The sequence below is a fragment of the Thalia democratica genome, chromosome 6, assembly GCF_965202585.1.
Source record: "Thalia democratica chromosome 6, ktThaDemo2.hap1.1, whole genome shotgun sequence".
In the NCBI taxonomy this organism is placed as follows: Eukaryota; Metazoa; Chordata; class Thaliacea; order Salpida; family Salpidae; genus Thalia; species Thalia democratica.
This window is the reverse complement of record NC_139170.1, coordinates 65638419-65710507: the sequence shown is the minus strand read 5'-3', so window position 1 is coordinate 65710507 and position 72089 is coordinate 65638419. Positions and strand designations below refer to the sequence as shown.

The 72089-nt window shown below is 24.7% G+C and overlaps 1 protein-coding gene and 1 pseudogene across 1 annotated transcript; both read right to left on the bottom strand.

Annotated features, from left to right (window-relative positions):
• Positions 1 to 54870: 54870 nt before the first annotated feature.
• Positions 54871 to 61595, bottom strand: LOC145839363 (uncharacterized). Its single transcript, XM_082946941.1, has 2 exons — positions 61203 to 61595; positions 54871 to 55362 (listed from the first exon to the last, which is right to left on the bottom strand). Exons 1-2 carry the CDS (start codon positions 61593 to 61595, stop codon positions 54871 to 54873), a joined length of 885 nt encoding a protein of 294 aa, XP_082803067.1.
• Positions 61596 to 61968: 373 nt separating this feature from the next.
• LOC145839362 (uncharacterized) lies at positions 61969 to 71270 on the bottom strand (annotated as a pseudogene).
• Between the last annotated feature and the right edge of the window lie 819 nt (positions 71271 to 72089).

The following is a 72089-nucleotide window of genomic DNA, read 5'->3' as shown; positions in this document are numbered from 1 at the left end:
GTTACTACAGTGGTTTTAAAAGTATAAGCCCTACAAAAGGTCAACTTAAGAAAATAAAAACAAGTATGTTTAAATTTAAAAGCTTTTTTAAACAACTATGTAACTTTAAAAACATTGTTTTAAATAGCAAGCATAAGTTTGATATAGTCCTCAAAAATAAAGGAAAAGTTATTAGGTTTTTTTTGATTTAAAAAAAAATTGTTGTCTTTAAAAAGTTTTTGCTACAATGTAATTATATCATTTTACTAAATTTTATAAAAAATTCTTAGATGGTTACATTTTTTTATTATTAAAACAATTTTTTATCCTTTTTAAATTAATTTTTGGCACTATAACATTTTCATAGGTTTAATGCATTATGGTAAAAACTATTTTATACAACAATTTTAGCTTTTGGGATTTTTATATTTTTTTGAAGTTTTTCAAAAGTTTGAAGTTTTCAGACAATTTTCCTTATATATTACCAGAAGTGTGATTAAAAGTTTTTAACTTCACTAAAAGTTGATAAAAAATAAATTTTATTTAACTTTAAAAGTTTTGTTGTTTAGTCAAGACATTGAGGAGTTTCATATAAGGTCAAATAAAACTAAATTATTCGATAATATATCAAGTTGCAGTACTTTTGAGGAAACCTTGTACTTTTTGTTATTTTGTAAAATAAATTTATGGTTGTCGTAAGTTTTAATGTATCTTACAATAGTAATCCTATTTTTAATTGTAGCCTAATCTGCTCGTACGACTAAAATTATTTTATATATGATTTTGACTTTAAAATTCAGAAAAAAAGCTTTTATGAGAGCGAATCAATTTGTGTCTTATTTAAAAATGAAAATCCGATTTGTTTAATAATAAATTTTTGCCTAGTTTAGGTTAAAACTAGTACCATTAGATGGATGCGATGATTACTTATTATTAGTTATTAAGCTAATAATATATAATATAAGAATGTGTTTTATAGGTAGATGATTAAGATACTTTTTGTACACCTCGTACTTTAGTAGTTTTACTGTTTTTTAAAATTTATGGTTGTCGTAAGTTATAATATATGTTTCAATAGTTATCCTGTTTTCAAAGATAACCTCTTCTGCTTTTAGCATTGTTACAAGTTTAAAATTCTTTCATAAACAGACTTCTTTTTTTTATGTGAAAAAAAAAGCTCTGTGAGGAAAGCAAATCAGTTTGTGTCTTAATTGAAAATGAATAGTCGATATTTTTTAATGATGAACTTTATGTTTAGTTTAGGTAAAAGTTGTAGCATTATATTGATACGGGTGCACGACTAATTAAAATCAGACAATTCAAACACCGAATATATTAATTGGAAAGGTCACAACTAAAAAATTAATGTATATTTGTCACATATAAAAGTTATATTTGCAGGTCCTATTAATATCTAAAAGTTGTTTTTTTTTGCTAAAAATTAAATATCGTTCTAGATATGGCTAAAATAAAGTAAAAAGCATAGTTATATTTAGTAATTATAAAATAACTTAAAAATACTTAACATTTTTCAAAATTTGAAAAAGCTGCATGTAGATTTTAATAAGATTTTTATATGTATTTTTTCTTGTTTATATTAATTTTTGAAGTATAGTACTTAAAGTATTTTTAAAAACTTTAATTGTACGAGTTTTAAATGTCATGTAACCTATAGATACGATGATTACTTACTACAAACTATAAATAATAAATTATGATCTTTACCGCACGACTAACAACAAAAGAATCTGAGACAACCCACGACAAGTTTTGTCTTAATTAGGACTCATCAGGCAAGCATAGTTGTGAGAAACCGATATTGTGCTCTTACGAAGCGGGTTTAGGTACAAAGAACTAAAGCGAACGTTTAAAGGTATAAACTATACAGTTAATTTTTCTTTAAGCTCCAGAAGTTTAAGCTATCAAAAATTATTTTCTAAGCCGTAGATAGTTTATATAAGTATTTTAGACAAATTACTAACTTAGTTGATATAACATTACACATTCTATTAATAAACTTTAATCAAACAGTGTTTATTTAAGGTTTGAAAGTGTTGTCAAGTTAAATAGGTTTATAATTTTTAATTTTTCGAACAGATTACAATGCTATTTTAAATAATGATTCGTAGATACAATTGATAAAACAGATAACAATGTACAAACTTATTAATTTTTAATTTAAAAATTAAAATAAATTTTTGATATTTAACTTTTTTCTTTCTGCCTAAAAACTATAAATGCATATACATATTTCTTTTTATTTTCAGCTATAATTTTTGTCCAAATATACTTCCTAAGTTTTGTTTACGAAATAAGTCAATAATTACTTTGATGTAAGAATTCTTACACAAGAAGATATTTAGAAAAACTTGTTAACTTCGATTGTTATGTACAGCTCCAGTAAGCTAATAAAAATAAAAACATTTAAAAAGTTATTTTTTTCAAGCAAAGCTTCGGAAATACATTTTAATAAGAGTCTGAGCTTAAAAAACAAGATAGATTAGAGGTTTAATATTAATTAAACTAAGTTTACTAAATTAAAGATTAAAAGTTTACTTTAGCGTGTTTATACATTGTTTTTATTATCATAGTTAATGTGCACATAAAATGCAGTAAGCTATTAAAAAACAAATTGAGGTTCAACTAAGACAAACACGAAAGACTTATTTTACTACAACATATAATAATATTAATATTTTGTATACCAAAGCTAATATTTGAAAGAATTACCTTTATAGAATATCAAAATTATATATTTAGTTTAAAAGTGCGTTATACTTTTAACTTTATCTTTCAATATAACGAGAATAAGTTAAAAAAAAACTTAATTAAATTACAGTTAAGTGTAACAAAAGTAAAGTAAGAGTTGTTATGGGTGCAATCTTAGCTAAAATTAATATCAATCGAATATTTTTTCGAAATTTTACAACGATGAATCGACTTTAAGTATTTATATTTGTAATTGGAAATAGTTTAACTAGTGCTATAGTTACTACTTTTTGGCATTTAAAATTTTGAGCCCTGATCAAAATGTCGTGAGCATTAAAATTTTTTGTGGTAAACTACAGTTTTTGTTTTTTCATAACAAGCTTGAGACATAATGGCATTGTATTAGTAGCAAGTGGTATACATATTTAAATGTAACATCAATTACTTTGCAAATAACTTTTTGCTTTAAAGTCTAAGGGCTCACTACTCAAAGTTTTGTTAATAAAAGTATTGACTGATGTCACCTCCTGCTACTAGAAGCACCCAGATTAGTATGAACTTTAGTTAACATGACATTAATCCCAATAACTTTTTCAACTGCCCCCCTTTAAAGAAATTAAAAAAACTATGTCCCCCTCCAATATGATACTCAAAAAACTACCATTAAAAACACTTAAGACCTTTTTTGCTCTTCATCTGCAACTCCAGAATATCTTTATTAAGTAACAACTTATACCCTCTTCCCCCTTGGTATCTCATGGTCTTTTTAATATCTATCATGCCACCTGGCTCTATTTAGGAAAGCCTAATCTAAGTCAACTCAGGGCAGTTTTAAGCTTTTGAGGTTCTTGATTAGTTTTTTACATAAAACAGAGTAACCATATTGCATGGCTAAATGACTATGAATTTCAACATTTAAGAAGATAAAACCTGGATTTTTATTTTATTTGAAAAAAATGGATTAAAATGAAAATTTTATTAAAAACATTGAAAAAACCTTGATTTTATTTTTATGTTAACATACAAAATTTAGTTTGTGTGATAATGGGATATTTCTTGTTAAACAAATTGCAATTTAGTCATAGTACTGTTTATTCAGAAAACACATATCAAGTAACACTACAGTAACTTTATGGTAATTTTATCCTATTTAAAACAGTTTCCATCTTAAGTTTTTGCTAAAATTAATAAACCTTGGTCTTATCACACCAGTGGCCACCCTGTGTAACTTAAAATTGCAAACAAAAAATATTTAAAGATCAAGTTTTTTGATGGGTTACATTAGATTGTCAACCTATGCTTTTCAAGGCCAAAGAGAGCTATCAGAAAATAACTAATAAAAGATACAGCTGATTTAAAAATAACAAAAATATAAAAATATAAATCTTTATTTACATAAAGTGGTCACAGAAATAAAATATAATTAATATTATCAAATATAAATCATTTGTATATATTTTAGTATGACTTAAACATAATTATGAAATAAAATGTTCCATGCTATAAGCTTAGAACCACTGCAAGCTCACCACCACTGCAAGCTCACCACACCATCTAAATGGTTAGTTTTCATTGTAATGCATGTTGTTAGCTTCATGATACAGTATTGATTTATTTCAATCTACTCTACCGATTATTGTTTTTTGTATATCTTGATTGATTATTTTAAATTTGTAACAAAATATTAATTTTCATCAGCTTCTTCAAGGGTTTTGAAATGAAATCTATATTGACTCAGTCCCTGAAAGGGTTTGTTTTGTTTCAATTTGTGTATTTTTACTTTGAGTTTTATTTTATATATTTAAAATAATAGTTAATTGATAAAGAAACTCATCATTCACCTGTGCTTGTTACTTTTTTGATTTTAGTTACAGTATCTTATAGTTTTGATTTGTACAAAAAAAGAATACTTATCTAACTTTTTTCCTAATTGTTTTAATAAACTAATCCACATTGTTAGTAATAATTTTTTAACTTTATATATTCAGATATTAATTTTGAAGGGTTATTACTATGTTTATCATTTAAAACATTTGCAAACATCAAAATAAAAGTAATTTCCTTGGATGATTTCGCACCAATATCAAAGCAAAATATTTTACACTTTCTAATTTTACATTCTGATAAGACAAGTATAAAATTGAAATATAGGAAACACGGTTACTCAAATTTAGACATTAAACTTTTGTTTAATAGTTTTTATCAGTTGTTTTTTTTTATCACTGTTACCCTTAACCCTTACTCCTGATTTGTAGCTTTTTTTTTAATAATTTATTTTTTAATTTTCTTTTTTATGATATTTTTTATTAGTTTATTATTTTACTATCACTGCTACCCCTAACCCTTATTTTCGATCGGTAGTTTGTTTTAATTTTTAATTAATTTACCTCTCAGTTTTATTTTTAAAAATAATTTCTATTAGTTATTTTTATCTTTACTATCACTGTTACCCCTAACCCTTACCCTTGATTGGTAGCTTTTTTTAATCAAAAATTCATTTTATTTACCTTAAGGTCTCAATGATTAAGGTGTAGTTTAGATTTAGAGCTGTTGAACTCTATACTTGTCTTATCAGAATGTAAAATTATAAAGTGTAAACTATTTTTGCTTTGATATTGGTGCGAAATCATCTTTGGAAATTACCAAAATAAATTGTACCTTGATATTTCTAAGCAATGCATTTTTACAACAAAACAAGATATTTTGAAGTTTTTCAAAAACTCAGAATAACTCAGGATTTTTTCCAATTTTATAAAACTCTACTCACTCAGAGTATTTTTGTTTGTTACAGAAAAACTCAGGAAAATATTCTTTATTTTTAATCTCCGGAAAGTTATTTTGTAGATTTAGTTGCGACACATTATAATTTTATAACTAATTTTGTTTAAGAACTTTAACTTAATATTTAAAAATAAGTTAACCACTTAAAAAAAAACGCCAGACAGTTTAAGGTCACACAGGACAGTTTTTGATTGTTGAGGATTTTTTGGCTCAAAGATGGCAACCCTGTTAATGTAGATAATAAAAAAAAACTTGATTTATACTGGGTCCACTCTGTTCAGATATATATTATTTGCCACACACTCAAAATATCTCAGGATATCCGAATTATGGAACATCTCTGGATAATTTGTTAAACTCAGGCTGACTCTAGATATATATTTTCTTATAAAAACCCAAAGATAGTTTTAAAATTTTTTTAACTCTAAAGAATTTTTTTTTCTGTTATTTAAATAAGATTTAGTTCCAATAATTTCTTGTTTCAATTTTCTTTAAGAAATTGATTTTTGTTAGTTCTTTAAATTTTTTTGAACTTAGAAGAACTAAGAATGACTCACTACAGTTTATGGTCACTCATGACAGTTATTGGCCATTTAGCCACATTTTTATATGAAATAGTGGCAACCCTTATATTTTAAACTACGAATAAACTTAACTAAATGAAGTTTTTTAACAAATCTTTATTTATGTTTACTAAAAAAAAATTTACAAAAAAGACAAGGTAATTTTTTACAAGAATAAGTTTTAAGAAACAAGTTAAATTTCAATAAACATTGTTGCAAAACTTGATTGTCTGAAATTAATGAAGTTAGTGAATCTACTTGAGAAAGAAAAAATTAATAAAATATATTGTTACTGTAAAATCTCTTTACATTTAATAGAAGTAAAAATATTTTTGTTTATTAATAAGACATCCAGGTCTTTCAATTTAATTTGTGTAGTTAAATTTTTTTGAATTAAATTTTTAATCAACATAAAAAATAAACTATTGTTCTACACGTTGAAAAGTTTGTTTGTTTTATCTTTGAAATTAATCTTTATCGTTCTAAAAGTACAGAGTTATCAATCATAAATAGTTATAAAGAACTTATCAAAATATTCAAACCATGGTTAAAATTCATTGAGCATTTCATAAAGTTAGTGAATATTTCAGCTGTCTTGCATAAGTTTTTAATTCTAACAGCTATTGATTTTTTAGGTATGAGAAACTTTGATCTTTCTAAGAATAAGATCTTAAAGTTTAACATCACTTTCATTTTAACGTTTTAATGTAGCCTGTAACTTGATCTTAAAACTTGTTCATGTTTATACTAGTTCAACTAAATCTATTAATTAAATCATCAAATAACAAATTTATAAAATGTTAATTGAAATTTATGAGATGGTAAACATCTAATTTATAAAATTTTAATTAAAAAGAATTAAATGTTCAAGTTAAAGTCACACACCAAAAGTCTGCTTTGACACATTCACAACTTTAATATTTTATTGTACTTGAATTTACAAACAATAAAAACCTAACAATCTGCATTTTAGTTTGTGTATTGTTAGTATTTTAAAAGTTGCCAAAACATTTTCCTTATGTTTATTAAGTTTCAATTAAGTAATAGTTATCATCATAGTTGTTTGAAAAAAAAAACTAAAGTTTTTTTCACAGTCTTTCTCATGATGATGCCAGGAAAGGCCGCCGTCCGCTCTTAAGGAAAATGATAAAGTGGAACAAGAAATAAGAAGAACGTCCGGGAGTCTTAAGTTTCTCAATACTGCCAGAGTAAGTTAACTGAATTAGTTTGAAAAGTATACATAAAACAATAATAATTGATCAATATATTAAAATACATTTTTCTACAGTTTCTGTTTTCAATTGTACTGCAATTTTGTTTTATATTTAAAGTGACTATTTTGTTAAGTCCTTACACAGTCTTTTGCATTAACGTATAAGCTTTGTACAAAACTTTAATTTATAAAAGACCACATTTGATTTAATATACTTATCAAAATTAAGTTATTTTGAACTCATGCATCCCTTTAGTTACGTCATAGTTAAAAAATCTAGTTACAGTACGCACTTAAAAATATTGATTAAGCTGTTTATTTATTTAGTTTTTAATATACTCATGAAACAATTTTTTACTGTTTTTTTAAGTTTGTATACATTTTTTAATGCTTTCGGTAATAGTAGCTTATGATATTATAATAGCTTTCATTTTTCATACACTGTTTTGTTTATTGAGCTAAATTTAAATGTAATTTTAAACGTTCTTCACATGGTTGTAGCAGATTTCATGTTGTTATAATTATGTAGTGCAACATTCTATAATTTTAAAGCTGGTAGGAATATAGTTTGTATACTCAGCTTAACATTGCTTTTTTCATTTGTTAGAATAACGATTTTTTTGATTGAACCTTTATTAGTTCTCATTTAATTTTTCACAATTAATTAGTTGTTGTTATGATTTTAGATGAAACTCGGTTTTACAATAAGTTATGAAATTTTTTTTGCTTATTTTAGAGGTATAGATTTTTTGGTGTTTTTGAAGTAGTAAACCAAATATATTCTTGAATTTTTATCGTAACTTCGACCAATTCTAAGCTTAAAATTTTTGAAATGAAATTAACAGACCACTTCAAATTGTTTTTTTAGTTTTTTAATGATAACTAACTAAATGGAAAAATTTAAACAGATTTCGATGACACTGAATGGAACAACATGTCATGTTCAAAAAACCCAATCAGTTTTTTCTCTTATGTTTTTGTATTTCTTTGCGTAAATAAAAATATTAAATCTGTTTCAAGAGCTGATTATTTTACTTGGTGGATCACTGATACCTCTAGGTAATTGAATTATAAGAATTATAAAAACTCCAGGTAAATTTCGAGACATAAAAGTCCCATAGATTATCTATTTTATGCGCACATTAAATAGGAGAAGGTAAGAATGTCTCATTAAGATCCTAAATATTTTTTTTATATATCTTCAAACGAAATTTATTTAACCTGTTATTATTTTTTGGAAAGTAAAACCCTTTCAATTTTAGTTTTGAAAACGTTTTGCTTAATACTAAAGTAAGGTTTTAATTTTTTTAGTACGAACAGATCAACTTGATAAACATTTCGCGGGTCGGGCATGTAAGTAAAAAACTGTTAATTAAGAAATATGGTAAATTAGTTAAAAATGTTGTATTTATATATGCATATCGGTGTGCAGTGAAATAGGGCAGGAACTGGCATTTATTTTGAAATAACATAAAAATTCGGTCGTATTTTTCTACAGTAGGGCTGGGCAAAGTTTTTCAACCAACGGGCCGGATCTGGAAGAATTTAGTTTTTTGCGGACTTATTTGAATTAGTAATTTAATGGTTCCAGCCGGATAATGACTTTTCGGAAAACGGCCGGATATCAATTAGAAAATTTTATCGAATTGAACCAGATACTAGTATTAAATTAAGGTCGGATTTTATTTAGATAAAAGCTTCGGATCCGGCTTTAATCTAATTTTATGGATAAAGCTTGTCACTTTTTTTAAATCCTTTTAATCAAAACAACTTTCCTAAATCTGATAACTTAAGATGTAGATTAAGACACGTCACATGTTTATATAATGTAGAAATAGAGTTGACAAAGGTACGTATGTCAAATATCAATCTTTGAAAAAAATTTGATTAAGGTAATTTTACAAAAGGATATTTCAACTAAGTTAGACCGACACAAGACATTAGTACACATTAAATTAAAAGCTACTTTCAAACATGTTTCTAAAATCGAATGCATACAGTATTGTTTTGTAAAAAAGTGGAGCAAAAAATATATATATTTATTATTAAATACCTTTGCGAGCCGGTCATTTCTATTTGCCGGGGCCGGTCATTTTTACTCTGAGTGCCTGATCTGTAGACTCTACAGCTTAAGCAATGTGATTAGTTAAACAGTATGTTAAGTAATTATTAGTTTCAGAGATTAAGTTTTTACCACAAAAGCGTTTGGCATTGTAAAATTGTTTATTTAAATTATACATTGCGAACCGCATATTGCACGCGGCTACAGTTTTCTGATCCATTAATAAGAGTACTTTTGTTATAAACAATCTTTATTTTATATACACCAATTGTTATCAGGCTAAATTACCACGCTGGCTAAAGACGTTTGTACGTTGCTGAACCCAAGTCTTTATAAGTTTATTAATCATTTAGATCCTTCTTCTGGTTATGTATATAAAAGATGTGTTTTTTACGACTTTTATTGAAAAGTAGCAAGTGATTACATGACCGTTTCTACGACGGTTTTATTTAGTTAAAGAACTTAACAAGTAAACTAATTTAATGTCAGTAAGATTTCTTTAGTCTGAATTCGTGTTTAATAGTAAATATTTTCTCCTGCTAAAGTGATTATTTTGAAGTTATGTAGACTAATAGGTGCTGTTTATTAAGTAGAAGATGGTTAGTCTGATTCAACCTTTTTTGATTTACGGTGCATATTTATTGCCATTTTACTAACAAGTGTAGAACTATGTTTTACGATAGTTTTATGTTACATGTATAGTGATCCAAATAACTTTTTTTTTTACCACTACTCGAGTGAATAATTTTACTCATCAATTTGCTTAACGACTAATTCAATGAATATATTTTACATTTGTTTGTACCTAGAAATGAGTTATAAAATCTGTTTATATAAAATTATTTCTTTTCTCGTTTAGTTGATCATCAATTTGTTTCTGAAAATTTAATATTTAAATTCACTCAGGCTGTTTAAGTTTTCTTTTGTTGAAATTTTACTTTACCAAGAATATCAAAGTTTATACAATTAACTCGTCAAAAGCAACCATTAAGCTTTTGTTAAATGTATAAAAAATGTTTAAAGTCGACTTTTGATTCAAAGAAATTTCACATACCTGTTGAAAAGCTTTGATGGTAAAATAACTTACATCCCTTCACTTTGTGTACATACAATTTTTTTTTATTGAACGACAAAACAAAGCTCTCAAAAAGTTTAGTCCAAAGATCTGGTGTACAAAGTTGTACTCGGTTATCGAGGCATACACCACTATGGCTACAGCTTAATGTCTTGTTATTGTTATATGCTTAATTCGACAAAGCTAAAATTTTCATAGTCTTTGATAAATAATATATTTTTATGATAAAGTAAAAAGTAGCTTTAAATGTCAATAGTTTCTTATATTACTGACCTTACTCTAGCTTATTGTTTAAGTTTGCGCTTTCAACTGCAGTCTTGGTCAACAGAAGTTATGTTTGACAAAGCTCAGTGTAAAGATAGAACTTTCGGACTCGAGAACTTGTATTTATATTTTTGTATTCATTCGTCAGTTAGCTGTTAAAAGGTTTTGTAATCCTTTTACTACCAGTATACAATTGTGATGGCTTTGTATATCGTTTATAAAAACAGCCTTAATTTTTGAGCTTTTATCTTGAAAAATACTTAGTAAAATAAAGTGACCTGCCGTTTGAGAACGCATTACTCTGTCAAAAATTCAAACTCAAAAAGCAGATTACTTCGCAAAAAATTGATATAAAATAATTAAACTTAGTTTACAATCTGTTTGTAATACTATTTATATACTCTATAATTTTTTTTTAAGCTTTACATATTTGAAATAATATTAAATGTTTTGGTTTCAAGAAAACAAATAGAAATATCTCAACTGCTGGAGGAGAAGTAATATATTTATTCTTTCAAAAATTTATATTACAAATAGAACTATTTGAATTCTTATTCAATTCTATTCTTATTCTATTCTTATTCAAATTTTCTGTTTGAATAAGATTTATTTAAGCACTGACGAGGTCTTCGACCTAAACTTAGTTTGTAAAATAAATTTTTGAAATAAAACATTTTTAATGCTTGCAATTACGAAACAAAATACACTGCAGTTGTTTGAAGTTATATAAGCTTCAAAATATTGTGTTGTTTTTAGTATTAAAGTTTTAGTAACAAAAAAATTATACAAAGATCACATTTATCTGATAAACATGTTATATAAAAAATAAAACTTTTCATAGAATTGAACCATTACTCAGCAACAAGCTACAACTGAAGGTAGTTTGCTATATTTAGAGGTAGTATTTATTTGTTTTAAAAATCTAACTATAAGCACAATGGAATTGTGTTTCTATATATATTTTAATACGTTTGAATCTTAAACAAACAAACATATATTTATATGAGTAAAACTAAGCATAAAAACCAAAAGAATATCACGATTAAATAATACTCAATAGTATACAGATAAAATACAGTTTAAGAAACAAATTATTTATAGGTTAACCTTAAATATGAACTAAACAAAATTAAATTGTTACTAATATATTTTTTTTTATTTAACATAAACAATTTTATACAAAGATTCTGCATGTTTTTGTATTAAAATATACAACAATAAGATTTTAATCTATTACTACATTTTTTATTTGTAATGGTTTCATCGTATAACAATTATATTATTTACTTTCACTTATTCGCGATAAAACAATTAACTTTAAACGTTACGAATATATTTTAAAGTAAATGAAGCATCATATGTCATTAACGGTTTATAAGCACAGTTTAATAAGAAAAAAAATAGGGTTATTAATCTTAAATTAAGTTTAAATAAGCAAACTTTCGATAAATTGTATTAATTGTGAAAAATATTTTTCATCCGCTAGGTGGCGCCACGGAGTCAACAGTTGACCTTTGACCCTTCACCAAATTTGATTTGGAAAAAAAAAAATTAAGATTATTTACGGGTTTTTTGTCCACACGATGTCGCTGTTCTGGGGCCACCACGTCCCCACCTCCACCCTTAAGGCTTAGCCCAACTCATACTGAGCTAAATTTTTTTTTTCCTCAAAATATTCATCATACGTCAACTTCTATTTCAAATGCAATAACTACTATTCTTTATATTTCTATACTTTGTTACTATGCAAACATGCACACTCGAAAATTCATTAACTGTTATACTACACTTAATACTTTATTAAAATTTTATAAAAAATGACATATCTTTTTCTGCCGCTTTACTTTCATAGTGTATTAAAAAGTTACTAAAGTTTTTGCAGCTATTGTTTACTTTGATTCTATTTTTTCATTTGATAAATTTTTTTTACCAGCCCTGTCATAGATGAATAGTAAGAGTAAAAAGTTTTTCTGTAAAAAGTTTTAAACTTGTTTGTACAACTGCTGCCTCTTAAAATTTTATCAACCTAATGTATTAAAAACTTTATTCTCTATATACTTATAAAATAGTTTATTAAGGATAATGTTTATATTAAACAAGAATGGCAGCTATAAACTCATTCTACAAAGTAAACAAAGGATAAATATGAAGTTTTTTTCTTATTTTTCAAATATTTTACATAACTCAAGACACTAATGCTTACATTATTTTTTTTTATAACTAGTGCTGAACAAGTTTTTTATAAAAAATATCTAGATAGTTTTAGAATTTTTTAAACTTCATAACTGATTTTTTAGATATTAAATAAGAATAAATGAATCAAAAGCAATACTTGTTATTACTTGTTTTGTTTTATATAACCGTACTTTAATGAAAGACTTGATTATAAAAGTTAATTAAATTTTCTAGTATCCCTTTGCAGTTCTATTTTTACACTTTGACAAATTATCGCAACATTAGTTTGATTAACATCAACTTTAGCAGAACTTAAATATTTTTATTAAGAAGCCAATTTTAAAAGGTATAGTGTATAGAAAAAGGTATTTCTTAGGATATTTAAACCAGAATAACTCAGACTAGTTTTAGGTTACAAAGTAAAGTTTGTATTTTTCAGGACAGCTTTATAGTTTATGCATTGTGGCCATATAACCAGTAAACCTGACATTTAAAAAACTAAATAAAAAATTCTGCAAAAACTAAGCATTTTTTATCAATTGTCAAAAATTTAGAAATTAAAAAAAAAAATGTGATAGACTGTAGTTTTTAACTATTTGAATATCAGTGTGACTATTTTTTAGAAAGTTTCAAATTTTGTATTTAAATATTTGAAAATTTAGGAACTTAAAAAATTTAATCACCAGATTTTCTAGACATGTTTTATTGATACTTAACTTAATTTGTAATATTAATTTTTCACTGGTAAAATTTAACTGTTGTTATAAACTAAGTTCATATAAAAACTTTATAAAATATAAGCTTAATACATACCTATCCAAAAGAAATTTAAGTAGTATATTTTATATTATTCAACAACAAACATTCAATTTAAAGCATTAAGGATCCGTCAGGATCATAATTTAAATATAATATTTAAACCTGGCTTTTTCTTGAATTAAAAAAAAAGAACGGAATCTGGATCCGACTAAATAGTGGATCCAGTAAATTATTACTTTAAAAGTTTTTAGAACATTTGAGGTATTTCTGAAGCATAAAGTTTTTTATACTCTACTTGGTTCTTTAAATAATTGTTAGTGTTACAATTGTTCTTTAAAACAAAATATTCAATCAAGTCATTCCTAGTTTAAAAAATAGATAGAATATATTAGCTTTCTTAAAGACTACTTAATTACAATTATGTTAAAGTTTTATTATGGTTTAGGGTTTGAGTATGATATAAGCATCCATTAGGGTATTTATTATCTTTTAGTAGGGTAATAAACCACATTTCATGTTGGCTATTAAAAAAAAAAAAAATAAGTTATAAGACAATACTTTTTTTTTGTATAAAATGTTCATTTTGGTATTTTTTGCCTAAAAAACATGTAAATGCTTTCTTGTTTTTTCTTCTTGAACCTTATTATTAACTAAGTGCTTTTCTATTTCAAAGTACAACAATGCATTTAACTTGGTATTGCTCATCCTGCTTCTTAACCTGTTCTACTTTATTCAAACAACAAAACTTTCATTTAGTATCTGCAGTTTACATAGGAATTTAAACTCTTTCGCCCATTTAAAAATATCTTCCCTCCCATCCCCTTCAACTAAAATCTTCCCAGGGTGCATTATTGCCAACTTCGGGAAACCCTGATCTAAACCTTCTTCCTTGAACTATTAAATTTCCAATGATTCTTTAGGATAACTGTTTTTATGGTTCAAAGTGCTAGCATAAGCTTACGAATATTAAGTATGGGAAAAACTTCAGAAATATCACTTAAAAACTGAAATTTAGAACAACTCTCCAAAAAACCTTTTCTCTAACTCAAAAAAAAATTTACTAGTAACTTCACGTGATATTTCCTAAGTTTCAAAAAAAAAATACTAACTTTAACGCCTTTAACATACTTTCTAATTCTCTGGAGCTTATGTTTTTAATTGTTTTGCTTTCAGCTGATTCATTTAAACAAGATGAAAGTTTTAAAATGTTTTCAAAAATCTTAATACTTTTCTCATTTTGCTGACATTTTTTATAATAAGTTTCTGCATTTTTTCGGCATTGATAGTGTGTGTAGTTGGTCCTTCTATAAAAATGCTTAATTCTATATTGAACTCCTCTCTTCTTAATTTATATTACCTTGGTTCCCTTAACAGTTTTAGCTTCAAATTTTCCTTATTTTCCCTTTAGCACAATCTTAAGCTTCTCTAATATACATTTAGAAATACAATTGTTTTGCAGTTACAGACTCTGTAAAAAATAACATAAAAACGCTCAACAACCTAACCAGCTAACTTAATGTACCTAAAAACAAAACTAACTAAGTTTGGCCATTTAAATCTTAGTTTCAAATATTATAACTGCTAAATATTTAGCGCATTTTATTTGAAATAACTTGCCTGCCATAAGCCTAAAGTACACTTTATAAAATTTCTTAGGAGTTTAAAGGAAAGTGAGCTTACAAATTAGTCCTAAAATACTTTTAAAATGCTTTTTAAGTATAAATATATCATCTGCTGAAAGATCTAACATGTATAAAATTTAGTAGTCATTTTAGCTAACTAGACTATAGTTCAAGATTCTTTGATAGTTTACAATGAAAAAAAAAATTATAGAAAGACTATATATTTCAAAAGTGATCACTTTTATTTTCTTTAATATGTATTCCGCTTTATAAAAAGTTGAGCTTTGAGTTGTGGTAAATGATTGTAAAAAAAGTTTAATTTCTCATTACGGCTATTAAAACTGACTTTAATAAAATAATTTTACATAAGCCTACTAAAACTAAACTATCAAATTTGGTAAACTAAATTTAATTCTAACGGTTAAAGTGTATTTAGGTACATAGGGTTGCTATACCATTAGTTAAGTTAAAAATAAAACTGTCCTGAGCGACATATAACTGACTGATTCATCTTTAGTGTTTTTTAAATCTTAACGAAAGCTTTTAGAAATAATAAACATCAAGTTTTTTAACAAAAGAGGTTATATATTTACAACTTATTAAAACTAAACCAACTAAATCTCGTTTTAAATCTAAAGACAATTCTGTTTTGAAATTATAAAATACCTAAAAATATCCTGAGCTAAACATATAAAAAAAAAACTATCCTGAGTCAGGCTGAGTTTAAAAAAACAACATGTAAAATAACCTAGAGTTATCAAAAGTAATTTTGTAGCAACCATGTAGAACAGGGGTCGGCAGCCTTAAGTAACTTGCGGGCCAATTTTATTAGAAAAATAGCTCGCGGGCCGCACTATTTAGAAATAAACCTTTAAAGGCAACATTTATTTAAAAAAAAATTTCTAGTAATCAGCATAAAAACATTATTCAAGATCAAAAATACGATAAATTAAGCAACATTAGGGCACTAATAAAGATAGTTTATTGCATTAAGAGCCTAACAGTAAGTTTTTATTACGAAATGTTTAATTTTTATTGTTTTTAAATTATATAAGTTTGGCTAAAAATGAGCTCGCGGGCCGCAGATTTTGACATAAAGGGCCGCATTTGGCCCACGGGCCGCAGTTTGCCGACCTCTGATGTAGAATATAAATTTTTTTACCAAGCTAAAGACTGTAAAAAAAAACTATACCTAAACAATTATAAAGTCTTAAGAACAAAATCCAAATTGAATATTTTCAAATACTCTACAAAAGAATCTACAACTTTTTTGTTTAATTTCGAAAAAAAAGCTATTGAGTTTTAAAACTTAGTTATACATGTTGCAAGCTTATCGTTTTTTTTTCTTAACTTATTTAATCAAAAAAAGGTTTACATACTTAAATTTTCATAAAAAAAAATTAAAATGATATGCTCACTGTTTTAATTTATTTGTTTTTATACTTGTCTATAACAGTGATTCAATTTTGCAATTTACAACTCAGAAAATCTATTTATTGCAATTAAATGTTGATGCTTTCTTGTTATTAAAATTGTTGCATATATATATTGTCTTTTTTTTTGCTTTTTTGTGCCACAAAATAATGTAAATTTCCTAAAAATTTTATTTCTAAGTCGATAAAAAAACTTCAATAAAACAGAAATCTCATTCACTTTTTACTTTTTTATTTTCTCACATTAAAAGTAATAACTTTAGATTTCAAAACGATTTCTATACAATGCTTTTCTTTTTTATATATGAAATCTGATCTAAACAAATTGTATAAAATTTAATACTATTCATTTTATTTATTTTTAATGACGCTTTAAGTGCTAAAGAGTACCTATATGTAAAAACTGTCTTTCAAGATTGCAAAACTAGATATTAATGTAACAAAAAGCTAAAATAACAGAATCTTTCAAAGCTGAAAAATTGAAACAAAAATGATTTTTTTGCACAATAATATACATTTCTGCAGATATGCAGCAACGTACTAAACTACGCGTCTGTATGACATTTCATTAAAGTTTAATTATTATTTTTTTATATTACTATATACTTTAAGTTAGTATTTAATGTTAGTTTTTTTATTCGGATTAGTTTAGTTAATTTTATACATTTATACTCAACAGTTCTAAAACTTAATTATAGTTACACAAATGAACTGAATATTTTGTGTGATGAATTAGAATCAAAATAACAAATAGCTGTCGTTAACTAGCATAATACTTATTTATATTATATATTAAGCTTAAGTTTTCATCTAATAACAGTTTATAGCTTAAAACTAATAAACTAACAAACTTAGTTTACATATTGAAAATCTTACTATTAAATGCAAGTAGTGTTATAAAAAAAAAGGTTTCACGAAATGACATGTAAAATTGTTTACAATTAAAATTTAAATACATTATATTCTTAATGTTAATTTTAATTTTAAGTATTTTACAAACATGTTTACAATAAAACATCATAATTAGCGTCGACTTTATATATTAACAAAAAAACTTTAGTTTAGTAAGTGCAAAATCAAATATTTTTAATTAATCTTTAATAATTTAAATAGAAAAAGTTTAGGTTCAAATAAAATAATAAATAAAAGATATTTATAATATAAAGAAATGGGAAACTGTTATTCACAAAATTCACCATATTTACTCGACGACAGTATAGAAAAAACACAAAGTTTGAAGCAAGTACTAAGAAAATACTTGAATAAATATCAAATTGGAAAGTCAGATCACGCAAATATTACTGCGGTGTTAAAAGCAGGTTGTGGACAGAATAACTTTAATGTTTCGTTTGATTTTCTTTACGAAAACTTTGGATACTTTAGAACAATAAAACATTTTAAGAACATCAAGAAAGGAACGTTTAACCTAACGAGTATATCTGATTTAACATTGCAAAACATGTTTAGTTTTTTAACTACAGGTAGTTGTTTTCTACTTTTTGAAACGCTTATATTTATAATATTTTAAAATAAAAAGCAAATGTTAATAATCAAAAGGTTATAAAACATATAGTTTTAAACATTACTGTATATTTTACTTTTATGTATTCCTACTAACCAAAAAACATAAAATATTATTTTTTTTATATAATTTAAACAAAATAAGTAATAACAGTAGTTAAATTTTTTAGAAGTGATTTTTACGATGTTATTTGTTAGTATTTAACAACACAAAATAATTTTTTTTCTAACTTAAGTTAAAAAACTTGTTTAATTTGTTTTATTTAACTAACATAAACAACAGAACTTAGCCAAAAACTATAAACTTACATAGGAGAAAAAAAAAACACTTTTTTTCCTTATTAAAATGTATCTGTTCCTTATCTGGTAAAGTTTATATTTACATTTTATATAAGAAATTGTACAGTAATGATTACACAGTGTGAAATATAGAAAACTAATGAAGCTTTTTAACTATAGGTAAACTAGAACTGAATCAAACAAACATCATTGACTTATTAAAGGCAGAAGATTTACTTGGGGGTACCAAAGTTCAACAATATATTTGCGAAGAAATGCTTACATTGGAAAATTACCATTTTTACTTCAAACTTTGTAAACTACTAAACCTCAGACACCTAAAAGAATACTTTTATAACATCTTCTTGCAGCATTATCTTACAAAAATAGATGTAAAAACCTTTTATGAGCTGACTTATAAAGACATTGCTAATTTGATTGCATCATCCCAGCTGAAAATAGACTCAGAAATTGAAATTTTCAATGCAGTGGTAGATTGGATATCGTACAAAGAACGTGAACGTAAACAATTTATTCACGAATTTTTAAAACTAGTACGATTACCTTTGTTAACAAAAGAAATAATAGTTGATGTTGTGCAAGCTCATCCTTTGTGCTCAAGCTCTTTTGAATGTAAAAATATAATTTCAAATGCTCTAAAAGTCAAAGAAAACAGCCACATTTGCTCACCGAAAACATTGTTAGAAAATAGACACTACAGCAGAATTATAAACAACAAAAGACTAATGTTAATTGGCGGAAAAGATAGAGCTACCAAAAATGTTAGAAAATTTTCTTGTTTGTACGACATAGACGGTATGAAAATGAAAAAGTATAAGATAACAAGTGAAATGAACAAGCAAAGGTTAAGAAGCAGGGCTTTTGTTATTGGTACAAAAGTTTATTGTTTTTCAGGTGGCAGTGATTACACAAGCAAATTTCTTGACTTAAACTCTCTTGAAGTTTATTGCACAAAAAGTGATTGTTGGAAGTCACTGGCCCCCCTTAAAGGTGCGGGTTTCTCGCCAGGTTGTGATGACTTCTGTGGCTGCGCGTTTATGGGTAAAATATAAATTCACCATACTTATAATTTACACAAGCTATCGAACTGTTCGGTTTACGATCCCAGCAATGACCGATGGAATAAGCGAGCGAACTTGAATGTATCAAGGTTATTTGCATCTTGCACTGTGTTTAACGGTAAGTGTGTGGTAGTCGGCGGTAGAAAATTTAACAATATTAACGTAAACTTGAAAACAGTCGAAGCTTACGACCACCATCTCAACAAATGGTCGTATTTGCCCGCTCAAACGCAAGTGAGTCGGTACAAATCGGGATTGATTTCGAAAGGAAACAAGATGTTTGTAATCGGTGGGGTGCAACGCGAATATTGTTTGTGGGGCGACCTAGTGACTCATGAAGTGTATGATTGCTCGACAAAGCAGTTTACTTTTATTGCAAACAACTATTTTACAGAGCAATTTGCTTGGACTTATAGTTTTTATGACTCCGGTCGCCTTAAATGTTTGTACACCGTTGCTGACAAAATCTTTGTTTTCGATGATGTTTTCGCTTCGGATAATGACGGCAATTTAAAGATTCCTACTTATGACGTAACTAGGAATACGTGGTTTGAAACTTGCATAAAAACTTCAGTCATTGAAAACATTTCTGAGTATTCTTTTGTAGCCTTGCAAAAATATTTAATCTAAAAAATTAGCAACCAATTGATTAATGTTTTTTTTTTACATAAAAAAGTATTTTAGTGACGAAAATTCTTAGTTTTTTATATTGTAATGAATGTTTCAGATTTAGTTAATTATCTTAACTGTAAGTTTTTAATTTACTCTTTAGTAGATTAAATTTAGTATACATGATATTTAACATATATATAGTAGTCAGTTACTACAGTGGTTTTAAAAGTATAAGCCCTACAAAAGGTCAACTTAAGAAAATAAAAACAAGTATGTTTAAATTTAAAAGCTTTTTTAAACAACTATGTAACTTTAAAAACATTGTTTTAAATAGCAAGCATAAGTTTGATATAGTCCTCAAAAATAAAGGAAAAGTTATTAGGTTTTTTTTGATTTAAAAAAAAATTGTTGTCTTTAAAAAGTTTTTGCTACAATGTAATTATATCATTTTACTAAATTTTATAAAAAATTCTTAGATGGTTACATTTTTTTATTATTAAAACAATTTTTTATCCTTTTTAAATTAATTTTTGGCACTATAACATTTTCATAGGTTTAATGCATTATGGTAAAAACTATTTTATACAACAATTTTAGCTTTTGGGATTTTTATATTTTTTTGAAGTTTTTCAAAAGTTTGAAGTTTTCAGACAATTTTCCTTATATATTACCAGAAGTGTGATTAAAAGTTTTTAACTTCACTAAAAGTTGATAAAAAATAAATTTTATTTAACTTTAAAAGTTTTGTTGTTTAGTCAAGACATTGAGGAGTTTCATATAAGGTCAAATAAAACTAAATTATTCGATAATATATCAAGTTGCAGTACTTTTGAGGAAACCTTGTACTTTTTGTTATTTTGTAAAATAAATTTATGGTTGTCGTAAGTTTTAATGTATCTTACAATAGTAATCCTATTTTTAATTGTAGCCTAATCTGCTCGTACGACTAAAATTATTTTATATATGATTTTGACTTTAAAATTCAGAAAAAAAGCTTTTATGAGAGCGAATCAATTTGTGTCTTATTTAAAAATGAAAATCCGATTTGTTTAATAATAAATTTTTGCCTAGTTTAGGTTAAAACTAGTACCATTAGATGGATGCGATGATTACTTATTATTAGTTATTAAGCTAATAATATATAATATAAGAATGTGTTTTATAGGTAGATGATTAAGATACTTTTTGTACACCTCGTACTTTAGTAGTTTTACTGTTTTTTAAAATTTATGGTTGTCGTAAGTTATAATATATGTTTCAATAGTTATCCTGTTTTCAAAGATAACCTCTTCTGCTTTTAGCATTGTTACAAGTTTAAAATTCTTTCATAAACAGACTTCTTTTTTTTATGTGAAAAAAAAAGCTCTGTGAGGAAAGCAAATCAGTTTGTGTCTTAATTGAAAATGAATAGTCGATATTTTTTAATGATGAACTTTATGTTTAGTTTAGGTAAAAGTTGTAGCATTATATTGATACGGGTGCACGACTAATTAAAATCAGACAATTCAAACACCGAATATATTAATTGGAAAGGTCACAACTAAAAAATTAATGTATATTTGTCACATATAAAAGTTATATTTGCAGGTCCTATTAATATCTAAAAGTTGTTTTTTTTTGCTAAAAATTAAATATCGTTCTAGATATGGCTAAAATAAAGTAAAAAGCATAGTTATATTTAGTAATTATAAAATAACTTAAAAATACTTAACATTTTTCAAAATTTGAAAAAGCTGCATGTAGATTTTAATAAGATTTTTATATGTATTTTTTCTTGTTTATATTAATTTTTGAAGTATAGTACTTAAAGTATTTTTAAAAACTTTAATTGTACGAGTTTTAAATGTCATGTAACCTATAGATACGATGATTACTTACTACAAACTATAAATAATAAATTATGATCTTTACCGCACGACTAACAACAAAAGAATCTGAGACAACCCACGACAAGTTTTGTCTTAATTAGGACTCATCAGGCAAGCATAGTTGTGAGAAACCGATATTGTGCTCTTACGAAGCGGGTTTAGGTACAAAGAACTAAAGCGAACGTTTAAAGGTATAAACTATACAGTTAATTTTTCTTTAAGCTCCAGAAGTTTAAGCTATCAAAAATTATTTTCTAAGCCGTAGATAGTTTATATAAGTATTTTAGACAAATTACTAACTTAGTTGATATAACATTACACATTCTATTAATAAACTTTAATCAAACAGTGTTTATTTAAGGTTTGAAAGTGTTGTCAAGTTAAATAGGTTTATAATTTTTAATTTTTCGAACAGATTACAATGCTATTTTAAATAATGATTCGTAGATACAATTGATAAAACAGATAACAATGTACAAACTTATTAATTTTTAATTTAAAAATTAAAATAAATTTTTGATATTTAACTTTTTTCTTTCTGCCTAAAAACTATAAATGCATATACATATTTCTTTTTATTTTCAGCTATAATTTTTGTCCAAATATACTTCCTAAGTTTTGTTTACGAAATAAGTCAATAATTACTTTGATGTAAGAATTCTTACACAAGAAGATATTTAGAAAAACTTGTTAACTTCGATTGTTATGTACAGCTCCAGTAAGCTAATAAAAATAAAAACATTTAAAAAGTTATTTTTTTCAAGCAAAGCTTCGGAAATACATTTTAATAAGAGTCTGAGCTTAAAAAACAAGATAGATTAGAGGTTTAATATTAATTAAACTAAGTTTACTAAATTAAAGATTAAAAGTTTACTTTAGCGTGTTTATACATTGTTTTTATTATCATAGTTAATGTGCACATAAAATGCAGTAAGCTATTAAAAAACAAATTGAGGTTCAACTAAGACAAACACGAAAGACTTATTTTACTACAACATATAATAATATTAATATTTTGTATACCAAAGCTAATATTTGAAAGAATTACCTTTATAGAATATCAAAATTATATATTTAGTTTAAAAGTGCGTTATACTTTTAACTTTATCTTTCAATATAACGAGAATAAGTTAAAAAAAAACTTAATTAAATTACAGTTAAGTGTAACAAAAGTAAAGTAAGAGTTGTTATGGGTGCAATCTTAGCTAAAATTAATATCAATCGAATATTTTTTCGAAATTTTACAACGATGAATCGACTTTAAGTATTTATATTTGTAATTGGAAATAGTTTAACTAGTGCTATAGTTACTACTTTTTGGCATTTAAAATTTTGAGCCCTGATCAAAATGTCGTGAGCATTAAAATTTTTTGTGGTAAACTACAGTTTTTGTTTTTTCATAACAAGCTTGAGACATAATGGCATTGTATTAGTAGCAAGTGGTATACATATTTAAATGTAACATCAATTACTTTGCAAATAACTTTTTGCTTTAAAGTCTAAGGGCTCACTACTCAAAGTTTTGTTAATAAAAGTATTGACTGATGTCACCTCCTGCTACTAGAAGCACCCAGATTAGTATGAACTTTAGTTAACATGACATTAATCCCAATAACTTTTTCAACTGCCCCCCTTTAAAGAAATTAAAAAAACTATGTCCCCCTCCAATATGATACTCAAAAAACTACCATTAAAAACACTTAAGACCTTTTTTGCTCTTCATCTGCAACTCCAGAATATCTTTATTAAGTAACAACTTATACCCTCTTCCCCCTTGGTATCTCATGGTCTTTTTAATATCTATCATGCCACCTGGCTCTATTTAGGAAAGCCTAATCTAAGTCAACTCAGGGCAGTTTTAAGCTTTTGAGGTTCTTGATTAGTTTTTTACATAAAACAGAGTAACCATATTGCATGGCTAAATGACTATGAATTTCAACATTTAAGAAGATAAAACCTGGATTTTTATTTTATTTGAAAAAAATGGATTAAAATGAAAATTTTATTAAAAACATTGAAAAAACCTTGATTTTATTTTTATGTTAACATACAAAATTTAGTTTGTGTGATAATGGGATATTTCTTGTTAAACAAATTGCTATTTAGTCATAGTACTGTTTATTCAGAAAACACATATCAAGTAACACTACAGTAACTTTATGGTAATTTTATCCTATTTAAAACAGTTTCCATCTTAAGTTTTTGCTAAAATTAATAAACCTTGGTCTTATCACACCAGTGGCCACCCTGTGTAACTTAAAATTGCAAACAAAAAATATTTAAAGATCAAGTTTTTTGATGGGTTACATTAGATTGTCAACCTATGCTTTTCAAGGCCAAAGAGAGCTATCAGAAAATAACTAATAAAAGATACAGCTGATTTAAAAATAACAAAAATATAAAAATATAAATCTTTATTTACATAAAGTGGTCACAGAAATAAAATATAATTAATATTATCAAATATAAATCATTTGTATATATTTTAGTATGACTTAAACATAATTATGAAATAAAATGTTCCATGCTATAAGCTTAGAACCACTGCAAGCTCACCACCACTGCAAGCTCACCACACCATCTAAATGGTTAGTTTTCATTGTAATGCATGTTGTTAGCTTCATGATACAGTATTGATTTATTTCAATCTACTCTACCGATTATTGTTTTTTGTATATCTTGATTGATTATTTTAAATTTGTAACAAAATATTAATTTTCATCAGCTTCTTCAAGGGTTTTGAAATGAAATCTATATTGACTCAGTCCCTGAAAGGGTTTGTTTTGTTTCAATTTGTGTATTTTTACTTTGAGTTTTATTTTATATATTTAAAATAATAGTTAATTGATAAAGAAACTCATCATTCACCTGTGCTTGTTACTTTTTTGATTTTAGTTACAGTATCTTATAGTTTTGATTTGTACAAAAAAAGAATACTTATCTAACTTTTTTCCTAATTGTTTTAATAAACTAATCCACATTGTTAGTAATAATTTTTTAACTTTATATATTCAGATATTAATTTTGAAGGGTTATTACTATGTTTATCATTTAAAACATTTGCAAACATCAAAATAAAAGTAATTTCCTTGGATGATTTCGCACCAATATCAAAGCAAAATATTTTACACTTTCTAATTTTACATTCTGATAAGACAAGTATAAAATTGAAATATAGGAAACACGGTTACTCAAATTTAGACATTAAACTTTTGTTTAATAGTTTTTATCAGTTGTTTTTTTTTATCACTGTTACCCTTAACCCTTACTCCTGATTTGTAGCTTTTTTTTTAATAATTTATTTTTTAATTTTCTTTTTTATGATATTTTTTATTAGTTTATTATTTTACTATCACTGCTACCCCTAACCCTTATTTTCGATCGGTAGTTTGTTTTAATTTTTAATTAATTTACCTCTCAGTTTTATTTTTAAAAATAATTTCTATTAGTTATTTTTATCTTTACTATCACTGTTACCCCTAACCCTTACCCTTGATTGGTAGCTTTTTTTAATCAAAAATTCATTTTATTTACCTTAAGGTCTCAATGATTAAGGTGTAGTTTAGATTTAGAGCTGTTGAACTCTATACTTGTCTTATCAGAATGTAAAATTATAAAGTGTAAACTATTTTTGCTTTGATATTGGTGCGAAATCATCTTTGGAAATTACCAAAATAAATTGTACCTTGATATTTCTAAGCAATGCATTTTTACAACAAAACAAGATATTTTGAAGTTTTTCAAAAACTCAGAATAACTCAGGATTTTTTCCAATTTTATAAAACTCTACTCACTCAGAGTATTTTTGTTTGTTACAGAAAAACTCAGGAAAATATTCTTTATTTTTAATCTCCGGAAAGTTATTTTGTAGATTTAGTTGCGACACATTATAATTTTATAACTAATTTTGTTTAAGAACTTTAACTTAATATTTAAAAATAAGTTAACCACTTAAAAAAAAACGCCAGACAGTTTAAGGTCACACAGGACAGTTTTTGATTGTTGAGGATTTTTTGGCTCAAAGATGGCAACCCTGTTAATGTAGATAATAAAAAAAAACTTGATTTATACTGGGTCCACTCTGTTCAGATATATATTATTTGCCACACACTCAAAATATCTCAGGATATCCGAATTATGGAACATCTCTGGATAATTTGTTAAACTCAGGCTGACTCTAGATATATATTTTCTTATAAAAACCCAAAGATAGTTTTAAAATTTTTTTAACTCTAAAGAATTTTTTTTTCTGTTATTTAAATAAGATTTAGTTCCAATAATTTCTTGTTTCAATTTTCTTTAAGAAATTGATTTTTGTTAGTTCTTTAAATTTTTTTGAACTTAGAAGAACTAAGAATGACTCACTACAGTTTATGGTCACTCATGACAGTTATTGGCCATTTAGCCACATTTTTATATGAAATAGTGGCAACCCTTATATTTTAAACTACGAATAAACTTAACTAAATGAAGTTTTTTAACAAATCTTTATTTATGTTTACTAAAAAAAAATTTACAAAAAAGACAAGGTAATTTTTTACAAGAATAAGTTTTAAGAAACAAGTTAAATTTCAATAAACATTGTTGCAAAACTTGATTGTCTGAAATTAATGAAGTTAGTGAATCTACTTGAGAAAGAAAAAATTAATAAAATATATTGTTACTGTAAAATCTCTTTACATTTAATAGAAGTAAAAATATTTTTGTTTATTAATAAGACATCCAGGTCTTTCAATTTAATTTGTGTAGTTAAATTTTTTTGAATTAAATTTTTAATCAACATAAAAAATAAACTATTGTTCTACACGTTGAAAAGTTTGTTTGTTTTATCTTTGAAATTAATCTTTATCGTTCTAAAAGTACAGAGTTATCAATCATAAATAGTTATAAAGAACTTATCAAAATATTCAAACCATGGTTAAAATTCATTGAGCATTTCATAAAGTTAGTGAATATTTCAGCTGTCTTGCATAAGTTTTTAATTCTAACAGCTATTGATTTTTTAGGTATGAGAAACTTTGATCTTTCTAAGAATAAGATCTTAAAGTTTAACATCACTTTCATTTTAACGTTTTAATGTAGCCTGTAACTTGATCTTAAAACTTGTTCATGTTTATACTAGTTCAACTAAATCTATTAATTAAATCATCAAATAACAAATTTATAAAATGTTAATTGAAATTTATGAGATGGTAAACATCTAATTTATAAAATTTTAATTAAAAAGAATTAAATGTTCAAGTTAAAGTCACACACCAAAAGTCTGCTTTGACACATTCACAACTTTAATATTTTATTGTACTTGAATTTACAAACAATAAAAACCTAACAATCTGCATTTTAGTTTGTGTATTGTTAGTATTTTAAAAGTTGCCAAAACATTTTCCTTATGTTTATTAAGTTTCAATTAAGTAATAGTTATCATCATAGTTGTTTGAAAAAAAAAACTAAAGTTTTTTTCACAGTCTTTCTCATGATGATGCCAGGAAAGGCCGCCGTCCGCTCTTAAGGAAAATGATAAAGTGGAACAAGAAATAAGAAGAACGTCCGGGAGTCTTAAGTTTCTCAATACTGCCAGAGTAAGTTAACTGAATTAGTTTGAAAAGTATACATAAAACAATAATAATTGATCAATATATTAAAATACATTTTTCTACAGTTTCTGTTTTCAATTGTACTGCAATTTTGTTTTATATTTAAAGTGACTATTTTGTTAAGTCCTTACACAGTCTTTTGCATTAACGTATAAGCTTTGTACAAAACTTTAATTTATAAAAGACCACATTTGATTTAATATACTTATCAAAATTAAGTTATTTTGAACTCATGCATCCCTTTAGTTACGTCATAGTTAAAAAATCTAGTTACAGTACGCACTTAAAAATATTGATTAAGCTGTTTATTTATTTAGTTTTTAATATACTCATGAAACAATTTTTTACTGTTTTTTTAAGTTTGTATACATTTTTTAATGCTTTCGGTAATAGTAGCTTATGATATTATAATAGCTTTCATTTTTCATACACTGTTTTGTTTATTGAGCTAAATTTAAATGTAATTTTAAACGTTCTTCACATGGTTGTAGCAGATTTCATGTTGTTATAATTATGTAGTGCAACATTCTATAATTTTAAAGCTGGTAGGAATATAGTTTGTATACTCAGCTTAACATTGCTTTTTTCATTTGTTAGAATAACGATTTTTTTGATTGAACCTTTATTAGTTCTCATTTAATTTTTCACAATTAATTAGTTGTTGTTATGATTTTAGATGAAACTCGGTTTTACAATAAGTTATGAAATTTTTTTTGCTTATTTTAGAGGTATAGATTTTTTGGTGTTTTTGAAGTAGTAAACCAAATATATTCTTGAATTTTTATCGTAACTTCGACCAATTCTAAGCTTAAAATTTTTGAAATGAAATTAACAGACCACTTCAAATTGTTTTTTTAGTTTTTTAATGATAACTAACTAAATGGAAAAATTTAAACAGATTTCGATGACACTGAATGGAACAACATGTCATGTTCAAAAAACCCAATCAGTTTTTTCTCTTATGTTTTTGTATTTCTTTGCGTAAATAAAAATATTAAATCTGTTTCAAGAGCTGATTATTTTACTTGGTGGATCACTGATACCTCTAGGTAATTGAATTATAAGAATTATAAAAACTCCAGGTAAATTTCGAGACATAAAAGTCCCATAGATTATCTATTTTATGCGCACATTAAATAGGAGAAGGTAAGAATGTCTCATTAAGATCCTAAATATTTTTTTTATATATCTTCAAACGAAATTTATTTAACCTGTTATTATTTTTTGGAAAGTAAAACCCTTTCAATTTTAGTTTTGAAAACGTTTTGCTTAATACTAAAGTAAGGTTTTAATTTTTTTAGTACGAACAGATCAACTTGATAAACATTTCGCGGGTCGGGCATGTAAGTAAAAAACTGTTAATTAAGAAATATGGTAAATTAGTTAAAAATGTTGTATTTATATATGCATATCGGTGTGCAGTGAAATAGGGCAGGAACTGGCATTTATTTTGAAATAACATAAAAATTCGGTCGTATTTTTCTACAGTAGGGCTGGGCAAAGTTTTTCAACCAACGGGCCGGATCTGGAAGAATTTAGTTTTTTGCGGACTTATTTGAATTAGTAATTTAATGGTTCCAGCCGGATAATGACTTTTCGGAAAACGGCCGGATATCAATTAGAAAATTTTATCGAATTGAACCAGATACTAGTATTAAATTAAGGTCGGATTTTATTTAGATAAAAGCTTCGGATCCGGCTTTAATCTAATTTTATGGATAAAGCTTGTCACTTTTTTTAAATCCTTTTAATCAAAACAACTTTCCTAAATCTGATAACTTAAGATGTAGATTAAGACACGTCACATGTTTATATAATGTAGAAATAGAGTTGACAAAGGTACGTATGTCAAATATCAATCTTTGAAAAAAATTTGATTAAGGTAATTTTACAAAAGGATATTTCAACTAAGTTAGACCGACACAAGACATTAGTACACATTAAATTAAAAGCTACTTTCAAACATGTTTCTAAAATCGAATGCATACAGTATTGTTTTGTAAAAAAGTGGAGCAAAAAATATATATATTTATTATTAAATACCTTTGCGAGCCGGTCATTTCTATTTGCCGGGGCCGGTCATTTTTACTCTGAGTGCCTGATCTGTAGACTCTACAGCTTAAGCAATGTGATTAGTTAAACAGTATGTTAAGTAATTATTAGTTTCAGAGATTAAGTTTTTACCACAAAAGCGTTTGGCATTGTAAAATTGTTTATTTAAATTATACATTGCGAACCGCATATTGCACGCGGCTACAGTTTTCTGATCCATTAATAAGAGTACTTTTGTTATAAACAATCTTTATTTTATATACACCAATTGTTATCAGGCTAAATTACCACGCTGGCTAAAGACGTTTGTACGTTGCTGAACCCAAGTCTTTATAAGTTTATTAATCATTTAGATCCTTCTTCTGGTTATGTATATAAAAGATGTGTTTTTTACGACTTTTATTGAAAAGTAGCAAGTGATTACATGACCGTTTCTACGACGGTTTTATTTAGTTAAAGAACTTAACAAGTAAACTAATTTAATGTCAGTAAGATTTCTTTAGTCTGAATTCGTGTTTAATAGTAAATATTTTCTCCTGCTAAAGTGATTATTTTGAAGTTATGTAGACTAATAGGTGCTGTTTATTAAGTAGAAGATGGTTAGTCTGATTCAACCTTTTTTGATTTACGGTGCATATTTATTGCCATTTTACTAACAAGTGTAGAACTATGTTTTACGATAGTTTTATGTTACATGTATAGTGATCCAAATAACTTTTTTTTTTACCACTACTCGAGTGAATAATTTTACTCATCAATTTGCTTAACGACTAATTCAATGAATATATTTTACATTTGTTTGTACCTAGAAATGAGTTATAAAATCTGTTTATATAAAATTATTTCTTTTCTCGTTTAGTTGATCATCAATTTGTTTCTGAAAATTTAATATTTAAATTCACTCAGGCTGTTTAAGTTTTCTTTTGTTGAAATTTTACTTTACCAAGAATATCAAAGTTTATACAATTAACTCGTCAAAAGCAACCATTAAGCTTTTGTTAAATGTATAAAAAATGTTTAAAGTCGACTTTTGATTCAAAGAAATTTCACATACCTGTTGAAAAGCTTTGATGGTAAAATAACTTACATCCCTTCACTTTGTGTACATACAATTTTTTTTTATTGAACGACAAAACAAAGCTCTCAAAAAGTTTAGTCCAAAGATCTGGTGTACAAAGTTGTACTCGGTTATCGAGGCATACACCACTATGGCTACAGCTTAATGTCTTGTTATTGTTATATGCTTAATTCGACAAAGCTAAAATTTTCATAGTCTTTGATAAATAATATATTTTTATGATAAAGTAAAAAGTAGCTTTAAATGTCAATAGTTTCTTATATTACTGACCTTACTCTAGCTTATTGTTTAAGTTTGCGCTTTCAACTGCAGTCTTGGTCAACAGAAGTTATGTTTGACAAAGCTCAGTGTAAAGATAGAACTTTCGGACTCGAGAACTTGTATTTATATTTTTGTATTCATTCGTCAGTTAGCTGTTAAAAGGTTTTGTAATCCTTTTACTACCAGTATACAATTGTGATGGCTTTGTATATCGTTTATAAAAACAGCCTTAATTTTTGAGCTTTTATCTTGAAAAATACTTAGTAAAATAAAGTGACCTGCCGTTTGAGAACGCATTACTCTGTCAAAAATTCAAACTCAAAAAGCAGATTACTTCGCAAAAAATTGATATAAAATAATTAAACTTAGTTTACAATCTGTTTGTAATACTATTTATATACTCTATAATTTTTTTTTAAGCTTTACATATTTGAAATAATATTAAATGTTTTGGTTTCAAGAAAACAAATAGAAATATCTCAACTGCTGGAGGAGAAGTAATATATTTATTCTTTCAAAAATTTATATTACAAATAGAACTATTTGAATTCTTATTCAATTCTATTCTTATTCTATTCTTATTCAAATTTTCTGTTTGAATAAGATTTATTTAAGCACTGACGAGGTCTTCGACCTAAACTTAGTTTGTAAAATAAATTTTTGAAATAAAACATTTTTAATGCTTGCAATTACGAAACAAAATACACTGCAGTTGTTTGAAGTTATATAAGCTTCAAAATATTGTGTTGTTTTTAGTATTAAAGTTTTAGTAACAAAAAAATTATACAAAGATCACATTTATCTGATAAACATGTTATATAAAAAATAAAACTTTTCATAGAATTGAACCATTACTCAGCAACAAGCTACAACTGAAGGTAGTTTGCTATATTTAGAGGTAGTATTTATTTGTTTTAAAAATCTAACTATAAGCACAATGGAATTGTGTTTCTATATATATTTTAATACGTTTGAATCTTAAACAAACAAACATATATTTATATGAGTAAAACTAAGCATAAAAACCAAAAGAATATCACGATTAAATAATACTCAATAGTATACAGATAAAATACAGTTTAAGAAACAAATTATTTATAGGTTAACCTTAAATATGAACTAAACAAAATTAAATTGTTACTAATATATTTTTTTTTATTTAACATAAACAATTTTATACAAAGATTCTGCATGTTTTTGTATTAAAATATACAACAATAAGATTTTAATCTATTACTACATTTTTTATTTGTAATGGTTTCATCGTATAACAATTATATTATTTACTTTCACTTATTCGCGATAAAACAATTAACTTTAAACGTTACGAATATATTTTAAAGTAAATGAAGCATCATATGTCATTAACGGTTTATAAGCACAGTTTAATAAGAAAAAAAATAGGGTTATTAATCTTAAATTAAGTTTAAATAAGCAAACTTTCGATAAATTGTATTAATTGTGAAAAATATTTTTCATCCGCTAGGTGGCGCCACGGAGTCAACAGTTGACCTTTGACCCTTCACCAAATTTGATTTGAAAAATAAAAAATTAAGATTATTTACGGGTTTTTTGTCCACACGATGTCGCTGTTCTGGGGCCACCACGTCCCCACCTCCACCCTTAAGGCTTAGCCCAACTCATACTGAGCTAAATTTTTTTTTTCCTCAAAATATTCATCATACGTCAACTTCTATTTCAAATGCAATAACTACTATTCTTTATATTTCTATACTTTGTTACTATGCAAACATGCACACTCGAAAATTCATTAACTGTTATACTACACTTAATACTTTATTAAAATTTTATAAAAAATGACATATCTTTTTCTGCCGCTTTACTTTCATAGTGTATTAAAAAGTTACTAAAGTTTTTGCAGCTATTGTTTACTTTGATTCTATTTTTTCATTTGATAAATTTTTTTTACCAGCCCTGTCATAGATGAATAGTAAGAGTAAAAAGTTTTTCTGTAAAAAGTTTTAAACTTGTTTGTACAACTGCTGCCTCTTAAAATTTTATCAACCTAATGTATTAAAAACTTTATTCTCTATATACTTATAAAATAGTTTATTAAGGATAATGTTTATATTAAACAAGAATGGCAGCTATAAACTCATTCTACAAAGTAAACAAAGGATAAATATGAAGTTTTTTTCTTATTTTTCAAATATTTTACATAACTCAAGACACTAATGCTTACATTATTTTTTTTTATAACTAGTGCTGAACAAGTTTTTTATAAAAAATATCTAGATAGTTTTAGAATTTTTTAAACTTCATAACTGATTTTTTAGATATTAAATAAGAATAAATGAATCAAAAGCAATACTTGTTATTACTTGTTTTGTTTTATATAACCGTACTTTAATGAAAGACTTGATTATAAAAGTTAATTAAATTTTCTAGTATCCCTTTGCAGTTCTATTTTTACACTTTGACAAATTATCGCAACATTAGTTTGATTAACATCAACTTTAGCAGAACTTAAATATTTTTATTAAGAAGCCAATTTTAAAAGGTATAGTGTATAGAAAAAGGTATTTCTTAGGATATTTAAACCAGAATAACTCAGACTAGTTTTAGGTTACAAAGTAAAGTTTGTATTTTTCAGGACAGCTTTATAGTTTATGCATTGTGGCCATATAACCAGTAAACCTGACATTTAAAAAACTAAATAAAAAATTCTGCAAAAACTAAGCATTTTTTATCAATTGTCAAAAATTTAGAAATTAAAAAAAAAAATGTGATAGACTGTAGTTTTTAACTATTTGAATATCAGTGTGACTATTTTTTAGAAAGTTTCAAATTTTGTATTTAAATATTTGAAAATTTAGGAACTTAAAAAATTTAATCACCAGATTTTCTAGACATGTTTTATTGATACTTAACTTAATTTGTAATATTAATTTTTCACTGGTAAAATTTAACTGTTGTTATAAACTAAGTTCATATAAAAACTTTATAAAATATAAGCTTAATACATACCTATCCAAAAGAAATTTAAGTAGTATATTTTATATTATTCAACAACAAACATTCAATTTAAAGCATTAAGGATCCGTCAGGATCATAATTTAAATATAATATTTAAACCTGGCTTTTTCTTGAATTAAAAAAAAAGAACGGAATCTGGATCCGACTAAATAGTGGATCCAGTAAATTATTACTTTAAAAGTTTTTAGAACATTTGAGGTATTTCTGAAGCATAAAGTTTTTTATACTCTACTTGGTTCTTTAAATAATTGTTAGTGTTACAATTGTTCTTTAAAACAAAATATTCAATCAAGTCATTCCTAGTTTAAAAAATAGATAGAATATATTAGCTTTCTTAAAGACTACTTAATTACAATTATGTTAAAGTTTTATTATGGTTTAGGGTTTGAGTATGATATAAGCATCCATTAGGGTATTTATTATCTTTTAGTAGGGTAATAAACCACATTTCATGTTGGCTATTAAAAAAAAAAAAAATAAGTTATAAGACAATACTTTTTTTTTGTATAAAATGTTCATTTTGGTATTTTTTGCCTAAAAAACATGTAAATGCTTTCTTGTTTTTTCTTCTTGAACCTTATTATTAACTAAGTGCTTTTCTATTTCAAAGTACAACAATGCATTTAACTTGGTATTGCTCATCCTGCTTCTTAACCTGTTCTACTTTATTCAAACAACAAAACTTTCATTTAGTATCTGCAGTTTACATAGGAATTTAAACTCTTTCGCCCATTTAAAAATATCTTCCCTCCCATCCCCTTCAACTAAAATCTTCCCAGGGTGCATTATTGCCAACTTCGGGAAACCCTGATCTAAACCTTCTTCCTTGAACTATTAAATTTCCAATGATTCTTTAGGATAACTGTTTTTATGGTTCAAAGTGCTAGCATAAGCTTACGAATATTAAGTATGGGAAAAACTTCAGAAATATCACTTAAAAACTGAAATTTAGAACAACTCTCCAAAAAACCTTTTCTCTAACTCAAAAAAAAATTTACTAGTAACTTCACGTGATATTTCCTAAGTTTCAAAAAAAAAATACTAACTTTAACGCCTTTAACATACTTTCTAATTCTCTGGAGCTTATGTTTTTAATTGTTTTGCTTTCAGCTGATTCATTTAAACAAGATGAAAGTTTTAAAATGTTTTCAAAAATCTTAATACTTTTCTCATTTTGCTGACATTTTTTATAATAAGTTTCTGCATTTTTTCGGCATTGATAGTGTGTGTAGTTGGTCCTTCTATAAAAATGCTTAATTCTATATTGAACTCCTCTCTTCTTAATTTATATTACCTTGGTTCCCTTAACAGTTTTAGCTTCAAATTTTCCTTATTTTCCCTTTAGCACAATCTTAAGCTTCTCTAATATACATTTAGAAATACAATTGTTTTGCAGTTACAGACTCTGTAAAAAATAACATAAAAACGCTCAACAACCTAACCAGCTAACTTAATGTACCTAAAAACAAAACTAACTAAGTTTGGCCATTTAAATCTTAGTTTCAAATATTATAACTGCTAAATATTTAGCGCATTTTATTTGAAATAACTTGCCTGCCATAAGCCTAAAGTACACTTTATAAAATTTCTTAGGAGTTTAAAGGAAAGTGAGCTTACAAATTAGTCCTAAAATACTTTTAAAATGCTTTTTAAGTATAAATATATCATCTGCTGAAAGATCTAACATGTATAAAATTTAGTAGTCATTTTAGCTAACTAGACTATAGTTCAAGATTCTTTGATAGTTTACAATGAAAAAAAAAATTATAGAAAGACTATATATTTCAAAAGTGATCACTTTTATTTTCTTTAATATGTATTCCGCTTTATAAAAAGTTGAGCTTTGAGTTGTGGTAAATGATTGTAAAAAAAGTTTAATTTCTCATTACGGCTATTAAAACTGACTTTAATAAAATAATTTTACATAAGCCTACTAAAACTAAACTATCAAATTTGGTAAACTAAATTTAATTCTAACGGTTAAAGTGTATTTAGGTACATAGGGTTGCTATACCATTAGTTAAGTTAAAAATAAAACTGTCCTGAGCGACATATAACTGACTGATTCATCTTTAGTGTTTTTTAAATCTTAACGAAAGCTTTTAGAAATAATAAACATCAAGTTTTTTAACAAAAGAGGTTATATATTTACAACTTATTAAAACTAAACCAACTAAATCTCGTTTTAAATCTAAAGACAATTCTGTTTTGAAATTATAAAATACCTAAAAATATCCTGAGCTAAACATATAAAAAAAAAACTATCCTGAGTCAGGCTGAGTTTAAAAAAACAACATGTAAAATAACCTAGAGTTATCAAAAGTAATTTTGTAGCAACCATGTAGAACAGGGGTCGGCAGCCTTAAGTAACTTGCGGGCCAATTTTATTAGAAAAATAGCTCGCGGGCCGCACTATTTAGAAATAAACCTTTAAAGGCAACATTTATTTAAAAAAAAATTTCTAGTAATCAGCATAAAAACATTATTCAAGATCAAAAATACGATAAATTAAGCAACATTAGGGCACTAATAAAGATAGTTTATTGCATTAAGAGCCTAACAGTAAGTTTTTATTACGAAATGTTTAATTTTTATTGTTTTTAAATTATATAAGTTTGGCTAAAAATGAGCTCGCGGGCCGCAGATTTTGACATAAAGGGCCGCATTTGGCCCACGGGCCGCAGTTTGCCGACCTCTGATGTAGAATATAAATTTTTTTACCAAGCTAAAGACTGTAAAAAAAAACTATACCTAAACAATTATAAAGTCTTAAGAACAAAATCCAAATTGAATATTTTCAAATACTCTACAAAAGAATCTACAACTTTTTTGTTTAATTTCGAAAAAAAAGCTATTGAGTTTTAAAACTTAGTTATACATGTTGCAAGCTTATCGTTTTTTTTTCTTAACTTATTTAATCAAAAAAAGGTTTACATACTTAAATTTTCATAAAAAAAAATTAAAATGATATGCTCACTGTTTTAATTTATTTGTTTTTATACTTGTCTATAACAGTGATTCAATTTTGCAATTTACAACTCAGAAAATCTATTTATTGCAATTAAATGTTGATGCTTTCTTGTTATTAAAATTGTTGCATATATATATTGTCTTTTTTTTTGCTTTTTTGTGCCACAAAATAATGTAAATTTCCTAAAAATTTTATTTCTAAGTCGATAAAAAAACTTCAATAAAACAGAAATCTCATTCACTTTTTACTTTTTTATTTTCTCACATTAAAAGTAATAACTTTAGATTTCAAAACGATTTCTATACAATGCTTTTCTTTTTTATATATGAAATCTGATCTAAACAAATTGTATAAAATTTAATACTATTCATTTTATTTATTTTTAATGACGCTTTAAGTGCTAAAGAGTACCTATATGTAAAAACTGTCTTTCAAGATTGCAAAACTAGATATTAATGTAACAAAAAGCTAAAATAACAGAATCTTTCAAAGCTGAAAAATTGAAACAAAAATGATTTTTTTGCACAATAATATACATTTCTGCAGATATGCAGCAACGTACTAAACTACGCGTCTGTATGACATTTCATTAAAGTTTAATTATTATTTTTTTATATTACTATATACTTTAAGTTAGTATTTAATGTTAGTTTTTTTATTCGGATTAGTTTAGTTAATTTTATACATTTATACTCAACAGTTCTAAAACTTAATTATAGTTACACAAATGAACTGAATATTTTGTGTAATGAATTAGAATCAAAATAACAAATAGCTGTCGTTAACTAGCATAATACTTATTTATATTATATATTAAGCTTAAGTTTTCATCTAATAACAGTTTATAGCTTAAAACTAATAAACTAACAAACTTAGTTTACATATTGAAAATCTTACTATTAAATGCAAGTAGTGTTATAAAAAAAAAGGTTTCACGAAATGACATGTAAAATTGTTTACAATTAAAATTTAAACACATTGTATTCTTAATGTTATTTTTTATTTTAAGTATTTTACAAACATGTTTACAATAAAACATCATAATTACCGTCGACTTTATATATTTACAACAAAACTTTAGTTTAGTAATGTGCAAAATAAAATATTTGTAATTAAACTTCAATAATTTAAGTAGAAAAAGTTTAGGTTTAAATAAAATACTAAATAAAAGATATTTATAATATAAAGAAATGGGAAACTATTATTCACAACGTTCACCATATTTACTTGAAGACAGTATAGAAAAAACTCAAAGTTTAAAGCAAGTACTAAGAAAATACTTGAATAAATATCAAATTGGAAAGTCAGATCACGCAAATATTACTGCGGTGTTAAAAGCAGGTTGTGGACAGAATAACTTTAATGTTTCGTTTGATTTTCTTTACGAAAACTTTGGATACTTTAGAACAATAAAACATTTTAAGAACATCAAGAAAGGAACGTTTAACCTCACGAGTATATCTGATTTAACATTGCAAAACATGTTTAGATTTTTAACTACAGGTAGTTGTTTTCTACTTTTTGAAACGCTTATATTTTTAATATTTTAAAATAAAAAGCAAATGTTAATGATCAAAAGGTTATAAAACATATAGTTTTAAACATTACTGTATATTTTACTTTTATGTATTCCTACTAACCAAAAAACTTGAAGTATTTTTTTTTTATATATAATTCAAACAAAATAAGTAATAACAGTAGTTAAATTTTTTAGAAGCGATTTTTACGATGTTATTTGTTAGTATTTAACAACACAAAATAAAAAGTTTTCTAAATTAAGTTAAAATACTTGTTTAAATTGTTTTATTTAACTAACATAAACAACAGAACTTAGCCAAAAACTATAAACTTACATATGAGAAAGAAAAAACACTTTTTTTTCCTTATTAAAATGTATCTGTTCCTTATCTGGTAAAGTTTATATTTACATTTTATATAAGAAATTGTACAGTAATGATTACACAGTGTGAAATATAGAAAACTAATGAAGCTTTTTAACTATAGGTAAACTAGAACTGAATCAAACAAACATCATTGACTTATTAAAGGCAGAAGATTTACTTGGGGGTACCAAAGTTCAACAATATATTTGCGAAGAAATGCTTACATTGGAAAATTACCATTTTTACTTCAAACTTTGTAAACTACTAAACCTCAGACACCTAAAAGAATACTTTTATAACATCTTCTTGCAGCATTATCTTACAAAAATAGATGTGAAAACCTTTTATGAGCTGACTTATAAAGACATTGCTAATTTGATTGCTTCATCCCAGCTGAAAATAGACTCAGAAATTGAAGTTTTCAATGCAGTGGTAGATTGGATATCGTACAAAGAACGTGAACGTAAACAATTTATTCACGAACTTTTAAAACTAGTTCGATTACCTTTGTTAACAAAAGAAATAATAGTTGATGTTGTGCAAGCTTATCCTTTGTGCTCAAGCTCTTTTGAATGTAAAAATATAATTTTAAATGCTCTAAAAGTCAAAGAAAACAACCACATTTGCTCACCGAAAACATTGTTAGAAAATAGACACTACAGCAAAATTATAAACAACAAAAGAGTAATGTTAATTGGCGGAAAAGATAGAGCTACCAAAAATGTTAGAAAATTTTCTTGTTTGTACGACATAGACGGTATGAAAATGAAAAAGTATAAGATAACAAGTGAAATGAACAAGCAAAGGTCAAGAAGCAGGGCTTTTGTTATTGGTACAAAAGTTTATTGTTTTTCAGGTGGCAGTGATTACACAAGCAAATTTCTTGACTTAAACTCTCTTGAAGTTTATTGCACAAAAAGTGATTGTTGGAAGTCACTGGCCCCCCTTAAAGGTGCGGGTTTTTCGCCAGGTTGTGATGACTTCTGTGGCTGCGCGTTTATGGGTAAAATATACATAATTCACCATACTTATAATTTACACAAGTTACCGAACTGTTCGGTTTACGATCCCAGCAATAACCGAGGAATAAGCGAGCGAACTTGAATGTATCAAGGTTATTTGCATCTTGCACTGTGTTTAACGGTAAGTGTGTGGTAGTCGGCGGTAGAAAATTTAACAATATTAACGTAAACTTGAAAACAGTCGAAGCTTACGACCACCATCTCAACAAATGGTCGTATTTGCCCGCTCAAACGCAAGTGAGTCGGTACAAATCGGGATTGATTTCGAAAGGAAACAAGATGTTTGTAATCGGTGGGGTGCAACGAGAATATTGTTTGTGGGGCGACCTAGTGACTCATGAAGTGTATGATTGCTCAACAAAGCAGTTTACTTTTATTGCAAACAACTATTTTACAGAGCAATTTGCTTGGACTTATAGTTTTTATAACTCCGGTCGCCTTAAATGTTTGTACACCGTTGCTGACAAAATCTTTGTTTTCGATGATGTTTTCCCTTCGGATAATGACGGCAATTTAAAGATTCCTACTTATGACGTAACTAGAAATACGTGGTTTGAAACTTGCATAAAAACTTCAGTCATTGAAAACATTTCTGAGTATTCTTTTGTAGCCTTGCAAAAATATTTAATCTAAAAATTTAGCAACAAACTGATTAATGTTTTTTTTTACATAAAAAAGTATTTTAGTGACGAAAATTCTTAGTTTTTTATATTGTAATGAATGTTTCAGATTTAGTTAATTATCTTAGCTGTAAGTTTTTAATTTACTCTTAAGTAGATTAAATTTAGTATACATGATATTTAACAAATATATAATAGTCAGTTACTACAGTGATTTTAAAAGTATATGCCCTACAAAAGGTCAACTTAAGAAAATAAAAACAAGTATGTTTAAATTTAAAAGCTTTTTTAAACAACTATATAACTTTAAAAACATTGTTTTAAATAGTAAGCATAAATTTGATATATTCCTCAAAAATAAAGGAAAAGTAATTAGGATTTTTTTGATTTAAAAATAAATTTGTTGTCTTTAAAACGTTTTTGCTAAAATGTAAATATATCATTTTACTAAATTTTATAAAAAATTCTTAGATGGTTACATTTTCTTATTATTGAAACAATTTTTTATCCTTTTTAAATTAATTTTTGGCACTATAACATTTTTATAGGTTTAATGCATTCTGGTAAAACTATTTTATACAACAATTTTAGTTTATGGGCTTTTTATAGTTTTTTGAAGTTTTCTGACAACTTTCCTTATATATTACCAGAAGTGTGATTAAAAGTTTTTAACTTCACTAAAAAATTGATAAAAATTAAATTTTATTAAACTTTAAAAGTTTTATTGTTTAGTCAAGACATTGAGGAGTTTCATATAGGGTCAAATAAAACTAAATTATTCGATAATATATCAAGTTGCAGTACTTTTCAGGAAACATTGTACTTTTATATTTTGTAAAATAAATTTATGGTTGTCGTAAGTTTTAATGTATCTTACAATAGTAATCCTATTTTTAATTGTAGCCTAATCTGCTCGTACGACTAAAATTATTTTATATATGATTTTGACTTTAAACGTCAAACAAAAGCTTTTATGAGAGCGAATCAATTTGTGTCTTATTTAAAAATGAAAATCCGATTTTTTTAATAATAAATTTTTGCCTAGTTTAGGTTAAAATTAGTACCACTACATGGATGCGATGATTACTTATTATTAGTTATTAAGCTAATATTAGATAATATAAGAATGTGTTTTATAGGTAGATGATTAAGATACTTTTTGTACACCTCGTACTTTAGTAGTTTTATTGTTTTTTTAAATTTATGGTTGTCGTAAGTTATAATATATGTTTCAATAGTTATCCTGTTTTCAAAGATAACCTTTTCTGCTTTTAGCATTGTTACAAGTTTGACTAAAATTCTTTCATAAAAAGACTTCTTTTTTATTATGTGAAAAAAAAACTCTGTGAGGAAAGCAAATCAGTTTGTGTCTTAATTGAAAATGAATAGTCGATATTTTTTAATGATGAACTTTATGTTTAGTTTAGGTAAAAGTTGTAGCATTATATTGATACGGGTGCAAGACTAATTAAAATCAGACAATTCAAACACCGAATATATAAATTGGAAAGGTCATAACTAAAAAAATAATGTATATTTGTCACATATAAAAGTTATATTTGCAGGTCCTATTAATATCTAAAAGTTGTTTTTTTTTTTGCTAAAAATTAAATATCGTTCTAGATATGGCTAAAATAAAGTAAAAAGCATAGTTATATTTAGTAATTATTAAATAACTTAAAAATACTTAACATTTTTCAAAACTTGAAAAAGTTGCATGTAGATTTTAATAAGATTTTTATATGTATTTTTTCTTGTTTATATTAATTTTTGAAGTATAGTACTTAAAGTATTTTTAAAAAACTTTAATTGTACGAGTTTGAAATGTCATGTAACCTATAGATACGATGATTACTTACTACAAACTATAAATAATAAATTATGATCTTTACCGCACGACTAACAACAAAAGAATCTGAGACAACCTACGACAAGTTTTGTCTTAATTAGGACTCATCAGGCAAGCATAGTTGTGAGAAACCGATATTGTGCTCTTACGAAGCGGGTTTAAGTACAAAGAACTTAAGCGACCGTTTAAAGGTATAAACTATACAGTTAATTTTTCTTTAAGCTTTAGAAGTTTGAGCTGTCAAAAATTTATTTTCTTAGCCGTAGATAGTTTATATAAGTATGTGTTGTATGTTCAGATTATTAATTTTTTTTTGTACACGAGATAGATTAAAGTTCCTGCTCGATCATTATACTAATTGTTATAATACATTTTTAAACTTATACTTCAGTATGGTGTAGGTATGTTATCTAAATTTAAGCTAATGTAGTTAAGAAATCAGAAAATAAAGAAAATTCTTAATACGTTTTATACTATTTGATAACCCAAAAGATCTTTCTTACAAGAGGTCCATGGACTATTTATTTAAGCGTATTTTTTGTCGTTTAATAAACAGTATAAATATATGTAAATATAAATAATGACAAAAACTACACAAATAATAAAAAGATACAAAATAGCAAGTAAATCATATTCAGTAAGAAACGAGAAAAGTATGTGAATAGCAGTCAGCTCAAATAAAAATATCTAGTAACTTAGCTCACTACGATCTTCGGGAGAAAGAAAACATTTTAAAATAACTTATTCTTAAATTTACACATTTTATCTTATGAAAAAGTTAAGCTGACTTAAAAAACTTCTATTCAGCTAGTTTATGTGAAATACTTTATTTGAATTATCTTTTTAATAACTTAAAAATAGTTAATAAAATTATAGATTTAGTTATTAAAAACTTAGTTCCGCAGAAATGTGTAAATTTTTTACTAAAATCTGGAATATCATTTTTAAACTAATAAAATAAAAAGCTAATAAATCAACCTATCAATGAATGAAGTAGAGAACATATAAATAATAATATTCTTGTTTTATCAAATGTACTTATAGTTAAGTCACTTTTACTGAATTAAATGTAGTTATTGCTTAGACTACACTAAAGTATTAACGTTTAAATCTATTTAAAAATAAACTTTTAGTTTTGTAAATAATTCAAAGTATATACAATAGGGGCATATTTCGACTAGTTTCCTGTTTCCTGTGATCCCCTTGAAAAAAATAAAAATATTCCAAGAATATTACTAAAAACGTTGTTCATTGACTTTTATTTGGTTATTTGATAAACTTTGAATAATGAATGTTGAATTTATAACACTGATAGATTGGAAGTTGCAGTCAAAAAAAAAATTGCTCGTTTTCGCCAAGCTGAAATAGATTTTGAATAAATTCTACGTTTGACGTCATTATAAGTAAAAGTTGTTAATTAAAAACTTTTTACTAAGATGCTGTATGTAGAAAATATTTTCATTATTATTCATATCTACTTCAATTTACAAACCACTTTTCTTTAACAAAAAGCAATAAGTTGTCATTAAATAATTAAAGTTTCATTCAAAATAAAAGAAATCAATTAAGTTAGATAAAAAAAAGCTAATAGCATATGAACAACAAATACGATAAAATTAATCGATTATATAAAATATTTGCTTACAATGTGTTCCAAATGCTTCTTTTATAGTTCGCATACCTTTTAAACATAATTAAAAAATACTCTATTTTATAAACATTCCGTTCTTTGTTGGTTTTTAGATAACAGTTTTAACAAAAAAAAACACCTCACACCAAAAACTTATAGAGCAATGAAAAAACTTCATGGCTTAGTGGAAAACTGTTGATTATAATCTTAAAATTATCAATAGCTTTTAAAACGCATATAAAATTAATTAAACAAACTTCTAACAATATTGCGTAAAAGAAGATATTTTTGCTCAAACAAGTTATTAGTACCTTTTTAACAGTCTTTCAGTAAAATAAGAACCACCATCAATAGAAAGCCATTTAGAATTGTAATCAGATATTGTCTTCAGATAGTAATATACAATAGTTTTTTGCATTTTACACTTTAGATTTGATTGTTGGTCTTTACTTAAGTCCTTATGACAAGTACGTATATGCGTACATCGAGTAGAACTAGCAGTAAATCGTTTTCCCCATTCGGCACAACCATAAGGTTTCTCACCTAAGTGAATTTTAAAGTGATTAACTAAATTACTTTTCTGTGAAAACTTTTTTTGCAAACATCACAATCATAAGCTTTGGCTTTGGCGTAAGTCAACATATGAATTTTTAAGTTACTTTTAAGAGCAAACTTCTTCTCACAAACTCAAACTTCATATTAATGTTCTTTTATTTCAGTATGAACTAACATATGCTTCTTCACACTGCCTTTAAGAGTAAAACTTTTGTCACAAATATCACATTTTAAAAGTTTATCTTTAATGTGAGTAAAGTGCCGCTTTATGTGGTGTTTAAGTTTAAAATTCTTATGACAAACATAACATTGAAATTCTTTTTTTCCAATATGTACCAGCATGTGCTTTGTTAAGTTTACTTTTTGATAAAAATTTTGTCACAACTCCCACATTTGAAAGGCTCTTTGTATGAACTATTTTGTGAATAATCAACTTGTATTTAGTTGTAAAACTTTTTAAACAAACATCACATTTGTATTAATTTTCTTCTCAATGAAATTTTTTGTGTCTGATTTGACTTGATTTATATTTAAAGCTTTTCTTACAAACATCACAATCAAAACTTTTATTGATTAGACTATCTTTGTTAGATACATGTTTACCATTAGTTAAACTTCTTAGATAATAGCTGGTTATTGTTTAAAAGAAATAAAATATAAATACATTATAATGTTTATCAAATTTAGTATCAATTTTAAAGAAGCATATATAAGTATATCAAACAAAATATAACTGTAATAAGCTTTTTAATAAGTCATATGTTAATCTTTTTTTATTGTTCATAGTTTTATATGATGACTCTTGACCTATAAAATTCCATTATTTTAAGACATTCTTTATAATTAAACTTATTAATATAAAACAATTGTTTAAAGTTTTTTGTTTTTAATATAGAGTTATTAAGTTTTAAAAATTTTAACTAAGTTTAACGTTTCAAACTTGCTAGAAAACTGGTTTTCATTACGTCTCGTGTTATAAATTTTTCTTTTAATATTTCTTTTTTGACAACTTTCAATTTTTGTTTTATTAAAATTAAATAAAAAGACAATAAGCTAAGTTCAACTTGCTTTAACTTAACTTACATAAGATAAGCAAGCAATCTATTCTAGTTATAACATTTCACTCGTTTAAATAAAATTTATTTTGTGTAAAATATAATGTGCAATGAGGTGTTTGTCATCAATGTTGTATTGTATATTAAAAAGATTGATATATTTTTCGTTAATAAAACAGATACTTTTGTTATTTTTATTATATTCATTTTTAAAGATTTAATGTTTACTGTTACTAGTAAAAACAATTTTTATTTAGTAAGTTTACATTTGTGCAAGTATAAGTAATTCTAATGAATTTTATATCTTTTTTACTTGTTTAATTTTGTATTATATTAAATAAGTATTTTTAAAAACATTAACTTCGAATTTATTTTACTTTGTCATAGCTAATTACAAAAGTCTTAAGTTAGGGGATTTTTTGAGATAAGAATTTGCTCACATCCTTACCAAAATACCACGCTACGCCACTGATATGACCTTACACAGAAGTCGGCAAACTGCGGCCCGCGAGCACGTTATTTTTTCGAATATAATGCGGCCCTCGAAAGAAAATTTTGCGGCTCGCGAGCATGCAAATGTGACTCGCAGAGCAAAAATATATTTTTAATTAAATTTATTTGATTAATTTAGTTTTGAGGCCCTGTATAACATTTTAAATAAAATTAAAATATTTTACTTAGTTAAATAAAAAATATGAAATGACAAGTTAATATTCATCCAGGTTTTTTACTCAGTTTTCATAATAACTTTCATCTTACAACAGCAAATTATTTTCTGAAAAAAGAGCGTAAAAAGTCCCTTGAATCATTAAGATAGTTAGATAATAACTATTTAGTAAATAAACTAAATGCAAATGTTTTCCGTTTTGTACAAAAGTATTGCACAGTAATTAACTGAAATGTCATTTTTTTACAGTTTCGTTTTTTTACACGTTTCTATACCTAAATTTCTATTACAGATGTTTTATTACTAAATGTTAAATTATATAATATAAAAACACTGAAAATAATATAATAATAAAAAAAAGGTTGATTTTATTTTGATTTTGACGCCTTTGATTTTATAGAAGTTTTCTATGCAGTTCGAATTAATTCCTATGCACACCAATGAACAAAGATAGTCATGTTTTAAAATACTTTTTATACTTTTTAAAACTTAACGAGATTTAATTTAGTTTATGCTTAATTTTCCAACATTACTGTTTCTGTATGTTACATATGTACAGACACATATAAAACAATATATATGACATGAATTTAAAAAAACAAACTAGATTGAGGAATGGTAATTTATAAAGTTTGTACATTTTTAGTCATAATACTTAAAACTTGATCAAATAAACAAATAAAAATTTCAATAAGTTATACAAGACACACACTTTCAAAAACACTAAATATATTTCGATCAATTCTCTTCAGTAGTGTACAATGATGACAAATGATAAGATTTTACACACTTATATTATAACCAAGTAATCAAGTAATCAAAAGATTGATAAAAGACAAAAGCAATTAGTAAAAGTTAAAACCAAATAAGTCCATTTTCGTAATAATTGATCTACAGTAAAACTAAACATAAATAAAATGAAAACAATTCTTATAAAATGATACGAAAATAAAGAAACAGTATAGTCATAATCTTTTTGCTTACATAAAACAGGTTTCCTTAACAATATACAAATGGCTTCTAATTTAATCAAATCAAAAACATTGCTACAAATTTTAATGATTTTAAATCTATCTATATTATAATTGTTTGCACAAGTTGGATTACTAACTAAATGTTCTGAAATAGATGAATGTTTAGATGCGTTTAAAACCTTAACCGGTATATCATCAATCTTATCTGACAGGCAAAAATTCTCTACACATTTTGGTATGTGTTCTTTTATTCTCTTCCTAAGATGTTTAGTTGTTAATCCAATTTAACTTGCTGTACAACAGCAACTGTACTGGTAGGTTACTATACTTTTACTTAATTTTGATACTGGATCTTTACCACCTGGTGTTATTAGTGGTTTAGAGGTAAAAACAGTTCTAGGGTTCGCTGCATAATAAGTATTTCTTACTAATTGTCTAATTTTCTTTTGTAACATCTCTGAGCTTTTATTAATAAATAGAATTTTTAAAGTAACTACACATTTATCTGGTCCTATTGTCTTTATTATATCCAATTTTTTTACATGTAAATGAATTGTTTTATTAACTAACTCTTGTGGTTAACCGTTTTTGTTTAATAGTGTTTTGATTTGTTTGATTTCACTTAGCAGCAACTCCGGAGAACAAATTAAAAAAAGAAAGAAAAAAAAAAGAAAACAATAGTGAACTTGCATTTTTAGACGTACAAATTAAACGAAAAGAAAATAGATTTTAACTTTGGTTTACAGAAAGAAAACTTTTACAGGATCTTATTTAAATTTTCAGTCAAACTGCAGTTTAAAGAAAAAATCTAATTTAATAAGAACTTTGTGTCATCGGGCACACAAAATTTGTTCTCCGGAGTTGCTGCTAAGTGAAATAATTTTTGCTTAGCTGATTAAGTTTTTGGCTGTAATTGCTTTTTGTATGTTAAAATATCAGGCTAGTGTTGGTCACTCGGACTGACTATTTTGCTTTAAATGGTAGTATATTAATTTTTGATGTATGCCATGTTCAATGCACAGTGTTGGTTTGAATTAAAATATATTTTAAAATTTAGGTCTTACAGCTGATAAAATTTAAATTATTATTTATATCAACTGTATACATATAAGTGTGAACAATTAGGTTGCCAAAGAATCCCGGAAAAACTTAGAATTTGACAACTTATGGTTAAAAATCTGGAAAAGCCTTGAATTTGAAGATTATTAAAAAAAAACTGAAACTTTAATCAACGTAAAGTAATAAAATTTTTATTTCACACAAAAAGTCTACCATATAAATATTCTTATTAAAAAACACATTTAAAGTAAGTTAACAGTATCCTTTAAATTTTTCTATAACATTGAGGACAGTTTTTTTTTACCTTAAACTTAATTTTATACCAAAAATAGAAGTAAAGAGTTGTACTTTTAAAAACTTTATATTAGTACACTGCACCTTTGATTTTAAAATGTCTTTACCTATTTTTGTGCTTTGTATTCAAACTAAACCTAGAAATTCTTCTAGAATGTGAAAATTAGTAAAACCACCTGTAATAAAAATTCTTAAATGAGCAATATCTGTTGTAACAGTTCTCTCATTTTAAAAGATTGTTTTAAGTCCTAATTTGTCTTATGCGTTTTCACCCTTAGTTTAAAGAAACCTAAGTTTTATTAGTTTAATTATTAAATTAAATGGTAGTCTATAAAATAAAACGCATTTTTAATGATTTCTGTTCAGATAAATAGAAAACTATAATGTGAGAACGCTCATGAACCAATTTAAATGAATAATATTTTCAACCTTATTATTTTCGTTTTTTTATTTAAATACTTGATTTGTCTAGAAACCTCGCCTAAAATTTTGTATATTTAATTCTGTTTGAATACTTGATAATGGTTATAAAGTTTTTTACTTGGAATCAGCTTTTTAATTTTCAACCAAGTACAAAATCAACTGCAAAATAATTAAGTCTAAAAAAAATTTTTTTCGGGAGTTACTTGCAACTTAAACAGTTTAAAAATTGTTTCTTCTGTTTTAAACTAGCTTCATTTTACAATCGTATAATTTTGACTTAGTAAAAAACACTGTTTTTTGTGTAAGAAATCCACGGTAGTATGATTTTAACTATTATTTTATCTAATTTAAGTTATACTGTCGGGTTACTTGTAAAACTTTTAGTTGTGTAAGCTTTCATTAGTTTACGGCGCTCAAGTTACAATTTATAAAAAAAAGAACTTGTTCACTTTTTTTTGAATTGCAACAACATAAAATAAAAAAATTTAGTATTTGGATGTTATCTTAAATTAGTCATAAACAATACTTTTGTTTTAATTTTACACTTCAGTTAACTTACTGTACAAAAGAAATTGTTACAGTTTTTTTTAAGATAACATGTAGTTAAAGTAAAGCAAATTAAGTAAAAGTAAAGGCTTTTTTTTGAATAGTTTTTAAAATTAAATAAAGTAATTAAGTCACTGTTCTGCAAACTAAAAAATAATATTTCTTAAATACTTTAAATAGTTAAACTTTTTTACTATATAATAATTGTTAAAGAATAACTTAAACATTTTGTTGGAACTAAAATATCTGGCAATTTTTTTCCACTAACAAAATAAAGCTTGTCAAGCAAAAGTTCAACAATGTGCTTTTTAAAAAATATCAAGCAAGAAACTTTGGTTTTATATTTTATCGTCAAATAAAAAGGTTAGAAGAAGTAAATTTAAGATTTATTGTATCAATAATGGGTTGTTTATTTTGTTAGTTCGTACTTATAATTATTTTTTCTTATAATATTTACCGCGTAGGGATTTATCAGAAAGTATGACCCGTTAATTAAAGATGCAATTTATTTTGAAAATAAAGATAAAACTTAAGTAAAGTTAACCAGACAATAGCGTGAAATATAGGATACAAATCATTTACAAAAAGTACTATAATTAAACTAATAAACAGATAAAACATTAATACGATCAGTAGAACCTTGTCGATAACAGATTCACACAAAACACTTAGTAACTATATTTAAAAAGAATTTAATAAATATTAAACTGTTGTTCTACAAGTTTATCATATTTAAAGAAACATATTTATTTTTAAGGATAAAATATTGATAAAGAAATTATTGATGATCTTAAACATTAAAACTTAAAAGCTTTTCAAGAATTAAGGTATGTTTATCAAGATTATTATTTTTTTTTACAATAAAACTCATAGAAGGATTTGCTTACTATGTTTTGAATGTAGCAATGCATTTGTTGTGCCAAAAATTTAATTAATGAGATTAACTTTAAGACCTGATAAATTCTAAAATATTTAAATGGCTATATTAACAAGTATAATGCTTTTTGCATCAAAATATTAGTATAAAAATGCAAACCTAACATAACAGCAAATTTAAAGCAATAAAATTTTGATTAGTTAGGCATGGTAAGCAGTAAAAACTAGCAAAAACGTTTTTGATGATTTTAAGTCCAACACATATTTTCAAAAGAAAACTTATTCATTATATTGTAATAACATAAAATTCGCTACTTTTAATTAACATTTACCAAACAAACGATTATGAACATTTTAAAGGTCGTTAAGCTAATTAATTAGAAAAGTAATTTTTTAAGTTAACAAAAACTTATTAAAAACTTTTCAAGTTTTTTAAATTTTTTATGTGTTTCATAAAACTATCTTTCCTTAAAATCAAATTTAATTTTCTTTTTGCAGAAAATTACATACAATCAGCAAATTCAATATAAAAAACAGTTTACACTGTTTATAAAAGTTTATTATACAATATACAATTACAGATTCTATAGCTTACGTACCTTTATAAGAAACCTATCTATTCAAGATTAATTTGTACACATATTTATAAATGTTTAAAACTTATACTTTAAACTTTTAAAAGAGATTTTTACCTATTTTAATAGCTTTATCAAATCAAATAGTTAAACAAAGCATTATACATGACTGTAATATTATAAATTAAACTACTTAAATTTATACATCAAAAGAGTTATTCAATTGTTTCGACTTGATTTCAATACTTAGAGTTGTATTCAGATATTGTATTAAGATAGTCATGAACAATGGTCCTTTGTATTTTACACTTTAGTTTTGATTGTTGCTCTTTACTTAGTTCTTTGTGACAATTACGTACATGCTTACTTCGATTAGATGCTTGAGTAAACCATTTTCCACATTCTGCACATCCATAAGGTTTTTCTCCCAAATGAATTCTAAAGTGTGTAACTAAAGAATATTTATGACTGAATTTTTTCTTGCAAATATCACATTCATGGTCTTTTACTTTAGTGTGAGTCAACATGTGTTGTTTCAATTGACTTTTTTGAGAAAACTTATTTTCACATACTTCACATTGATGTTCTTTTGTTTCAGTATGCACTAACATATGAGTTTTCACATAACTTTTTCTAGTAAAACTTTTCTCACATATATCACACTTGAAAAGTTTATCTTTGGTGTGAGTAACCATATGTTCTTTTACGTGAGCTCTTCGTGCAAAATTCTTATGACAAACATAACATTGAAACTCTTTTTGGCCACTATGTACCAGCATATGACTTGTTAAATGGCCTTGAATGATAAATCTTTTGTCACAAATATCACATTTGTATGGTTGTTCTCCTGTATGTATTCTTTTGTGAACTTTCAGGTAGAATTTAGTTTTGAAAGTTTTCTTGCAAACATCACAAGAAACACTTTTGACATCCATACTTTTGTTTTGACCAGAATCACCCATAGTGTTAAACTTTAGTGCTAAAAGTTGTGTTTAATAGTGTGTAAAACAGCAGATAATTATGCACTTAATTAGTATTGACAAATAATTAATTGTTTATTAACTCTCAATCATTAAAAATCATTAATAAACAAACAAACTAAAAAAATTTCATTAGAAACTTTTAAACTTCATAAATTCAAGCTAGCTAAAACAGTTTAATTATTTTATAAGATGGTACTAAATGAAAATTTTATCTGTTTTTATACAAATAACTTATTTAACCATGTATTTATACTGGTTTTCAGTAAAATATAGTTGTTAAAACATTATTAATTAGATAACATGTTGATTAAAATAACATGAGTTGGTTAAACTTAACTTAATTTTCAGTTTAGTTAATAAGTTTGAATATTTTCGTCTAAGTTTATTATATTTCATGAACTGAAGCTAAAAACAGTGTAAATTTTTATTAGATAATATAAAATGATTTTTTTTAAATAACAACTTATTTTAAAAAGTTTCAGTCTGGTTTTTAGTAACTATTTATTTTTAACACTGTTTATAAGGTTACATGTTGAATAACAGTTGCAATTATTTTGGCTCGGTCAAAATTAATATAAAAAGTTAGAAATTAAAATCAACAATAATATATAACAAAGGTTGTGTACATAAAATTTTATAAAAGAACCAATTACTATTATAAAAATTACATTTCTGAGCGTTGTTTTACTTTTAAGTTCCAAAATGAATATCTAGTTGCAGAGAAAAAATTATTACTCTTAAACTTACTTCAAAACGTTTTATTTTTCGAGGTTGAAACTATTAACATTTAAAATTAAAACTGTTTATCATTAACATTTATACTTTAGTTCTAAAAAAAATTATCACTTTGTTATTTAACATTCAATAGTTTTACTACTGTACATATATTTAAAAATTTTATGTTTTAAAAATTTAAAGTAAGCAATAAAAATAAAATTTTATCTTACCTGGACAAAAATGTTGGGTGTCAAATATTAGTTTAATTCTAATTTATTTATTTTTTGTATCTGACAATGGCAAACTGTAATTTTTAAGTTATTTCAAAATACAAAATAATAAACCAGACAGAAAACACTTTTTAATTGATGTCAATTTTTATACTTATTAAATATAAAGTGTAGATAAAACTACCAAAGAGCTTAGAGAGTAAACTAATTTTTATTTTCTACGTCAAAAATTAACCAAAAGTATTATTTTTACTTTGAAAGATTGTTGTCGATCAGTCAAGACATTGAGGAATGTTAGGAATTTAGGATCATCCAGGATTAAGTAAAACACAGGCTTAATATAGTTAAATAAACATTATGCTTTAGTCAGTAACTTGAAAAATTTTGCTACAAATTTATTCTCAAAATAGAAGTTGTTCAAAATAAAGCTGAAAAGTTTCTGTATACCATCATAAAATTAAAGATAACCCAATTATTCTAAAACTACTACAAATTAGTAAATAGTAACTCTCATGCGTTTTAGTCATTAACTTGTACAATAGATGTTTAAAAACTTTATTAATTTAGGAATAAGATAGACAGACACTTGTTTTTACTATTATTCTAGTTAGGGAATCTATTAAGTATTTTTAGCTTATTGCAGAGCAAGATTATTTAAACGAATCGTTGAAAGTCGAATATTAGTTTTGCAGTAAATGGACTATTTATGATAAAATACGTTTTTATTTAAGAAAGGGTGTGTTTAGTTGTTTATTGAATTTACAAACTTAAACGAAAATTGTATAATATAAAAAATCAATTGCTTCTGTGAAACAAGCTATGTCACACAAACTTCCTGATATTTCAAAAGTAGGATCAAAGTATATTTACCTAATTTTAAGAAGTTAAATTTTAAGAAGTAAATATATAAATTATCAAAAAAGTACCATAATTGCTGCTAAAAATTCTCTATAACTGGCAAATTTATAAATAATAAAATTGTGCAGATAATTGTAAAAATTACAGGTTTAAAACTATTTAATCTTTGAGATAATGTTTTCGAACATATTAAGTTAGAACTTATCAATATAATAAAAAGGAATAGACTATAATGTGTCTCTATTTAGTTAAATTTAGTTTCCTTTAGTTGTATTTCAGTTTTATTTATTGATTACTTGATATTTATGATTGCTTTCATTGATCACGTAATAAGTTTCTTTTAATTTTTGTTTAGAAACATAAACTGTTTATAAGTTTAAGTTTAGTTTGAACTTAAATTACAGGCTAAAAGTTGTAAAACTAATTAACTTGTTAAAAAAAAAAATTAGAGATTTTTAATTATTTGTACCTTATTAAAAATCAATATTTGTTTAGTTTTTATTTAAATTCTGTTATTAATTTACTAATAATAACTTTAACTGTTTTGTTTAAACTTTCTGTTTATATACTTTTTGTTTATTAAACTATAAAATATCAAACCATTTTTATTTTTCTTTAACAATTTAATAAATTATTATAGTTATATTAAGTAATCAAACGAAGTAGCCAGTTATTCTTTTAAATTAAAGCCGTAATAAGTGTTTTAACAAAAACTTAATTATTTTTTATACATTTGTAACTAAATAAAAACAGATTTTTTATCAATTTTTTTTTATTAAAATTTAAACTTTCAAAAACTCAACAAACAAACAAAAAAAGCAAAATAAAGTTTTATATAAAAAATATTTACTATCTTTAGAGCTGACGTACTTAAGTTTAATTATAAAATATTAAATTATATAGCAAATACAAAAATATATAAGTTATATAGATTACGAAAAATTTATTGAGAATATACATCGTGATCAAAAATTGTCTTCAGAAGTAAGTCATTGCAGATATGTAGATAAATTATTTGTTTTAATATAAATTTATACATCACTTTAAAATATTTAAAAATTTTTTAATATTGTTGTATCTTTTATGTAATATAAACCACTAACGTTAATGATAATTAGAATTGTATTGAGATATTGTTTTAAGGTAGTCATGAACAATACTTCTTTGTATTTTACACTTCAATTCTGATTGCTTTTCTTTACTAAGTTCCTTATGATAAGTTCGTATGTGCAGACATCGATGAGAACTTTGAGTGAACCATTTTCCACTTTCAGCACAACCATAAGGTTTTTCTCCAAGGTGAATTCTAAAATGTGCTACTAAACTACTTTTCTGTGCAAATTTCTTCTTGCAAATATCACATTCATGGTCTTTTACTTTGGTGTGAGTCAACATATGGCGTTTTAAATCGCCCTTCTGTGAAAACTTCTTCTTACAAACTTCACATTGGAAATCTTTTATTTTAGTATGAACTAACATGTGTGCTTTTACAGCACTTTTTCTAGTAAAGCTTTTGTCACATATATTACATTTGAAAAGTTTATCTTTGGTGTGAGTAACTAAATGTTGTTTTAAATTGTGTTTAAGTAAAAAGTTCTTATGACAAACATGACATTGAAACTCTTTTTTACCACTATGCACCAACATGTGTCGTTTTAAACTTCTTTTTTGTTTAAAACTTTTGCCACAATCTTCACATTTGTATGGTTCTTCTCTAGTATGAATTCTTTTGTGATGTTTCAAGTACGATTTCGTATTGAAAATTTTCTTGCAAACATCACAAGTAATACTCTTAACAACCATATTAGTTTTGTTTTGACCAGAATCACTCATATTTTAAACTTAAATAGCTAAAAGTTATGTAAGTATTAAAAAATGTGAAAAAAAAACAATGATTGGTGTACTTATTTAAAATTTGAAAATAATTAATTGTTTAATTATAGCTTTTAATCAATAAAAACTATTAAATAGAGCAATTGCTTGATTTGAAAAATTTCATCTAAGTTTTTAAACTACACAAATTGAAGATAAAAACGATTTATTTTATTATAACATGGTACTAAATGAAAATTTTAACAGTTATTTAATAACAACTTATTTTACTATGTTTTAAGAATAATTTTTAGTAGTATATTCTTTCAGTTTCTTATTAGATTACCTGTTGATTAAAATTTACACGACTTGGTCAAAATTATTTAACCACTTTATAAGAAGTAAAAAATAAAATGAAAACCATAATATACAATATACAATAATGTATGATAAAAATACATGAAGTTATATTTCAGATACAACTATTATTAATAAAGCTTATATTTCTGAGCGTTATTTTACTTTTAAATTCTAAAATGAATATTTAATTGCAGAGAAACAATTATAGTTCTCAAACTTATTTAAATTTTTTTTTTACAAAATAAAAACTGTTTTTAACAATTATACTTTTGTTCTAGAAAAATTTTATCACTTGGTTATTTTACATTTAATAGTTTTACTACAATACATATATTTAAATAATTTACGTTTTTAAAGTTTTAAAGAAAACAAAATCAATAAAATTTTACTTTAATCTGAATAAAAATGTTGGGTGTCTATTACTAATTTAATTTAAGTTTAATTATTTCGTGTATCTGATTATGGCAAACTGTAACTTATACAGTTTTATTTTAGACATGAGATAAAAAATAATTTAGACAAAAGCACTTCTTAATTGTTAGCTATATTTTTTTATTATTAATACAACTTTAGTATGATTAATGTGCCAAATAGTTTGGAGAGCAAACATATCTCTTTTTTTTCTTCGTTAAAAAAAAACCAAACGTTAAATTTATTTACTTTGAAAGATTGTTGATATTTTGTCAATATGTAAGTAACATTTTTGATAACAAGTTCAGATACTGAAGATGAAAACACAAACTAAATATATAAAAAAAAAACCTTACTCAAGATTTAAAGAAAATGTCAGGAAAACTATTCAAACAAAGCTGAATTATTTAAAAAACATTTAATATAAAATTGAGCTGCAATACTTTCAGAAAATTTTGTTATTTTCCTAAATACATTTACGGTTGTTGTAATTTTTAATGTAGCTTTTAATAGTTATCCTGTTTTTAAAGATAGCCTTATCTGCTTGTATGATTTAAATTCTTTTATAAGTCAATTAGGGTGGCCATTGGTTTAAAAGAAATTTCTTCCAGATTTTCGGAATGCTCTCCAGGTTTTTAAGAGTACATGTTTTAGGTCTGTTTTTAGTTTAAAAACTGTGTTAGGTAGTATAACAAATTATGACAAATCAAGTTAATGAAAAAATTCAAATTATGTTGTTCACACTAAACAAAAAACAATTATCAACCAATAATTTTTGAACATAAAGTCTTTCATATTATAAACTTTTAACTAAGTGATAAGTTTTTATTTCTTTTTAGTAAAACCAAACATATAAACCCAAAACTAAAATTTAATTCTTATTGATAATTACTTAGAAGAGTTAATAAAATTACAACTTTAAAAAATTTATTGTTGAATTGTTCAGTAGACTTATGTAATACTTATACTATATCTGTAAAAATAATTTTAAAAAAAATTGTAAATCTTCTTATCAATGAATGCAGTAGATAATATAAAAATAATTAATTTCTTGTTATGTCAACTATAGTTAATATTAAGTCACTTTTACAAAATAATCTATAGTTATTCTTAGATTACACTAAACGTTGACATTTAAATCTATAGAAATATAAGTTTTAAAGTATTTATAGTAAATAAATTATTATTTATTGTTAAGTACTATTGATGTACCATTAAAAAAATTACTACGAAGCCTTAATACACAATTAAACGAATACGAAACATACAAAACTTAGAATAATATGTTTAAAAAAAGTGTAATATAACTGAAGAATTTGCAAGTAAAACGACTGGATTAATTATTGTAAATGATTATAATAGTTTAAGGATTATGGTGGTGATTAGAAACTTAACTTGTTTTGTAACTTTATTACATCGTTGTAGTATTCATTTTATTCTAGCGTTGAAAAGTAAAACTAATGAAGTAAACAAAATCTTTTTTTAAAGGCATAAATAAACTGCAAATTAAGGTTTGTGACAATCTTTCGTCTATTTTAAAATATATTTTTTATGTTTTTAGTTTTTTTGTTGTACGACTATCAAAACTGTTTTACTAAAATAAGTACAAAGGTTAGGTTTAAAGGTCTTGTATCAAAACTTTTGAATTACTAATTTACTAAAATTTTTGTTATACTCAAAAGTCGTCTTTTGTGCAATTCCTATGTCGTCCTAATCCAAATATATACATTTGTTAACAATATTATTAATTAATAAAGTTTAATTTAAAAAAACACTACACTTCTAAGCAATGTGTATTAATTATCTCAACTTAGAAAAAAACATAAAAACATTATCAAACTTTATATATAAAACTTAAGCTTTTTTTTAATTTCTATAATTTTGTTTTACTTTAATCAGATATTTAATCGAGTAATAAAAGCTGTCAAACCAAGATTTAGAATATAATATTTTACCTAAATAAATTTTAAAGTTAAATTACTTTTAAGTGATGGATATTTAAAATAAACGGTATTCACTCACAAAAATAACTTATTTAGTAGATGATACTAGTCTTAAGATAACAACAAAACTAATTTTAGAAAATATAGTATTTACACAAGCATTTAATAAACTAAGTTATTTATAAGTGAGTGATGGATATTTTAGAAAAGTATCAAGTAACAAAAAAAAACAACTTACTTGATAGATAATAATCAATATAAAATAACAAAAACATAATATTTAGAAGATTGGTACATAAGTAAAGTTTATTAACTATCATTACATTAATTAATCTTTATGTATTGTTTATTGAACGAAAAATAAGCGCTCAAGATTTTGGCTCAATGACTGGTTTACGAAAAAACTTTTAGGTTATCGAGTCAAATCGTAAAAACTTTTACAAATTTCTATGTAAATTAGTAAATTTAAAGTTGCTGCTCTTCTAAATGACAACTAAATTTTAAAAAGCAACTCTTTAGAGAATTTATTTGTTATCTTTATTCCCAAAACTTAAACACTTATAAAATTTATTCTTGTACAAAAAAAAAGTATAATTTTAGAAATTATAAAATAAGTACTAGAGAAATCAATTTTAAAACGGTATTTTATTTTATCTTTGAAAGAAACATATAACAAATGTAATATTTTTTATTATAATATTATTTAAAACATAGTCTTTTTTTAAACAAAATCAACAGCAAATATGTGAGTGGTAGTATTAAGGTATAAGCAGAAACTAAAACCATTACATACCATCTTTCTGAAACCGATTGGGTAGACAAACTAAATATAACCATTGATACTTAATTAAGACCAATAAATTTTATTGAGATATAACATTATATTAAACCTATATTTAACGTTCTTTACTTTTATTTGACTAATAATAGTTTCTTAAGTCAACATCCAATCGTCAACTTAAGCAATTATAAAACTTTAAAATAAATTAATGGTTTAGATAAAAATTTAGCTCTATTCATTAATTCTCATTTAATTTTAAAATATACGTTATTCCTCAGGTTAGACTTAAATTATTTCAGTTATAAAAAAAATATACTAAATCAGTTATTTCAAATTAAACAAGTATTCAAACTGATTATTCAAGTTTAATATACGATATACTACAATTCAGTTTCATAGCTTACGTTCCTTTAGTTATAATATAATAATAAAATAAAGACAACAGAATTATTTTCAAGTTACTACAAAGTTTACTACAAAGTTACTACAAAGTAAGAAGAACCCTTATGTGTCTTAGTTGTTAATGTGTTCAATCGATGTTTAAAAAAACCTTAATTTTAGAATAAGGTATAGACACTTGTTTTACTATTTATCTGGGGTGACTTTTTCAAGTATTTGGGCTGATAGCAGAGCAACAAACTGTTTTTAAAGAACGTTAAAAACCGAGTATTAGTTTTGAAGAAAATTGATCGTTTATATTAAAGACAGCGCGTGTTTAGGCTGGATTCTAGTACGACACCTGTAAAATATGAATAAAAAAATTTCAACGATAACGATGTTTACTTAGATATTATCACTTATTTTAATAAATTCGCTTGTGTAACCTTGACAAAATTTCAAGTTTTATTCTGATGGCACAAAAGTTTTATAATTATTAATAACGTGTTGTTAATAAGAAACTTTTAAGTAATATTTGTTTTAATTCTCAACTATACATTGTTGATTTAAACGTTATTACTTATTTAAAATATTTTTTTTTTATTTAAAGAATAGAATTTCATCTTGAACAAACATTACTTTTAGATAATTAAAAATTGAGTTTTAGCATATAACTTTCTTTTAAATATTTGGAAGTTCAAAAAATTATATTTAATTAAAATTAAATATGAAGTATAGTAACTAATTTGACACAATCGTTATCATTTAGTAATAATAAATGTTATTGTAAGATATTAAAACAATCTCATAGTTAAAAATTACTTTTATTTTTTTAAAAGATATTATTTCAATATACAATTGTAAGTAAGTAATAAACATCAAGTAAGTAATAAACCACACTAAAACATTGTAGTTAATGCATAACAACAAATTATTTTACTCAAATTATATATTATCGATTGTGGTTCAAAACTATGTAACCGATTTATTTTCATAGCTTAACATAAATAAAAAGATAATAAGAAATATATTCAGATAGTCTTAAAATAGTTATCAAAAACAATCTTTTATATTTTAAATTGTCAGCTTTGATTGTTGTTCTTTATTTAGTTCCTTATTAAAAGTAATAGACATCAATCTTAAAGTTTATGATAAACTAAACAAATATATATTATCTCTGAAGTTTACGTATTTTTGTATTAAGTCTAATTAAGATAAATTTTAGACAGACTAATATATAAATAAATTTTAAAATTCTTTGCTCTTTTAGGAGAGCTCAAATAATTTTTTTAATAGCTCCTTTATATAAACTGATGTACTTCATGAAGTATTATAAATATAAAATGTTATTCGTAATTATACATAAAAAACAGTTATATAAAATATTTGAACAAACTTATTTACAAAATAAACAGCTAACAATATTTAGAGTTGTATTCAGATATTGTTTTAAGATAGTCATAAACAATACTTCTTTGTATTTTACACTTCAGTTCTGATTGCTTTTCTTTACTTAGTTCCTTATGATGATTACGAATATGATAATTTCGATTAGAATTATCTGTAAACCATTTTCCACATTCTGCACAACCGTAAGGTTTTTCTCCTAAATGAATTCTAAAGTGTGTAACTAAAAGGCTTTTCCGAGAAAAATTCTTCTTGCAAATATCACATTCATTAGCTCTTAATTTTGTGTGAGTCAACACGTGTTGTTTTAGATTAAATTTCCGAGAAAACTTCTTTTCACAAACTTCACACTGATGTTCTTTAATTCCAATATGAACTAACATATGTGTCTTAACATACCCTTTTCGAGTAAATCTTTTGTCACAAACTTCACATTTAAAATCTTTTTCTTTAGTATGAGTAACCATGTGCCGCTCTAATACTTGTTTATATGCAAATTCTTTTAAACAAACAAAACATTGGAATTCTTTTTCACCACTATGTACCAACATATGTCGCTTTAACTTACTTTTTTCTTTAAAACTTTTTCCACAATCCTCACAATTGTATGGCTTTTCTCCATTATGAATTCTTCTATGAACAGTCAGTTGTGACTTATACTTGAATGTTTTCTTGCAAAAATCACACTCTAAACAGTTAGGAGTTACCATATCTTCACTAACATGTGCTTTGTTCATTTTCAAAATGTTTAAACCTAAACTTTTAATTTGTTTCATCTTAATTAATAAAATGTCATATTTTGTTGTTAATTAATGATAATATGTTGGTTAAGTTTAAACCTTAAGTAATTTTTAAATATTATAATCTAAAGTAGCATTAAAATACATCCACAAAACCTAAATTTTAGTTAGTTATAGTAAATCTTACTATGAAGAGATTTATTATTACATTTATAAATAAAAAACTTTCTACAAAATTCTAGAAATTTATTGATAACTTATAATAGAAAAATCTAATAAATTTTAATGTCATTGGTTTTAAATTTTACGTATAAGATTAATTTTGTTTAAATAGAGTATCTTCGTGCTATGTTTTGTATTAAAACTCAATTCAGCTAAATTTTATCATAAATAAATATATCTTTTTTTGTTGAGTTTATTCACAAACTAATTACAAGAATGATAACGTCTGTAGTTCAAACATAATTAAAACTAGGTTAATACTTATACACTGTATTAGTTTAATCATAACTTAAAATAATAGTTGCTAAAAAATATATTCTTATCTGATAAATAGAAAAATATATGTTAAAACGAATATTAATAAATCTGAGTGAAGGATATTTTTGAATTTATCTGGATAATTATTAACTTTGCTTAATATTTAACATACTTAATTCTAATAAAATACTTGATAGTTGTTATAAAAGTTAATTACTTAAAATCAAAACTTTGATATGCAACTAGTAGAAAAATCTACTGAAAAGTACCAAATCCAAAAATTTTTTTTTTGAAGTTATTTGCGCGTTGAACAGTTTTAAAGTCGTTGCTAGGGATTTTGCACTAACTTCGTTTTTCAATCTTGTACATTAGAAATTATAAAAATCACTGTTATTAGTGTTAAAACATCCCTGGTAGTAATATTTCAACCATTGTTTTAAATAAGTTTAATTATACTGCCGGTGTATAAATAATGTATATATTCATATTTTTAAAGGATATTTTTTGTCATAAACAAGTAGCTTCATTACAAAAGAAAATTAATAAAATATAGCCTCATAAAATAGTGTTTATAAATATCGGGTTAAATATATTATACATAGAAAAAGAGTTATTTAAAGATAACCAACAAATTTAAATTTATAACAAACTGTTAAAAATAATTATAATTATATTCTGATATTGTTTTAAGGTATTCATAAACAATAGTTTTTTGTATTTTACACTTCAGTTCTGATTGTTTTTTTTTTACAAAGTTCCTTATAACAAGTAAGTATATGCCTAGTTCGACCAGAAGCTTGAGTAAACCATTTTCCACATTCTGCACAACCATATGGTTTTTCACCTAAATGAATTCTAAAGTGATCGACTAAATCGCTTTTCTGACTGAATATTTTCTTGCAAATATCACATTCATGAGTTTTTCCTTTGGTGTGAGTCAACATGTGACTTTTCAAACATTGTTTTTGCAAAAACTTTTTTTCACAAACTTCACATTTAAATTTTTTTAACCAGTATGAACTAACATGTGTCTCTTAACACTGTTTTTTAGAGTAAAACTTTTGTCACATATTTCACATTTGAAGTTTTTTTCTTTGGTGTGAGTAACCATGTGCCGTTTCAATGCATGTTTATATGTAAAGTTTTTTTAAAACAAACTATACATTGATTATTCGTTAAATCACTTTTTTGTTAAAAACTTTTATCGCATTTTTCACATTTGTATGGATTTTCTCCTTATGAACTCTTTGGTGAATTGTAAATTTCGACCTATATTTTAAACTCTTTTTGCAAATGTCGCAATTTATACTTGTGGTATTTGAGTTGCTCCCAGTTGGTCCATTAATATCCATAATTAGCAAACAAAACTTATAAGAACTAAAGGTAAATGAATAAAAGTTTTAAATTGATATTTACTTTCAGTTAATAACGTATGAAAATGCAACATATAGAATATTCTAAATATATTTTAACTTAGTAACCTTTGAGAATAAAGCATGAAAAATTAAGATTTTTTGTTTTTTAAATAATAGTTTTTTTTATTTTTGTTGCTTTGTTCTATGATTTATGAATATTTTTTGATGATTTATAAACATGTCCATTTATCCAATTTTAAAATTACTTATTTTATAAACATGTAAGTTTATCACCATTTTTATAAAACGTTTTGTAATTTTATAATAAATGCTACAACTACTTTAAAATATAAATTGTTAAAAAACACTTATTTTTGTGCATACTAATTTAAATAATATTGATTTATGTTATTATAAGATATTTTGATCGTGAGTAATTACTGTAAATACGCTGGAACAATTTTTTTTTTCAAATCATTAAATTTTGATTGCTCAGTAAAATTTCTTTGTCACTTGTTGTCACAATAGTGTACTACACAAATGCACACTGTTAAATAGTTTGTGTTACTCTGTAGTAAGTAAAATGTTTAAAAATAAATAGAACTTTCTATATCCTAGTTTCTCTATAATAGGGGAATCTATAAATAAGATTAAATAGTATATAAAAAGAAAAAAAATAAATAGTAGTATTTAAATAGTAGTAATCAAATTATACAGTACTTCTTTTATTATACCTACAAATGTTTCTTTGTGTTAACGGATTAACACCTTTCAACTGGGTTCTGTGAGAAAATAAATACTGTAAGGAAAGAATAGAAGCAGACAAGTAAGTATACACATGTGTACATTTAAAATAATTGCTACAGATTTTTATAGGTTAATAATAAATAAATGTGGCAATAAATAAATAATTTCGGAAAAAATAAATGTTAAGTAAAAAAGGGGTCAGATAGAACAGTATTTTAGCTCATTTCAATAAATTTTGAAAGCTGTTATTTAAGTAAATTATAATTAAATTTTTTAGGACCTTTAAATCATGCACTGTATGTTCAAAATATTCTACTTTTTTAAGAATAGTTTCTAATAAAATGTCATATTTTAGTGTGTTATTAAAAGTAAAACAAACCGTCGACCAATATAAAGTTTGTCAGATCCTTAACAAAAAAAAAGATAAGAAACTAATTTCTTAATTAAAATAAAGTAATTAAGTCACTCTTCTTTAAAATGAAAAGCATTTATCTTATTACTTATAAATATCTAAATTTTTGTACTGTCTATTAACTGTTAAAAACATAACTTAAACATTTTGTTGGAAGACACCAGTAAAATTTTTGCCGCTAACAAAATATAGCTTGTGAAGAATAAGTTTTGCAACGTGCTGTTTAAAAATATCAAGCAAAAGTTTGTGGCTATAAACTTCATTATACAATAAATAGATTAAAATGGGTGCACGAAAATTCAAACGGCAACAAATTAAAATGTAATGTATATTTGCATTCTTTATAAAGTAACGTATATATAAATTAATATGCTAATTTAAGCTTTATTGTAGCAGTTAATGATGTTTTATTTATTTCTTATTTCCTACTTTTACTTTTTTTTTATTTTAGAATGTTTACCGCGTAGGACTTGTTCAGTAAATATGACCAATTACTTTGAGATGCAGTTTATTACTAGTGATGTACCGTACTCACTATCCGGGTCCTGATCCGGCCGGATATTGCCATTTTTGTCTGATATCTGGATCCGGCTAGATCTCGATATAAAAATAAAAAGTCCGGATTCGGTTAAGGCCGGATTCCAATTTAAAAAAAAGTCCGGATCCGGTTCGGCCGGATCCTAATTTGGAAAAAAAGTCCGGATTCCGTTCCAGCCGGATTCTAATTTAAAAAAAAGTCCGGATCCGGGTCCGGTACATCACTATTTATCACATAACTAAAAAATAGGTTTTTAACTTAAAGCTTAAGTAAAATTAACTAAACAATAATGTGAGATACAAATTAAACCAAAACGTCTACAAAAAGTGTTATAAACATTCTAACAAAAAAAAAATTAAGACGCTCAATAGAAGCTTGAAGATAAGCAACTGCCACATAAAAGACTTATATTTATTTAAAAAAACTTTCATAGTATTAATGAAAGTGTCGTTCTACAAGTTCAGCACATTTGAAGAAACACATTAAATTTTTTTGATAAAATGAAGAGTTATTGATGATCTTAAATCTCAAAATTTAAATACTTTTCAAGTATTAAGATTAAATTATTAAAACTTTTAATTTTTTTTACTATAAAACTCATAAAAAGTATTGCTTATTATATTTTAAATGAATAAATTCATTAGTTGTGCCAAATATGTAATTAAAGAGATTATTTTTTTAACTTAGGTTTTAATGGCTAGGTCCTTCCTTTGACAATAAACTTCAATAACAATAATCATTATAATAACTTTTGACCATGTGAAATTTTTAAATATTTAGATGGCTATATAAACAAATATGATACATTTTGCCTTAAAATATTAATACAAAAATACATTACTTTAACCTAACAAAACAACAGAGATCAAAATAAACTAAAAATTATAAATTTGACCCATTGAAGTTTGAGAAAAAGTTAAAAGTGTCACAATGTGTACTTTAATTTGATTGATTAGCTAAACATGATCTTGCCATTAAACTAGCAAAAGCTTTTGTTGACTTCAAAAAAATCCAACAACCATTTTTAAATAACATATTATATATTATAATATAACTAAAAGAAAATTATTACTTATATTAATCATTTATCAAACAATTACTACTAACATTACAAAACTTCTTAAATTAATAAATTTGAAAGAGAAAATATTTAAGTTTATCAATAACTTGAAATTTTTAAATTAAGCTAATTTTATATTTTTCATAAAACTAACTTTCCTTAAACTCAAATCTAAGTTTCTAGTTGCAGAAGATTACATCCAATCAGCAAATTCAATATAAAAAATATTTATACTTTTTATGAAAGTTTATTATACTATATACAATTACAGATTATAGGTTACGTACCTTTATAAGAAATCTAACTATTCAACATTAATTTATACACAAATTTAAAAATGTTAAAAGCTTTTTGATACTTTTGACATATTTGATAAGCTTTATCATACCAAAACAATAAGAGTATCATAAATTAGTGTAAAATAATAAACTATAAAATATAAAGTGATACATCAATAGTTTTATTCAATTTTTTTAGAATTGATGTTAATACTTAGAATTCAGATATAGTCTTAAAATAGTCGTGATCAATGCTTCTTGGTATTTTACATTTCAGTTCTGATTGTTGCTGCTTACTTTATTTTTTATGATGAACGTATATGCCAATTCGAGTACAATTAGCAGTAAACCATTTTCCACATTCTGCACATAAGGTTTTTCACCTAAATGAATTCTGTAGTGTCTCACTAAACTATTTTTTGTGAAAAGTTTTTCTTACTAATATCACATTCATGGTCTTTCACTTTAATGTTAGTCAACATATAACTTTTTAAAGAATCTTATTGTGAAAAATTTTTTTCACGTCTATATAATGTGAATAATAAACAAAAAAGAATATGAAATAATGTTTATCAGGTGTCATTTATATTCTAATAGCACATGTAATTATATCAAACAAATTTCAAATATTATAAACTTTTTAATAAACCATATTACTTTTTTGTTTGTTTTCTGTTCATAAGTACTTTATAATGATTATTAAGCCTAAAATTCGGTTTTTTCATAGAATTCTTGATATATAAATTTGTAAATATTAAACAATTGTATTTAAATTTCTTCTAATTTTTTCACAAACGGTTGTTAACTTTAAACATTGGCACAAAACAATTACTGGAAAAATAATCTCTATTGACAAGTAATTTTTAAAAGAAAATTTTATTACAAAATGAGTATTATTTTATGTCATGAATAGTTTATTTATTAAGTTCAATATAATTTTTTTTTATCTTGTTAAAGTTTTCATAATAAAACATCAAGAAAAATTTTGTGTTAATTTTAATTCACACTGTTAGATTTAAGTTATAATAGTTTTAGGTATATATCAAAATATTGGCAAAAAATTTGGTGGTCTAATTCTATTTATTAGAACAAAAAACAAACTAAAATATGATACAATAGTAATAATAAATAACTTAAAACGTTATGTAGGTTACATATTTTAGACTATTAAAATATTGTTTAGAAGTGAATTGCTCAATCAAAATTCATTTAGTTATGAAGCATTTATAATTAATATATACTGTAGAGACTAGTGATTAATATTTTAAAACAAATTTCTTAAAGTTTTTGTTGGAGTTCAGAACATAAAAACTACAAAACAGAACTTCAAAGCTACAGATTTTTTTCTTTTATATCGTTTACTAGTTACAAATAGAATTTAACTATTCACGACACGAATCGTATTTTTATAAAATTTTGAACTTAAAAAGTTCTAATAATTTTTTTTTCATAATCAATATTACAAGAAACACTTTAACAACCATATTAATTTTGTTTTGGCCAGATTCACACTAAGTTTAAACTTAAATGTTAAAAGTTATGTTTATCAATGTAAAAAACTTAGGTTGATGTACTTCATTTACATTTAAAAATGTTTAATTGTTTTAAATGATTACTTTCAAATAATGAAAACTGTTTAATAAAAAAATGCTTGTTTTGTAAATTTTTATCTAACTTTGTTAAACATAAAAAATTTAAACTAAATAAGTTGAATACCTAATTTAGTAATTTCAAAACTTTTGCAAATATTTTTCTCTCAAAGTTCAAAATAAAGCTGAAAATTTTTTGTAAATTATCGTATAACTAAAAATATTCCAATAAATTTAAATTAATACAAATTAGTAAATAGTAACCCTCATGTGTTTTAGTTATTAACTTAATTGAAAGATGTTTGTAAAACTATATTAATTTCGTGTTATATTCTTTGATTAAGATATATTTATGTTATTATATTATCATTTTTAATCTTCTTAGGGACTTTTTTGATTATTTATATTAAAATTGATTTTTTAGAAAAAAATACGTTTATATTTAAGACAGGAAAACTGTTTAGACTGGTTTCTAGTACAACCCCTGTAAATATTAAAAAAAAAATAGTTTTAACAAAAATCAATGTTTATACAGGTAAGTTTACTTATTTTGTAAATTCGCTGTTTAATCTTTACAAAATTTTAAACTTGATTTTGATGGCAACAAAACTTTATAACTATTACGAGTCTGTTTGTTTGCAAAACTAAACTTTGAAGTAATATATGATTTATATCTGAAGTATACATTGTAACTTTAATTCTTATTACTTAGTTAGAATCATTATTAATTTTTTAATATGTAAAAAAAGTATCTATAACAAACATTTATCTACTTTTTGATAGTTAATATTCAAGTTCTATGTAAAAAGATTCTGGTATATTTTTTAGCATATAATACATCATTTTAGAAATTTGTTGGTTTTAATTTTGCGGCTTTGATTTTTTTATTTTACAAAAACTAAACATGTCAATTCAATTAATCAAATACGACACTAATATACATAAATATTTAAAAAAAAATTGTAAAATTGGCACTTAATTATATCATTCATATTATTTTTGCTATAATGAATAACTTGTTATTTATGATATTAAAACTTATGAGTTTTTTAAAAAAATATTTCAAATTTGTAAATCAAACTAAATTCTGGAAGATAATAACCTAAACAGGCCTAAAGAAGACACACCTCATAATTTCCTAGTAATTTTAAACTACTATTAGAGATATGTATCATGTTTAAAAAAAATGAAAATTTTATCTAAGTCGATGTAAAATAAAGAAAATCCGAAAATAAATTTTGTTATGAAATCAGTATCAAAAGTGCAGTGGAAAGATCCAATACCAATTTAAACAAAATATTTATACTATACAAAATAAATTGTTTTTGTGAAAAAGCATCGGACAAGCTCCAATGCATTTTAAAACAAGAATCAAATAAATACCTAAATATGTGTTTAATTTTTTAGAAGTAAAATTTCGAATTAACACAAAAGCAATCTCAATTTATAAAAAGACTTCACAAACAATGAAGTTATGCAAACAATTATAATAAAATATAGATTTAAGTAACTTATCTTCCAGTCACTGTTTTTGATCATGTTGAGTTAGAAGTTATATCAATATGAAAAAAATTGATAATAGAAAATGATCTAAATATTCTTTAAATTATAAGTTAAAACTATTTGTGTAACAAAGTTAAAACAATATATTTAGATAATTAAAGAAAAATGTTAGGTTTTATAAAACGCTTCCTTGAATTATAATTAGTAAATATAATCGTTGGTACTCACATTATTAAGAAAATATTTTTTATAAACAGCTAGACCATTTTAAGACGCCTGATTGAAAATACGATTTTAAGTTAAGTTTTATCGATAAAATTTTAGTTGTAGTGTTTATGCATAATTTCCAAAAACGATAAAATAAATAACGTATAATAACAACATACTTTTTTTCCGACCAATTAAATAAATAATATTGAAAATAAGTATAAACTACAAATTTAATATTTTAGTATAAGTGAAGAGGTTTTCTTGTTTTATTTAAATGTAACATTATAATTAATTTGTAATTACAATAGCTTAATAAACCAATAAGTTAATTATAAATTATTTACTTAAATTAAAGCGTACATATCGTTTCAAAATTCATAATAAAAAAGACTAAAATATATTTTAACTCATCTAATATGTGTTATATTAATATAACTTATATTTTTCACTGAAAATTATACTGAATTAAGTAAGCAAACAATAACAAAATAAAGCAAAATTAAAATTATGTTAAAATTTTATATTTAGTCTCTCTACCTTAAGTACTTTTTAAGATTAATTATTAAAATTAACAAATATAAAAATAAACATCTTTATAAATTTAATAGATTTTTTTAAGAACATGCAACTTGGACATCGATCATATAATGTTATATACAAAAGTAAATCATTATAAAAAGTATAAAGTCATTTTTTTGACACTTTTTCATACATCATTTAACAAATTCTTAAAGTTTTTAAATACCATTTTATGTAGTAATAAACACACCGCTAACATTAAACATATTTAGAGTTGTATTCAGATATTGTTTTCAGGTAGTCATAAACAATTGTTCTTTGATTTTTGCACTTCAGTTTTGATTGCTTTTCTTTACTAAGCTCCTTATGATGAGTACGTATATGCCTATTTCGATTAGAACTATCTGTAAACCATTTACCACATTCTGCACATCCAAACGGTTTTTCTCCTAAATGAATTCTAAAATGTCTAACTAAACATCCTCTCTGAGAAAACATCTTCTTGCAAATATCACATTCATGAGCTTTTACTTTGGCGTGAGTCAACATATGACGTGTCAATGTACATTTCAGAGAAAACCTCTTTTCACAAACTTCACATTGAAAATCTTTTGTTCCGGTATGAAGTAAAATGTGTTTTTTTACATTACTTCTACTTGTAAACCTTTTGTCACACAAATCACATTTGAAAGCTTTTTCTTTAGTGTGGGTAACCATGTGCTCATTCAAGTTATGTTTATATGCAAAATCTTTCAAACAAACAAAACACTGAAATTCTTTTCTACCACTATGCACCAACATGTGTCTTGTTAAAGTGCCTTTTTGAGTAAAACTTTTCTCACATTTTTCACACTTATACGGCTTTTCTTTCGTATGAACTCTTTTGTGAATAAGTAATTGCGGCTGACACTTAAAATTTTTCTTGCAAACATCACAATCAAAGCAACTTTTTATGATTTTTTTAAGATAAGGTTTATCCATTTTTAATTGTATAAACCTAAACTTTTACATTTCTTTATTTATACATGTTAATTTAAAACACAGAAAAAGTTTGTGTTGAATAAAAATTTTCTTATTATTGTTATAAAAATTTAAGTTAATTACTGTTTATGTAGTAACAAGTTGAAAGTGTATTTCAAAAATTGTAAAGCTTCACATATATTTATTATCACCTTTAAATTTTAAAAATTAGTTCTAAACCAATTAAAAAATATGTTTTTCTAGAAACTGTTGAACAAAAAATAACAACTTTTAGTTTTCATGACTTTTGAATATTATGATGTAATTACACGTGATCATTTATTTCAAATTTTTCAGTAAAAAGTTTCTAACATATTACACATTTTAATTGTTATAGTTCTGATGGTCATGTGTAGTCTCAAGTATTTTCGAACAAAATTATTCAAACAAAATCAATTTTTATTATTATGAACAAATTATTGTGTTATCAACTGACTCATGTAAAAAAAAGTATTTTTGTAAATGTAACAATGATGAACTTTTTTTGTAACAGTTACAATACTGTGCACGTTTAGATAAAGTAGTAACAAAGCTAAGCTTTATATAAGTTTATTTAACTGATAAAAATTCGTTTTGCTTTCATTAATTATATTTAAAGCAAAATGTATAAATAAATTAAACATATTTTATATTTAACTCTTTTTTGATAGCTCTGATTCTATTACTAATTTACTTAGACTATTATGTAGTCTCAAACATCATTAGATTATTTAAATGCATAACAGATACATAAAACTTTCTCCCAAGTTTTTCTGTGATATTTTATACGTATTAAACTAC

Coding starts and splice junctions, on each gene's coding strand:
- LOC145839363 (XM_082946941.1), bottom strand. CDS start 61,595: ATGAACAAAGCACATGTTAGTGAAGATATGGTAACTCCTAACTGTTTA. Junction 55,363..61,202: donor TTAAAGAACATCAGTGTGAA/GTTTGTGAAAAG, acceptor GTTTGTCATAAG/AACTTTTTACTTAAACACAA.